This window comes from Tachysurus vachellii, chromosome 10, assembly GCF_030014155.1.
Source record: "Tachysurus vachellii isolate PV-2020 chromosome 10, HZAU_Pvac_v1, whole genome shotgun sequence".
Lineage (NCBI taxonomy): Eukaryota > Metazoa > Chordata > Actinopteri > Siluriformes > Bagridae > Tachysurus > Tachysurus vachellii.
The window spans coordinates 6,721,483-6,793,571 of record NC_083469.1 but is presented as its reverse complement, the minus strand read 5'-3'; the positions used below and the strand labels follow the sequence as shown (position 1 = coordinate 6,793,571).

At 38.7% G+C, this 72,089-nt stretch overlaps 2 protein-coding genes across 2 annotated transcripts in view; both read left to right on the top strand.

Moving 5' to 3' along the window:
- Window positions 1–7,636, top strand: part of e2f2 (E2F transcription factor 2) — a 21,562-nt gene extending 13,926 nt beyond the window's left edge. The window contains exons 2-7 of the mRNA XM_060880377.1: window positions 362–464; window positions 881–1,100; window positions 3,345–3,506; window positions 3,675–3,789; window positions 4,490–4,688; window positions 4,848–7,636. Of these exons, the coding sequence (XP_060736360.1) occupies window positions 362–464; window positions 881–1,100; window positions 3,345–3,506; window positions 3,675–3,789; window positions 4,490–4,688; window positions 4,848–5,107 (1,059 nt within the window). The 3' untranslated portion in view covers window positions 5,108–7,636. The remainder of the gene's footprint in view (window positions 1–361; window positions 465–880; window positions 1,101–3,344; window positions 3,507–3,674; window positions 3,790–4,489; window positions 4,689–4,847) is intronic.
- A 14,262-nt stretch (window positions 7,637–21,898) lies between these two features.
- On the top strand, window positions 21,899–67,595 carry asap3 (ArfGAP with SH3 domain, ankyrin repeat and PH domain 3). The gene is made up of 27 exons (XM_060879064.1): window positions 21,899–22,006; window positions 22,090–22,222; window positions 28,999–29,071; window positions 36,891–37,036; window positions 41,672–41,746; window positions 43,080–43,129; window positions 43,227–43,338; window positions 43,969–44,054; window positions 45,640–45,715; window positions 47,913–47,999; window positions 48,248–48,357; window positions 51,081–51,150; window positions 51,279–51,366; window positions 52,156–52,204; window positions 52,827–52,993; window positions 53,650–53,783; window positions 54,455–54,546; window positions 55,200–55,380; window positions 56,445–56,530; window positions 56,953–57,068; window positions 58,188–58,255; window positions 60,113–60,220; window positions 60,937–61,129; window positions 61,934–62,162; window positions 62,425–62,626; window positions 62,744–62,875; window positions 65,484–67,595. The coding sequence occupies exons 1-27, from the start codon at window positions 21,987–21,989 to the stop codon at window positions 65,556–65,558; spliced, it is 2,958 nt and encodes a 985-aa protein (XP_060735047.1). The 5' UTR covers window positions 21,899–21,986; the 3' UTR covers window positions 65,559–67,595.
- The last annotated feature ends 4,494 nt before the right edge of the window (window positions 67,596–72,089 follow it).

Genomic DNA, 72,089 nt, shown 5'->3' with positions numbered 1-72,089 from the left:
GGTAGTTTGGATAAGCGGTAGAAGATGAATGAATGAATCAACTTACAGGATAAAAAACTCACTGTTGAATTTATAGCGCTTGTAGATAATTTATTGATTTATTTTTTATGATTGTTTTATTTATTTTTATTTTTTTTATGCCTTTTTGACCGGAGTCAGTCTTGTAAATAAGATTAAATCTCAATGAGATGTTATCCTGGTTAAATAAAGCTTAATAACTAAATAACAAACTTATTCCTCTTATAACTTCAGAGTAAGTTGTTAGCAATTGCTAGCTGTCTTTTTATATTTACCTCTGTAAACCACGTCAGAAATCTTTACCATATCGATGTTTTGTTTCCTTCTTCTTCTTCAATTTCAGGCAAAGAGGCGACTGGATTTGGAGGATCCGCTCTATCTCCCGGATTTCCGCACACCCAAAGGAAAGGGGAACACGCCTTCGGCAAGACTCTCCAGCCCTAGGAGTAAGTGAGCGAGAGAAAAAGAAAAAGAGTGAGAGAGAGAGAGAGAGAGAGAGAGAGCTAGAGAGAGAGAGAGTGTGTGTGTTGGTATCCAACAATCCATCAGTACCAACAGTTTTGCCCATGTGTGTAAATATCTGGTGATACGAATGATACAGCATATTGTTCTAACTGCAAATAAGTGGAATCATAGTGAAACCTCCTAGAAACAGCACAGCATCCAACTGGAACTCAACAACAGCCACTTAGCAATACCCTAGCAACCAGCTGAGTTTCCTTAGCAACCGACTCGCTGCATGTTCTGTCACATTATCAGTAAATAGAAGCTGTTTCCGATTCAATCACAGTTCTGACCCAGATACTGTAGCTGTACTTCAGACGAATATGTAACTGATTCACTTCTTCTCTTTATCACACAGCACCCAAATCTCCGGGCGAGCGAACACGCTACGACACGTCCCTCGGGCTGCTCACCAAAAAGTTTGTGGGGCTGCTGAGCGAGTCGGCAGACGGCGTTCTGGACCTGAACTGGGCAACTGAAGTACTTGAGGTGCAGAAGAGGAGGATCTACGACATCACTAACGTGCTGGAGGGAGTTCAGCTCATTCGCAAGAAATCCAAAAACCACATTCAGTGGCTGTACGTGTGTTCATTTTACTACACACTAAACAAAACAACAACGAGTAATGCTAAAATACGACAATGTCATTATGTTACGTTACATTTACGCCATTCGTTAGACGCCCTTATCCAGAGCAACATGCTTTTGTATATCATTTTATACAACTAAGAAGTTGAGGGTTAAGGGTCTGAATTGGAGGTCTGAATTGGACTTTTTTAACCCTTGTATGTTGTTCGTATTTTTGTTACTCAGCCAGTGTTCGTGGACCCGCTGCATTTTTAGGTTTTTAATCCAACACAATCAAAAAATTTATGTTAAAATATAATATAAACAATATAATGTAAACAGCATATATGGTTAATATTTGCCCCTTACCTTTATTACATCACATTTTTTAATTAAAGTGCTATTCGTTTTTTGTTGTTTGTTAATAAAATGTAATAAAAAATAAATAAATAAAATCAAATTTAATTAAGTTATGAGTGGGAAAAAAATCAACAAATGTACAAGGATGCAAAGTTTTTCAAAACTATTGATGTTTATGAATATGGGTCCCACAGACCCGAACAACATACAAGGGTTAATGCCTCTTTCACACTCTGGTTAAACATTTGACCCAAATATCATTCATTCTGTCATGGACACGAAACAGAGCGGACCCAAACGCAGGATAGCATAAATCAAAACAGGGTTTAATAACTGAAAACATGAAACAGGACGCAGACTAAAGACAGGACAAACCACAGTAGATGCCGCGCTGCCCAAAGCAACGCGGCACAGTTAAATACACAAGACAATGAGAACAATAAGGATCAGGTGTGATGACAGGGAGGAGCAGACGAAACCCAAATACATAAGACATGAGACATAAACAAGTGCACGTGGCCAGAGTCCGGGCAGAGTCCTCACACATTCTTTCATTCATTCATTCATTTCATTCAGCCAATTCCATTTATTCTTAATGAAATTATAACCAGTCCTGTCACTCTCAAAGGAAATATGTTTACTATTAATATCAGGGAACCCATACTGTTAGGGACTCCACACTGGTGGAATGACCTTCCTCTAGAAGTCCAAACAGCTGAGTCACTGGCTGTCTTCAAACCAGGACTAAAGATCTACCTTTTCCTGAAATACTTTATTTCTTCCCAGCAGAGTTCTTAGACTTAGAGTTTTTTAAACTCTAGTTTTCGAATCAGTTTCAGGATGTATTTATTGATAGAGAATTTAATGCACTTCTGCCGAACGTGGTAAATGTTTATGACTAATCCCGCCAGTTTAAAAAATTCTCACATTCGTTCCTTTGGCTTACACAGTACCAGACCAGGATAAGACATTTTCTGAAGATGACGGAATGAATCTGCTTTTATTTTGTAACAATAAGCTTCCTATTAGGGGAAGTCATGGCCTAATGGTTAGAGAGTCTGACTCCTAACCATAAGGTTGTGGGTTCGAGTCTCGGGCCGGCCACGACTAAGGTGCCCTTGAGCAAGGCACCGAACCCCCAACTGCTCCCCGGTCGCCGCAGCATAAATGGCTGCCCACTGCTCCGGGTGTGTGTTCACGGTGTGTGTGTGTTCACTGCTGTGTGTGTGCACTTTGGATGGGTTAAATGCAGAGAATAAATTCTGAATAGGGGTCACCGTACTTAGCCGTATGTCACGTCACTTTCACTATCAGTTCTGGGCTCATCCCAGGACTTTTATTAAGAATAAAATCAAAATTGTCCCTAGTGTGTGATTGCGTGAGTGAATGAGTGTGTGTGTGTGTGCCCTGCGATGGGTTGGCACTCCGTCCAGGGTGTATCCTGCCTTGACGCTCGATGACGCCTGCGATGGGCACATACTCCCCGTGACCCGAGGTAGTTCGGATAAGCGGTAGAAAATGAATGAATGAATGAATGAACATTGCACATGGATTCCCCTTTTTAATCTGATCTCTCTTGAGGTGTTGTTTTTTTTTTTCTTTACTTGTTCATTAGTGATATAAATCTACATTTTATTTACATTTATTTTATTCATCACTTTGCAATATTATAAGCAGATGTAGCGTGTTTTTATTTTGCTGTGTTTTATACCTCACAAATTGTTGCATGTCTTGTCAGAAAGATCACAGTGTTTTCAAAGGATTTGAGCTTGAGCTGAACATAGACTTCTCAGTGGAGTCAAGGCAAATGTGTAAAACCTGTTTTATAGAACAGCAGTTGTATTTAAACCTGCTCAGGTTTATGTTTAATGGTTTTGTTCTGATGTGTGTATTAGGGTTACCGGAGTGTTTGAGGGTTCGGCGAGTGCTTCGGAGCGGACCAATGCTCTGCAGAGAGAACTGGCCGAGTTGGACAGGAAGGAGAACGCTCTGGATGACCTCATTCAGTCCAGCACGAATCAGCTCAGAGAGCTCACTGAAAACAAAGACAACCAACAATATCCTTCCAGCCCTAGCAGCAGTGTGTGTGTGTGTGTGTGTGTGTGTGTGTGTGTGTGTGATGTGTTATATGCAGGATATGAGTGAGTCAGCATGAGCAGTTTATAAGTTTTTTAATTAGATAAACATATATGCCATACAGCTATTATCCCTTAACTCACAGCCACGTATGGATATGTGACATATCAGGATATCCGGTCCATATCAAGCCTGCAGAAACAGACGGTGATTGCAGTCAAAGCTCCTTCTGAGACCAAGCTGGAGGTGCCGGAGGTATCTGAGGTGAGGGTCGTACTTTCTTCTTACCCCTTCACCTTACTCGGGTCTCGCGTCCTCCAGGAGCGCAGTTTAGAGCCGATCCCTGTCTCTCTTTTTCTAGGGTCTTAGTGCTTATCTGATTATATTCCTTCCTCCTTCAGCAGCGTAACGTATAAAGAGCTTTAATCGGTATAATCGGTGTGTCACATAATATATAAATATTCAATAACCTTACTTTATGTGAGCTATGCAGCTTTAGTCATCACGTTTATGTAAAATCATTTTGATTCAAACTAGGTAAATTCTGTGTATTTAATATTATATGAGGGGGTCACGGTGTCTTAGTGGTTAGGACGTTCGCCTCACACCTCCAGGGTTGGGGGTTCGATTCCTGCCTCCGCCTTGTGTGTGTGGAGTTTGCATGTTCTCCCCGTGCCTCGGGGGTTTCCTCCGGGTACTCCGGTTTCCTCCCCCGGTCCAAAGACATGCATGGTAGGTTGATTGGCATCTCTGGAAAATTGTCCGTAGTGTGTGATTGCGTGAGTGAATGAGAATGTGTGTGATGGGTTGGCACTCCGTCCAGGGTGTATCCTGCCTTGATGCCCAATGACACCTGAGATAGGCACAGGCTCTCCGTGACCCGAGGTAGTTCGGATAAGCGGTAGGAAATGAGTGAGAGAGTGAGAAATATTATATGATCGTTCGTTTCTTATTTTTTCATCAGGAGGGGTCTATGCAGATGTACCTGAAGAGTAAAAATGGTGCTATCGAGGTATATCTGTGTCCAGAAGAGGTGCTAGAGGATGAAAGCCCAGTAAAAGGTGGTTCTGCCAGGAAAGACCACTCATACGGTATCCCACAAACGACTCACTTCAGCACGCTGTCTCGTCCAAACACACCTAAACAGCAGCACAGCCAAGAAGGTAAGAGATCGGCCGTTTCTCATAATAATAGTAATAATAATCATAATAATAATACTAATACAGAAAACGCTGAATCCTGGCAGAACTAAATGAAGAACCTCTTTGGCCCGATTAGAGAATTGATGATGAGACCAATGCCTGTTTTATTTTTCTCCACAGCTACACCATCTAAATCCCAGGGCCTCAGTAACAGTATCACATCCACCCTGATAGATGTAGAGGGCATTCTGGGGCTTCCTCCCAGCCTGTTACAGATCACTGAAGATCAGCTCCCGGGCACAGCCTTGACCTCTGACCCCTCGTTCGTCAGTTTCTCTCCCCCTCTCGACCATGAGGACTACCTCTGGGGGCTGGAGAACGGAGAGGGGGTTTCTGACTTTTTTGATAACTACGATCTGGGAGATCTACTCCAGAGCTGAGGACATATTCTTTAAGGTGTGAAAATGGTACAGTCCTCGTGTGTGAATCGGCACGTAACTCTATGTATAATGGTTTAGTCCGAGTTTAGTTGTTTGTTTTTTTTTTGTTTTGTTTTGTTTGTTTTTTATTTAAAGAAAATGTGAAGAACCAAGGAAAAGAAGTGAGTCACGATCCATTTTCCATTTATGAGCTATGTTTTTATTTGTATGTGAAAATATCTATCTAAAACAAATTGTAGAAATTACTCCATGCTCGTTCTGATACTCAAACACATTAGAGGACATTCACGGCCCTGTCTGTTACGTTAGAATAACGCAGGACGTCTCAGATGACATTAAGGATATTTAAATGAAATTACCCCTTCTTCCCCAACACTCCCTCTTTACATTTTCTTTTTTTTAGGCTCTAAAACACCTAATTTAACCTCACAAAATGCCTGGAAATGCACAAATTCACTGTGTTAGAGCAGAAAAAGACTATAATTTGTTGTGATGGTTCAATTACACTAGAAAACCATCACTTATTTGCTATAGCCATAGTTAATTAGCTAGCTAGTTAATTACTTCATTGTAATAGATATTTTCTGATAAAGAAAATATATTTTTGTACCTTGTAATGTAATGTAGCCAAAAAGACACTGTAGGAAATTTAGCTTGGTCCATTTTTTACAGTGTTTCCTGTAGATGATTTCAACATGCATTTGTTTGCTTTTTTTTTAATGTTTTTTTTTTTTCATTGATTCAATTTGAAACTGAAACTCAGGAATTGCTGTCTTACCATGTCCAAAGCGAAGCCTTTGTACGATCGTTTATTTCATTTTTGTTGTATTATGATCATTTTGCCACTCGAGGGCAGCAGTGAGCCAGGATTGCTCTGTCTCGATCATTCCTGTACTTCAGATTGGTGCTTATTATGTTTTATCTGGGAAAATGGGTTTTTATAATACATTTCCCCATCACTGGGGTGGTGCTTTTATCTTCTGCACCTTTAATACGTGCTTTTTCACCTGGAAAGTTTGGATATAGTGGCTTAAAACATGAATTAGTTGGATATTTTGGCCAGTACTTACTGTACACAATAACACTTTAACTAGACACTGTATGCTGCTTGCTAGGTGAAAGATATGTACTAAAGGTTGTTTCTAAATTCCATTGAATTCCATGAACTCGCATAATTCTGCCTGTGAAGTCCAGAACTAGCCTAAACCCAGAGCTTACGCCATCCACAATAATCCAAGGCTAGCTCTCCAAACGCTGTTCTTGCTACCTCTCAGGTTCGACCTAGGAACAAGGTGGCATGAGTACCTCACCACTTAAACACAAAGGATACACAACCTTTCGGCAGCTAAGAGTTTATCGATGTGATCCTTTTGTTTTTTTTTTTTGTTTTTTCTTTCTATCCTTTTCTTTCTGATTGTTTTTTAATTTTTATTTCTTCCACCCAAACGCACATCGATCCGAAAATCCGTATTAAACGAGAAATCGTATAGTTTGTTTTTTTGAATGGCTCTCGAGGGGAAAATAATAGCAACAAATTTACTACTTGTTACAAATGTAGTAGGTATTTTCAGACCAAAATCATCACACATATTTCAAGTGACATTGTTGGGGGATTGTGCATAATTAAATAACAGAAATTGAACTTTTTAAATCGCTTTATGGTTTAAAAAAATGTATAATCAATATTTGTGTTTTAGTTTATGACGTGATGACTGGTTTTAGACATGCACTTAAACTGAATTTGGCACGTGATTTAAATCAGTTCCTCAGAACCTCAGTGCAAAAATGACTCGTTCTGTCGGATATTTTCTCTGAATTATTCCTTTAATAAGAATTCGTTTGGAATTTAACGAGCTAGCTCTTTACGATAAACAGAACAAAGACGATGCTGTGTCTTGTTTGTGTAACGCTGAATTCTTGCCCCACCTGTCCTAAAGGCAGAACCAGGACTAGTCTGGTGGGTGAGGATGAGCCAAGTAATGGCTCATTTTTAAACATTTTGTGATTCAGCCTCGTCTCTTGCTGTGTGTTTAACACTTTATTAAAAAAAAAAAAAAAAAAAGAGATTGGCTGAAACAATGTGACTCATTTAGGTCTGAAATTGTTCAGCAAAAATATAAAGACTGATATGAGTGATCTTAAGCTTTATTTAAAAATTCATCCTAAGACTACAGGTTTTATCTGTTCAAGTGATTCGTATTTCAATCGTTTATGTTATAAAATTCATTTTTCCATTCTCCATGTATAAACCGAACCTAAGATTTATTTGCCTTTGTGTGAATGTTTAGATGATTTTCTTTCCCAGGGTATCTCGTTTACTCGTCCCACATGTGGGACTAATGTCCTGTCCTAACAAACTTGAAAACTGTGTGCTTTTGAGCATGTGTGTGTGTGTGTGTGTTTTTATATAATGAGGTATTAGGTAGCGAGTTTTATTTTGAAGGGAAATTGTTTAGTTGAATTTTCTAGCGTTCTTTGTAAAATGCTGTGATTTGAAGAGAATGATTTTTTTGTATTTATATTGTATAATTTGACAGAAATACGTCTTAGTGTGTAAATAAGCATTTGTAAAAAAAAAAAAAAAAGAAAAAGAAAAAGAAAAAAAAAGCAGGGAGCACTTAAAGTTTTGTGGTGGTTTTTTTTAAATAAAAAATATAAAATAAAACCCTGGCCTTATGATGATGTATTTTTATTTTGTTCGTTCTCGCTGATTGTTCCTTGTTATACCAAAGTGCTGATCTTGTACAGAAGCGGCTCAAATCTGCATCTGGATCTCAAACGACAAGTTATATTGATTCTTACTCTCGTTATCCACCTTAATAGAAACACCTGCCTAATACTCCTGGCTTTATATAAATAGTTAATCGTGTAGCAACAGCGTTGCAATGCTTCAGTTTATATTCACATCAAACATCAGAATGAGGAAAGCGTGATCTTTAGCCGTGTCATGCTCGTTGGTGACATATGGGCTGGTTTGAGTATATTTTAGAAACTAATGATTTGAGATTTTCACACACAAGTCTCTTGTCTGTGAGTTGAGGATCTGAAGGCTGAAACATATTGTTTATCAGAGAGATTAGACTAGAATGATCAGAGTGGTCTGATCTGACAGAAAGACAAAAGAGTAACAGAGGAGCTCATCAGGTTCCACACCCTGTAGGCCAAGTACACAGGAATCTGAGGCTATCATGAGTGACTCTGTGCCCATGACAGCCCCAGGTTCCTGTTCTTGGCCTACAGGAGTAGAACCTGATAAGCTCTTCTGTTGTTATAGCTCATCCACCACAAGGTCCGAATCAGGTTTGTGCATGCAGAGATGCTTTTCTGCTCACCGTGGCTGTAACGAGTGATTATTTGAGTAAATACAGTATATCCTTCCTGGCAGCTCTAAAAAATTTAGCCATTTTCCTCTGCTGTCTTTAATCATCTGTCACTCAATCAGTGTTTTTTTATTTTCCACACCATTCTAGGTAAACTCTAAAGACTCTAAAGTTCTGTGTAAAATTAAGATACCTGATATTGCACCTTTTTCTTTATTCTGATGTTTGATGTGAACCCTAAAGCTCTTGATGTTTACCTGCATGATATTACGCATTGCTCGGCTTCCAAATGATTCGGCTGGTTAGATAACTAATCTACAGGTGTTCCTAATAAAACGGACAGCGGGTGTATATTAAAATAACCAAATACTAACTTTTGTGAGTCATTTTTCTGCCAGGAAAGTCATCAAGATTTTGACGTTCCGAGTTTTCTGGTCATAGGACAAGCTGGATTTTTTTTATATTATTAACTTCAGGCAAAAAAAAAGTGAAACAGGTGACTTTAAAGCTGCTATTATGTAAATAAGCGACAAGAACTAAATTATTGTTATCTTAGATGTTCTACAGTACATGCAACAATAAAATCTAACTCTAAACATTTTTTAAATAAAAATGGGACGAATATCAAGGTGCTGTAGTATAAAAGAAACAAAACTTAATAAAACTTCAGGATATGGTTTTAATCAGAAAATAATCAACTTCAGGTCTGCTCCATGTCGGGCCACATCACACCACCCTGTCCTATGAACGTCATTTAGCATTCTCCTGTTTCATTCTTCAAGATAATTAAATGATTATTGAGTCATTTCCTTTCACTGTATTCTTCTAGTCATAACTTTAATAGTTCTGTAAAATGTCCTGAGTGTGTATTGAATTCATTTCATGACAGATTTCCCACAGCAATGCGGATATGACCCACATTACAGCATTGTCTGATTCAGACAGGTACACCACTGTGTTATTTATGACTCAATCCTCCTTTCTTCAGTTGGAAACCAAATGTGATCAGAAGCAGGCAGAAAAAGGTCAGAGGTCAGAGGCTGGGGTTGGATTGTAAGCCCAATGGTTGCCATTAATTAAAAAAAGTTGCCATTAATTATTTTTCCTCTTTTCCCAGCAAGAGTCTAGCCCTCATACTTGATCTCACCATATAATTAGACTCCACACACAGATATACACAGCACAAAGATAATTGTTTCTGTGTAGGTAAAAAAACCAAAAGGAACATTTGTATCAATGCCATTAATATTGTGTTACTAATAATGTTTTTATTCATGCTCAAGAAAGTGATCAGATTCAATACTGAGAATATATCTTTGTCATTTCTAGTTAAATGCTAATGCTTCCCCTTGGTAACATATAGTACATACTTGGTGCTTCCTGGTGGAAATCTACTTAATTTGGCCAAACGCTTGATCATTTTACATTTATATTTACATTTACAGCATTTGGCAGACGCCCTTATCCAGAGCGACGTACATAATTGCTAAAATCTCTAACATTGGATACATTAATGCTGGCTCACTAGGTTACATGCTTAAGATACCATGAGTTTAAAACATTGTTCAAAGTTACAATTTTTTTTTTTATAAATGCAAAAGATAGGGAAAGAAGTGTTAGTTGAAGTGTTTCCTCTCATGTGCTTCTTCCCCAAAGTGTGTCCACAAAGTTTTATATAATGTTTTTGTATAATCCCCTTTCAGTGTAACTAAGAAGCTCAAACCCGTTTCAGCATGACAATGCGCCTGTGCACAAAGCAAAGCTTCGTGAAAACATGGCCTGAAATGAATGTGTCAGATCAGAACAGATCCTGACCTCCCTGGGGCCCTAAGCAAAATTCTGCTAAGGGGCCCTCCTACCTTATTATTTACTGTGGGATGTACAATCATATAGACCTGGCATTATGCTCATTCCAATGTAAATCCACTGGTTTCCATATTGCATTAACGTTGTTGTAACCTTGATTGAGAGACTATAAACATTGTCATTTAGGAGCGCTTTCACGCTACTTTTTGTACTAGTCCCGACACAGATGTTGCTGCTGGAAAGCGCGCGTGACATTTCGTGCACGATTGCACGCGCATATGAACGCATGTTTATAACATGCGTTTATGGAGCTTCCGTTTATAAACACCTTTGCCCTTGGGCGTTTATTGTTGTGTGACAGACAGGCCAAGAGATGCACTGGCAGCACTGCACAGCTAATTTAGCTAGTCAGATAGAGACTAGAGACAGAATCAACTTAACTTTACTGTTATTTGCTCTTGCTGACATCAAACCTGAAGAGAACACAAGTTTACCTGATTGCTGTTCTCGCATTTCACTCTCATTTTGTTTCTTTTTCTCTTTTCATGGCCAGATGGATAGCTCCGCTTTATATTGTCATCTACACTTTAAAGTGTAAACATTAACACGTGCTGTAAAATGAGGCAGGGGGAGGCGGGGCCTTACGTAATTTGCGGGGCCATACGCAGCTTGCGTAGTGAGCGTACAGGGCCGATCGGCTCTGTGTCAGATCTATAGTCAATAACTATTAAATGATTTATATGAACAAATAGTAAATTATACCAAATATGAAACAATGCCTGCTCAGTTTAGTTACAACAAATTGAATGTTACAGGTCATCATGGACACAGCAATGGCTAGGAAATCAGCTAGCTCGATGTCTTGATGTTTACACCATAAAAATAAAGTAATGTTAGCAATCTAAGAGCACTTCAGTAGGTTATGGTGTTTAGAATCTGATCACTGTTTAACATGGTGAGGAGAAAAGCATCTTAGTACGCAAAAATCATTCAACTTTCAGGTGGATGGCGACTACAACAGTAGAAGATCACATCATGTTTCCACTCGTGTTAGCAAGAACATGAATCGAGGCAATCATGAGCAAAGAGTCACCAAAATCTCACTGCTTGGGTGAGACTCTGCCCATAGTAGCCTGAGTTTCCTGTTCTAGTCAATCGTCTATGTCTTGATTTAGGATTTGTTTTAATGATTTTTAGGATTGATTTTAAGCCCCAACTTACCTTTCTGACCTTATCAAACCATACATTCCATCAAGGTTCTTTAGGTCTGTGGATAACTTGCTTTAGGTTGTCCCTAGAGCAAGGATGACGCATAGATGTGATAAGGCATTTGCTGCTTCTAAGCTCTAGAATTCATTTACATTGTCGGTGAGGCAAGAACCAACACTATCTGTTTTTAAATCTAGTCTTTAAACATATATTAATTCCTTGTTTGTTGTCTTTTTTCTTTGCTGTTGTATTACCTTTTTATGTCTGGATGTACAGCACTTCAATCAACTTTGCTTGTGTAAAATTACTCTTTTTATTTCAATTTTATTTGTATAGAGCTTATAACAAATGGACATTGTCTCAAAGCAGCTTTACAAAAATACAGTACAAAAAAGTTTATTATACAAACAATAATATAATACAAAAGTTCAAGATTAATATTAGACTTATATTTAAATGTGTTTGTATTTATCCCTAATGAACAAGTCTGAGGTGACTGTAGTGAGGTAAAACTCCCTTAAATGGAAGAGGAAGAAACCTTGAGAGGAACCAGATTCAAAAGTGAACCTCGTCTTCATTTGGGTGACACTGGAGGGTGTGATTATAAACTGTTATGAACACCAGAGAGTGTTATTATGAATAATGTCCTTTCTACAGTCCCACAATTGTGTATTGATTCGGTTGATGTCCTCAAAGACCACATACGTTTGGCATTTTCTATTTGAAGGTCTGAAATCCTCATGAAGCGTGTGCCTCATGAAAATGTGCTCTAGAAATAAAATAAACTTGAAACTTGATGTTTGTACCTTACAACAGGTATTCTACCAAGTGTCCTATTATACTGAAATAAAAAAAAATTATAATGTTCTCTAACTAACCAGAGCACTTCAATAGTTTATAGTGTTTAGGATCTAACGTTTACTCCGTAGAGTTTTGACGATCTGTAGCACATTGTTACTGTACGTCATTGTATGTAACCTGACCTTTCTGTATGGGACGCTACTGTCAGGTCTATGATGGAATTTTCTTCTCTTTATAGTGTCATATTGTTCATCAGGGGAAAAAATCTAGTCTGTTTTTGCTTTTAACCCAACAATCCTCTAATGGTTTGACATTGACTCGCTTCAACTTCATTCTGAATCCTGGGCTTTGTCTTTGTGAGATATAAATGCAACAGCGTCTAGATCGTCTACATCTCAAATTAAGATATTTATACACAAATTATGCAAAAATACATGGGTACAATGAAGAAATACAACAGTCCAAGTATTTGTTTGGAAAAACAAGCAAACACACAAAAGATGCCACAGTGTAAGGCATGTCACCGGACATCGGAGCTTTGTCTTCTGGATATTTCTGAATTATAGGATGTTTTTTTAACCCTGAAACTGTGCATTCATTTGCTATACAAATACAGAAAATATGCGATACTGGTCAGTCACGTGAGTCTGTGAGCTGGTGTATGTGGAAAAGGGCAGATAGTGCTTTCCTCTGAGTGTGTAGTGCTGCGATGTTATTGGCTGGCATCACATGTCTAAGAGGAAGTACGTTAGCCTTCGCCCTTTGCTGTTAGGTGTCACACAGTATGACAGACAAGAGCTGATTGGTGGGAGGAAACATGGGTTGGGGAAAATATTCTGTGAACAATAGCTGCAAATATGTATAATATATATACTGTATATACATGCTCCACCCTCGCTGTAGTTCACAGCCAATGCAACAGAATTAAAACAACAAACACTGTTTCCTCACCCCACGCTGGCAGTAATTTCCCAGAATAACACAAATAATTTTTAATTACACTGGGCTGGGATTAATGTGCAAATTTCAACACATTGTCTGACACAACAGTGCTGTGACGACTCTTAGAGGGTTACACCCAGTGTGTTAAGTCATTTACAAAGTCTGCATAGTGCGTCTTCCTGCATAGTGCGTCTTCCTGCATAGTGCGTCTTCCTGCATAGTGCATCTGAAGTGTATTCAAATTCTTAACACAGTCCAAAAAAGTCTCTAGAGGAGCCGTCACAGCATGCTGTGTTCAAATGTGGGAAAAAGAAAACTGATATACTGTTTACCTCTTTTATAGAGAAAGGATGTGTGTGTGAGTGAGTGACAGAGAGAGTCATCTTAAAAGGCTGAGCCCAATGACTCATACTCTACTTTAAGCTGTCATTTTGCTTTGAGTTTCGTTATAGCTTGTGACATCTACTCGAACACGTACATTTGTCTCCTGAACATGTCATTTTAAAATGTTTTTAATGTCTGAAAGAATTTTTAATGTCTAAAAGAATCTTTATGTTTTTAACCCTCAGTTTTCTTGCCATTTTTAATAGGTAACCAGCTGGCAAACGAACTGCTAGTAAACACATGCCTAGTTTCTCTAGATTAATGTCTGGAGTCATAATCATTATATACTTAGATATATATACGTATGTATAACAGTAGGCAGTACTGACAGTAGGAAATACTGTTTAATGTTACCATAGCAACCATAATTTTCATCATCAACCATCAGTCCTCTGTTTCAGTCTCATGTTATGTTTTCTAATCCAAGCCAATCATTTTCTAAGACTATCTGATTACTAGAATTTTGTGCTGATAAAGGGAGCAATTGAAATGTGCCTTCTTTAGGTTAGTTTAGTATCTGGAGCATCAGGAGCTGTGGGTTTTTTTTTCAGGCTCAAAGTGTCCAGAAAGAAACAACTTTTTTTCTTTTCATGGTAAGAACTTATCTTCCCATGCTGTGATCCACTTCCTCCATAGAACAGAGCAAACTGGTTCAAACCAGATCAGAAAAAGTAGTGGGAGACCCGGTGCACAACTGGAAAACAAGGAAATTTCTAAGTGATCCCAAACGTCTAAACCTTGTATGTACAATTTATATAAGGAAATACAAAGGACGCTTTGAATACTTTTGACTTCTTAACAAGGTTGGTTTAAAAACCCCAACAAGAGTCTCAGTACTGCAAAACGTCAATAAATAATATATTATTATTATTTATTATATAAATAAATAATAATAACAATTGTTTAAAATAGGTTTCTAAAAGCTGGATTTAATTTCTTTTTTAAATAGAATAATAGACAAAATGGAATAAGATACAATTAAAAATTAGATCAAATAAAATTAGACATGAATTTTATAACATTTTTAAGGAAAAATAAATAAATGATTTTAACTGATTAAATACGGTGGTATGAATAATAGATGTTATGAGTAACTGTTATCTGTGTGTTTTTGTGCATAAAAATGTATATAAATGTACAAATGTGCACAGTGACAGCTATATCAGTAACTGAGGTATATTTCCCAATGTAATTCTTTTAGTTTTTAATGCTAAACTTCACAGACTGCTAGCAATATCACTCAGTGATACTGTATATTTATAATTCCCAGTATCCTGTTCATTATTTATATTATTTCTTTTCAAAAAAGCTAATTGTTATATAATGTTTTTCTTTTTGCCTCAAAACTTTCTGATTTGTTGTGATTATCTTTTGGTGATTTATAAAAAATAGATGCTTCTTCTTCTTCTTCTACTTTCGGCTTTTCCCGTTAGGAGTCGCCACGGCGGATTATCTGTTTCCACCTAACTCTCTCCTAGGCATCCTCTACTCTCACACCGATTACCTTCATTTCCTCATTTAACACATCCATATATCTCCTGTTTGTCCTTCCTCTTGACCTCTTACCTTTCAGTTCCATCTCCAACATCCTTCTACCAATATAACCATCTCCTTCCTCTGTACATGTGTAAACCATCTCAATCTAGTCTCTCTGACCTTGTCCCCAAATCAGCCAACCTGAGCCGTCCCTCTGATGTGCTCGTCCCTAATCCTGTCCATCCTCGTCACTCCTAAAGAGAACCTCATCATCCTCATCACTGCTACCTTCATCTCTGCCTCATGTCTTTTCCTCGCCGCTACAGTCTCTAACCCCACACCTTTCCTTTGATTCTTGCTGACACTCTTCTGTCACACAACAAAATATTAGATGCTTGTACTATTTAAATCCATCACACACCCCACCCCACCCCAACAACCAACCACAACACATCATTCTGTTTAAAAAACAACAACTTTTTTTAATATATGTTGAATCATTTTATCATCGTGAAGCTGAAATGGAGGCGGGTGTGAGCTGCCGAGAAAAAGGGAATATTTTATATTCGAAAGCTCTTTGATGCTCTGCTTCTCTGTAGATGTGCCAGGATTCTCAGCTCAAACTATAATCTCCGCAACCGTCTGTCCTGTTTTTGAGTTCACTTAAAATCTGCCTGTTGTTCCTTACTTATTTCATCTTAATTTAATACACTTGTTTTACAGTTTCTCTGGATATCTGGAGCTTTTGTCACTTTTACTGAGAACTAATAATTTTCCTAACATGTTGACAGCTTTCGGACTGTGGGGCTGAGAGTCATGTGTGTGCTGGGAATGTGAAGTCTCCTCACTCACCTTTACTGGAACCCATTTTTAAAGACTTTGCCCTTGATGTAGCTGATTGGGCACATTCTTTTCCAAAACCCGCCCCTGTCCACATCTGATTGGTCGGTTTAGGAGTCATGTCAGAATAGAAGGTGGGGGTTTGGGAGGAGGTTGGAGTGTGAAAGTTGGAGAAAAAACAAAGTGAAGTGAATAGAGCAGCTCACTTCCAGTGCTATTCAAACAGAGCATTGACACAAATCCCCCCACACACTCTTTCTTCTTTTACACTCTCTCCCTCCCCCATCACACACACACACACACACACACACACACACACACACACACACACTTTTTCTTTCACCCATTCTCTTTTACTCTTTCCGACTCTTTCCTGTAAAACCACACACACACACACAAACCTCTTCTTTTATTTTAACTCGCTTTATGTAATAGTCTCAGTGAATACACTTCCTTTTACCATTCTCTTTCTACTTCAATAACACCACTCAATTGTTCACACAAATAAATCACACTGACTTCAGCTAATGTGTATTTATGGAGAATTTTTCGATTTTTTATCCAAAATGAAGAAAAAGTATAGAAACATAGAAAAAGAAGATACTCAACAACTTCAAATAGCCTAGGTTACACACACACAAAGCATGGCTCAGTGTGTGTTTTATAATGTAACCACAGCATATATTTTCTATGCAGAGGAAGAAGGGAGGCCTTAACAGTCATAATTGCTTGCAGAACTCTTTCGGACAAAGTAGGAGCTCAGATACATCCAAAACATGGTGTGTGTGTGTGTGTGTGTGTGTGTGTGTGTGTGTGTGTGTGTGTGTGTGTGTGTGTGTGTTTGTGTGTGGGGTTTTTTTTCCAGGGTCACTTTGATTTAAAAGAACAGTCCCTGATTCTCTAACCCACCATTTAAACCCATATTTGAGGTTTATATGTTTTTGGGGGGTTTGATCTGTGTACTCCAGGCAATGGATTTAAAATGTGGCCGAAATTCTGCTATGGTGAGATTTAGAGTAGAGTGGTAGCTAGGCTAGTAAAAATTATGTGAGGGCAAAAGTACTTTACTGCGTGTTCTCTCCTTTATATTTGTATTTACATTTACATTTATGGCATTTGGCAGATGGCCGTATCCAGAGCAGCTTAGACAATACATTCTACATACATTACAGCTAACAATAAATACATTCTGATACTGGTTCACTAGGTCGCAGATTAATGCTACGTTCACAAATACAGAGACTCGCAGCGATAAAGTACCCGGAGATCATTCATTTACAATGAGAGCTGGCGACGTCCGGTAACATGAGGGACAACATCGGTTTGGCGACTAGAAGAAAAGTTTAGCTTTTAAAGACAGCTTTTAAAGACAAAAAATGGAAGCACTCCACTTTAGGTTGTACCGTTCATTATTCATTATTTTCCAATAACACACCACACCCTGAAGAGTTTTATTCAATTTATACCATAGCAATTTGTGTAATCAATAAAGAACATGTTATACTTTTTATCTATTTAAAGTTACATTTAGGGGGGGGCACGGTGGCTTAGTGGTTAGCATGTTTGCCTCACACCTCCAGGGTTGGGGGTTTGATTCCCGCCTCCACCTTGTGTGTATGGAGTTTGCATGTTCTCCCCATGCCTCGGGGGTTTCCTCCGGGTACTCTGGTTTCCTCCCATGGTCCTAAGACATGCATGGTAAGTTGATTGGCATCGCTGGAAAATCGTCCTTAGTGTGTGATTGCGTGAGTGAATGAGAGTGTGTGTGCCCTGCGATGGGTTGGCACTCCGTCCAGGGTGTATCCTGCCTTGATGCCCGATGATGCCTGAGATAAGCACAGGCTCCCTGTGACTCGAGAAGTTTGGATAAGCGGTAGAAAATGAATGAATGAATGAAAAATTACATTTAATGTCTGTGAAGTTTTCATCCCCACTGAACATTTCCACATTTTGTCACATTACAACCACAAACTAAAATGTATTTCATTGGAATTTTATGTGATAGACAAACACAAAGTGGCAAATAATTGTGAAGTGGAAGGAAAATGATAAATGGTGTCCAAAAACGTTTTACAAATAAATATCTGAAAAGTGTGGCATGCATTTTTATTCAGCCCCTTTTACACTGATACCCCTAAAATCCAGTGGAATCAGCTGCCTTCAGAAGTCACCTAATTAAAGTATGTGTTAAATAAATACAGTCTACTATTACCCAATTATTAAATACAGTCAAACTACAAATGTGTGTAATTTAATATCAGTAAAAATAAGCTGTTCTGTGAAGATATCTGAGGTTTGTTCAAAAACATTAGTGAAAAAACAGCATCATGAAGATCAAGGAACACACTAAACAGATCAGGGACAAATTTGTGAGGAATTCTAAAGCAGGGTTAGGTTATTAAACAATATCCAAAGCTTTGAACATCTCACAGAGCACTGTACTGTACAATCCATCGTCCGAAAATGGAAACTGCAAACCTACCAAGACATGGCCGTCCATCTAAACTGACAAACCGGCCAAGGAGAGCATTAATCATAGAAGCAGAGGTCCACAGCTCAGGTGGGAGAATCCAACTATTAGTCGTGCAAATCTGGCCTGTATGGAAGACTGGCAAGAAGAAAGCCATCGTTGAAACGAAGCCAAACAGTTTGCATAAACTGTAAGTTTTCTAATATAAAATGTCACCATTTAAAGCATGATTTAAAATTCTTTTCTTTGTTAAATCACAATGCATTATTATTATTATTCTTAGATGACGTGTTACTCCTACAGTGAACAGGGTTATTTTAATCCAGACAGTTTCATTTTAAAGAAATGATATGCACTATAGGCAGTTTTCTCAAAATACACCGAATCAGTGGTACAAAGAAAGACAGACAAAAACATTAATACAGCAGGAGCTCTAATCCCAACACGCCCCGTCTGCTTTATTAAACAGGTTTTATGTAAGGCGAACCCAACAGGGTGTGGAATGATCAGGCTCTCTTTAGAAAAACAGCTGAAAAGTACAATGTGAAGAAAAGAGTAGAAACATCATGTAGATATGTATACAGAACATTTTAATCAGCAGTCCTCTCATTTAAACATGTTCCGTTTAAGTTCATCAAACTTGTAGAGGATTTGCTGATATGCTCATTAGCTAGAAGTTTCTAGTGCAAACAGGTTGTATGTTGTTCCAGTAAAGAGTGATAAGGGGGTGTGGGAATGTGTTACAACATTCTAAAGCAGTGATTATATGGAAATGTCTGTTTTTCACCACAGTTTATGTACAAATTATTATTTTATGAACAATGGGTTTAATAGATTTGACTCTGAATTTTTCTGTATTTGGAAAGTAATACTTTTGGAAGTGTATATTGCATATTACATTGTATATTATTTGTACAATTATTTATTACAATGTACATTACATGCTATTACTCTGATTCTTATTAATCATCACTTTACGAATATATATATATATATAACGTACTATATTCATATTCATACCACATCACGGTAACATTTCCAGATCCAGTCACTGTTTTTCTATTTTTTATTTTTTTTTATAAATGTATTGTTCTATTGCAATTTTCCACCATATTTTCCCTATATGCTCTTTATGTTCAATTTGATTTTATTGTATAGTATTTCTTATTTTTAGTCCTTTACTTTAGTCTTAACTGGCTCTATTTTTATCTTAAGGACTTCAGTGGTATGGGTCGTGTGTACCATGATTGGTCCATTGTAGGAGAGTCTTTCATATTAAACTCTGGTGGAGTACACTGTTTTGTAATGCATATTTGTCTTAGAAAAAAATGCTACAGATCAAGCTTGACCTGTTGAAGACACTTACAGAAGCAGCATACCAGACACTTTAACAAAATTACTTTTTCCAAGCTAATTATTCTAAGCTAATAATCTAAGCTAATGGGCCAAAGATCCTATATTAGAACACAGCATTTTGCCATATTGCAACTCAGTATGAATTTAATGGCTTTAATCACTAAAATCATATTCTTGTACATTTTACATGAACATGTGTCTGTACTTAACATGTCATACGGAAAATATCCTTTCTGTTAAAGGGAATGAAAAATGCACAAATTAGTTGTCAACATTTAATGTACAACATTCGCTCAGTGAAACCGATATATATATATATATATATATATATATATATATATATATATATATATATCGTAATATATAATACATATACATTATATATGTATTATATATATACATTATATATATAATACATATATAATGTAATCCATTGGGTTGAACTTTTGTACTTTCCAAGTGATCTCAGTCATCACAATATCATTAGAAATAGTTTTTTTTCTTTGAACCTTAGGAAATTTAGACGAATTTTCATATATATATATATATATATAGGTATATATATATATATATATATATATATATATATATATATATACGTATATATATATATATTCCCAGTTGTGGAATCACACCTTTTATAAAGCATAATTTTCCACAATAGATAATTTAATAGTAACAAACGGCAATATTTTAATAATATCTACCGGACATACTTCAATCCTGATGCCCTACTCCTGGTTGATGTGTCATCTCCCGGTATGCACTATGCCGGGGATTGATCTGCATGGACATCCCGTGACTAATGGGATTGTAGTGGATGGTGCCGCCCGGAGACTATGACGCCTTCTTTGGACCACTGTCAGTCAGCTTTATGGTTGGGTCTTCATCAGCGATCATTTGAAGATTTCGGGAGGAAGACATTTGTGTTGGGTCTGTGGTGAACTGTGGTGCGAAACTGGTGAAGCTGCTTTGAGACAATGCGAATTGTTAAAAGCGGTATACAAATAAATTTAATTCAATCGAATAATATTTTTCACCAAGACCAAACCAAGCAGGGGTCTGCTTTTGGAGGCAACATGTCCGCTATGAACACTCACTCTCACTCATTTTCTACCGCTTATCCGAACTACCTCGGGTCACGGGTAGCCTGTGCCTATCTCAGGCGTCATTGGGCATCAAGCAGGATACACCCTGGATGGAGTACCAACCCATCACAGGGCACACACACACTCTCATTCACTCATGCAATCACACACTACGGACAATTTTCCAGAGATGCCAATCAACCTACCATGCATGTCTTTGGACCGAGGGAGGAAACCGGAGTACCCAGAGGAAACCCCCGAGGCATGGGGAGAACTCATGTTGTTGGACACTGTCAACACTGTTGGACTCATTGTAGGTTGATTGGCATCTCTGGAAAATTGTCCCTAGTGTGTGAGTGCGTGAGTGAATGAGAGTGTGTGTGTGCCCTGTGATGGGTTGGCACTCCGTCCAGGGTGTATCCTGCCTTGATGCCCGATGACGCCTGAGATAGGCACAGGCTCCCCATGACCCGAGGTAGTTCGGATAAGCGGTAGAAAATGAGTGAGTGAGAGAGTGGAAGACAGCCAGCCAGAAACACACCAAAAAACCAATGAATTTCCTGCTAATGAGGTGCTTTATAGCCTAAGATACGCCCCCTATAGGCTTTAGAGAGCATTGCAATGGACAAACAGCATGAGTATAGAATGAGTCCATTTTTAATTTTAAAATTAAAACTGTGAAGTCTCTAGAAGTTTCTTTTGATTATTATTATTTTTTAGATTTAGTACGGGGATTATTTGTCCATAACACTAACAGACAGGTACAAAAAAAAAAAAAAACTCAGAAACACCCCTTTTGACGTTGTGCACGTTTTGGTGCAACTTCTTGTGCATTTGCACAATTTCTACCTATAATTTGCCTGATTTATGCTTGTTCAGTCTTGCCGAAGTTAACGCGCAATATATCCTCAATAAGCACGCATGCACACACACAGTAGAAATAGGACAATAGGACAATTATAGAAAACCCAAACATTCCCACGTGACGGTACAACGATTAGCTCACGAGCACGCTTTACTGCAGGAGAGGGTGAAAATAAGACAACACGCGCACACGCGCACACGCACACCCCCCAACACACACACACACACACAGCAGTAAGTGAGACGTGAGCAGCGCGCGCTCTCTCCCTCTCTCTGAGCACTTTGGCTCGCGGATATGCCTCCGTTTCTGTGGAAATGTTTTCATGAGGATTTTAAACCAACAGTTAGTCTTGTGGCTTTGATTTGATTGTGTTGATATTTTGATTGTGTTGATATTTTTGTAAACTTTGGACTCGTGGACTTTAGAGCCGCCATGCCGGAGAAAATAAACATCTCAGACTTCGTCTTGTTGGCGAACGAGGACATAACGTCGCCTTCCACGTCGTGTTTTCAGGCTAAAATTAGCGACTGTCGGAGCACAGTGACGGGAATGGAAGAGGTGAGTGAAAGCGCGAGCTTCAGTGCAAGGCGCGTGCGTTTACCTGTCCAGCACACCTGAGACACCTGAAGCGCGAGCGCTCCGTACCTAACCTCTGTTTACAATCTCAATGGCTTAAACTAGTATAAAAACTTAAACAAATCTACATAACTACACGCTTTAAATCAGGTTTGATGTCGTGATTATCACGTTTCTGTTGCTTATATTAAGTTTCACAACAAACTGGACCATTAGGGACTTTTTGTTTTACGTAATTTGGCGTGAATAAAAAAAAAAACATGCTAAATAGTTTAGCTATTTCTTTTATCTCCCATCAAAAACCCACATGTTTACATGGTTTTGCAAAAAAACATGGTGGACTTAAATAGACGTACATAGAAATAGCAGTTGATAACTTAAAGATACACTTCAAATGCCCTTTTTGACAATATAGTACACAAATATAGAAAGGAAATGATTTCTAATCACACCAATCCTGTGTGCCCAGATAATGATGGGTTTGAGTCTGGTTCCTCTCAAGGTTTCTTCCACATGTCTTCTCAGGGAGTTTTCCCTTGTCATTGTTACCTCTGGCTTACTTATTAGGGATACATTTATATCCTGAATTGATATATTTCTGTAAATCTGCTTTGTGACCATGTCCATTGTTAAAAGTGCTATATAAATACAGCCCAGCAGATTGTATTATTATTATTATTATTGAGTTGTACAGATGTACACTTACGTACTTATGTTAAGTTTTACAGAAGACTGTAGAAGGTTTTTTCTTTCTTTTTTCCTTTTTTTTTAAGGTCACGATTATACAGTTCCTTTCTTGTGGTTTATTTTATGGTCGGCTCTTTATCAGCTATTGTTTGAAGACTTTGGAAGGAAGGAATGAGTGTTGGGTCTGTGGTGTACTCGGAAAATACGCTGACCCGTTACACAAATCCACTCGTCTACAAACTGTTGTAGGAAGGACATTATTTACATTGATTTACATATATTTCCTGTCCAGTGTCACCCAAATGAGGATGAGGTTTCCTTCTGAGTCTGTTTTCTCTCTAGGTTTCTTCCTCATATCACCATCATCTCAGGCTTGATCATTATTTTAAACTTTAAACTTTAAATTTTTATCCTGTTTCTTTACGTAGCTAAAGTTGAGACTGTGTGGATTGTTAAAAGTGCTATACAAAATAAATTGGTGGAAATTACTTAAAGTGACAGCTTTACGTCTGACTGTTACAAAGTGTTGACACTAGAGACTTCCATAATCTCCAATAAACGTCTCCTTCATGACTACTGCGAGGTTTATTGAAATGTGAATCTCTTTAAATGTAATAATGCAAAGACATACTGTAGTTTAGGATTGTTTTGAGTGCTCTTTCTTTTCTTCTTTGCATTAAAGAAGAACCGAACCAGAAAACTGATCTCGATCCACTCCTTCTTTCGGGTGTAACCATATAAACTGGTTTTATATATGGAACATTTTACACCCAAATATCTCAACTTCTAAGATGCAAGGCGGGTTAAATACAGATCAACGCTCATATCTTGTGTGAGCGCCCGTATGTAATTCATGGTTTGGCCCGTATAATTTCTGGACTGAATCACATCACCATATGCGTAATTAAAGATTTACTTTCACTTTTTACCACAACTTAGAAGAGAAGCCGGGTCTAGCACATTTATATGCGTACATTCAGTAATAAAATATACATTATTTTGTCTTTATTTGGCAGCTGATAGATTCAGACTTGGATAGAGTTCATTGTGTCTGAATGTGTAACAATGTTCTGACGGGTTTTGCATTGCATATGTGATTCCTGGAAACATGAGCCAGTAATCCTGTGTGGCTGAAGCTGTGTGTGTGTGTTTAATTCCTGATGGGGTGGGGATGTGTACTGAAAATACCTGGACTGTACTGACTTAATGTGCTGTGTGCATATCTGAAACTTTCTTACGGTTCTGTCAAAAGGAGGGATATCTAGTGATTCTGGTGTGTGTGTTTGTGTGTGTGTGTGTAAGGTCACTTCTTGGCTGGAAGTGTATGGCCTAGAAGGGTGTTCAGGTTTTGTTTAAATCCGATTAAAATGTGTTGGAAGAGCAACACGTGTACACTTACACACAACATGTACTTGTTTATTATAGAAGTGTGCCTGTAATTACTCACACTAAAATACGAAAATTTCAACACACTGTATTTATATACAATTGCTAATTGCACTCCAGTCCTGATTAAACAAACTGAACAAAAAAAACACTTACTTCCGCATTTAACACAGAAGGAATGAATTGGGTGAGAATTAGAGTGTTTACGCATAAGTTGCGTTGGAGTGATACAAGGCTAATATAGACCGCTACATACTCATATCTTCATCCAGTTGCTTCAAACAGCAATTTGAATTTTGTAACATGGAGAAACTGGATATTTGATTTCCTTTTTTTTGCCAGACTGTTTGTTAAGCAGTCATATATTTAAGCAGAAATTGTCATCCGTTGTTCTTCTGCACCGTTACTCGTTACATGGTTTGAATTATTGTGTGTGTGTGTGTATTCGAGGGCAATACTCAGTAGTAGAAACATGCACATTTCTGGGAGGTGTACATCAATCAGACTGCAGTGTCTCTGTTACTGATTTGCATAGCCTCAGATAAACCCTGATAAGCTTGTTTGGAGGAAAAGAGAGAGCTAAAGATCCAAGGTTAATGCTCAGGGCTGTAAACAGAAGCGATCTGTAGAAAAGTGTGTTTTTATGGCACAGTGAACGGGGTTGAGTTTAATCTTAAGCATATTTCTGATAAATCTAAGTAGCAGTGAATGAATACAGTAAGCTAGACAATATTGAAAAATTTCAATATTGATGCACAAAATAGATGTACGAAATTTCCAGAAACACTAGACTGCATTCAGCACAGTTGTTGATTTAAACACCGCCCAGACAAAACACAGCGGTGTGTTATGGGTGTATGTCTCAAAACATATTTTTATTCATGCTGTATGAGCGAGCTGTTCTGTTTATGGCTTGACACCAAAACTTGCATCATGTGAGCCTCTACTGATTTCTGATGCTTCCAACTCCTCAACAATCAAGATTCTTGTTTCTCCTTGTTTTAGGAAAACCGTTAAAATTTTAAAAGTAAAGAGTACTGTATTAAAAATGATAAATGCAGAAATACATTTATACATAAGGCAGTCAGGTGACACCTAAGGTAGTGTTGCTGTTACTACTTCACATAATCCTTAGATGAAGTCTGTGAGGTGTTTCCTCTGGGTTTGTGTGTGTGTGTGTGTGTGTGAGAGAGAGAGAGAGAGAGAGAGAGCGCGCGCGCACGTGCGTGCGTGCAAGTGTGTGTGTGTGAGTGTGTGTGTGTGTGTGTAAGCTCAGTTAGCTCAGCTATATGAAAGCTCAGTAATTGAGAATGTGACAATCGAAACAGAAAGCTCTTACAGAGATAAAGTGTGTCTGAACAAGCAGTGTGTGTTTACATCATTGGTACCAGTGTATCGTGGGTGGGATTTGTTCTGTGGATGTAAACCTGCATGGCCAGATTGCTCCGTTTACACAATGACAAACACACCAGCTGGGGCATGTTCATTTTCTCTTTTACACTCACACACACACACAAACACACACTTTATTTACGACATGTCGTTAGTCAGCTATTGGGATGAAAGCATCTTTTCCCCCTTTTTGTTACAACATAAGACTTCTATCTTGTATTATTTGACTCCTTTTTCTATTCAGCTCGCTCTCATACGTTCATTCTTTCTTAGTACTGGCATTTAGAATAATAGCTTTTTTCTTTTTCTGTTTGAATTTCTCTTGCTTTAAACTTGAACACACTAACAGACAAACATTTAAACACCCATAGTGGGGAAAAGATGCATCTATTCCTTCAAATCCAGACATGACCAAATTGCATATAGTTATATAGACTATTCTAGATTGACCCATGGGCATTTATTGAAGGGCGAGGAAACACCTAAATGTTTATATTGTTGCACTAATCTGTCTATAAAACGTATACTTTTGATATTTAATGTCATGAGACATCGATGATTTTTATCAGAACAAATTTTCATAGACGGAAAACTGGAAAACCATTTCAAAAGTACATTTAAAGAATCTTGTAATGATTTGTCTGCCTAAAATTTTGTTCAAGACAATTCTATAAAATGTTTTCATTTATTATGGCAATAAATCCAAATACAAACCAATAGTTTTAGGATAATAGAAAGACAAATGAACACTGAAATAAAACAACCATTAAGCTTTACTGTTTAATATTGTTATCAATCTTCCTGATAAAGATTTCAGCACTCAAATCTGCTTGTTTTGGGGAAACTGTTTAAATTTAAAAAGTAAAAACTATTGTATTTAAAATGATAAATGCAGAAATACATTTAAACATGAACGTGAAGGAGAGGACTTATAAAATCGCATGCTTCTGTAAATAAACACACCAAGCAGCGATAAGTTTAAAAGCATTGACTGGTGAAGTGAATAACATTGTTCATGTGGTTACACAGACACCTGTCAAGGAGTGGGATATATTGTGCTGGAAGCAAAAAAAAGTGTAATTTTGTAAGTGTAAGGATCTGAGCGAATTTGACAATACAAAATTGTGCGTGTTTGCTGCTTTGGGGTACAGATCACACTAGAATACTCTACGGGAGGATGGTAAGCCGGTGTCAGCCATGTGATGCTCTGGGCAATGTTCTGCTCTTGAAGGCTTGAGTCCTGAGATTCATGCGGATGTTATGTGGACCACCTACCTAAACATTGCTGCAGACCAAGTCTACACTTCTTTGGCATCAGTACGGACCCAGTGGGGACGTGGTGGCTCAGCGGTTAAGGCGCTCAGTTATTCATCAGAAGGTATCGAAGTTGGTCCCTTGAGCAAGACCCTGCTCCAAGGGCGCTGCACCATGTCTGACCCTGCGCTCAGACCACAGCTTGATAATAAACTGAGATATGCGAGACCCCTTATTTGGGGCAGTGGCTGTGCAAGCGGTTAAAGCTCTGGGTTGTTGATCAGAGGATCAGGGTTCAAGCCCCCAGCACTGCCAAGCTGCCACTGATGGGCCCTTGAGCAAGGCCCTTAACCCTCACTTCTCCAGGGGTGCTGTATCATGGTAGACCCTGTGCTCTGACCCCAACTCTCAAAGTTGGGATATGTGAAGGAAGAATTTCACTGTACTGTAATGTGACATAAAGGCCTCTATTCTATTCTGTTCTCTTCAGCAGGAAAATGCTCCCTGCCACACTGCAAAGATTGTTCAGGAATGGTTTGAGGAACATGAAGAGTTCAAGGTGTTGACTTGCCCTCCAGATTTGCCTGTTCTCAATTTGAGCATTTCTTAGATGTACTGGACTTAAAAGGATCTTACAGGACTTGAAGGATTTACCACAGCTTCAGAGGTCTTGTGGAGTCCATATTTTGATGTCTCTCATCTGTTTTGGTGGCACAAGAGGGACAATATTAGGCACCTGTAGTCCAATATTTGGACTGTTAGACTACTGATCGGAAGGTCAGGAGTTTGAATCCCAGTTCCACCAAGCTGCCACTGCTGGGCACCTAATGATAAAAGAACAGATCTTCATGAAGCTTTGCTTTGTTCACAGGGGCACTGTCATGCTGGAACAGAAGTTGGTTCCACTGACGAGCCTTCTAAGAACCCGTTTGCCTTTCCATAGGCTAGACTCTAGAGAGAGAGAGAGCCATCACAGAGCCGAGTGCTACGTCACTGTATACGTCTCATCTTTCCCAGCAACGTTAGTGCAGCAGCGGCAAACACAAACACATCAACAATAGCGGATGTTGCTTTACTGTTAATGCTCATGGCTTTGCGAACCTACATTGGCATCCAAACATAGCGAATCCAACGTGTTCATGCAGCTCCATGTAATTTGTAACATTATTTGAGGTTGCAATCGAGAAAGTACATAACATTATTTTATTGTTAACACAGAAAACAGTTAGCCTTAGCATGTAGCTACCTACTGTCATGTGTGCTGATAATTGATCATATTGCGCTAAAGTAAACATTATCAAAGGTGCTAAAAGTAGCCCCGCCCTCAGCCCCGCCCCAGCCCCTGACGCAAGCGGTTCTTAAGTCTAGACCAGCAATGTTTTGGTAATGCTTATGAACCACTTTTCCTGGTTCAGAGCCGGTGCTTTGGGTGTCGAAAAAGAAAGAACTTAAAAAAAGATTTTAAATTAGGTTCTGGCTCCAAAACAGCGCTCAAACTGCATTGGTTGAAAAGTGGCATTGGTTCCAGTAAAGTAAATTGTAAAACTACAGCATGTAAAGACATTTTATACAATTGTTCTATACTATCCACCCGGTTGGCGAAGAGCCACTTATAGGTGTAATGGTCAGGTATCACATACGTCATACTTTTGGCCATATAGGTTCTGTATATGCTGCTGGATAACAATTCTCAGCTTCCACTAATTTTATACTAATATATATTTCAACATAAGCTATGATATTTCAAACAAATGTAATAACAAGGAACCACACATTTTTCAATGACCATTATTTTTACATGTTAATACTAAGAAGAGCTTTTCTGCTAGCATTTAGGATACACCTGTAATCTCCACCTTCTGCCTCTTTAATTCTTCCTGTACATACTGGTATTGTAGCTAGGTGAGTCTGCTGACTCAGCAGTAATGTGCTCAGGTAAACACACTCACGGTCTCGTACAGAGAGATGAATCCAAAACAGGCTTGCAGGATTGTGTAGATACTGTGCATTAACACAGATCATTCTTTGTCTTGTCTCAGGCTCTGGAGCAGGACCAGAGCTGTCTCCAGCGGATGAAGAAGTTGGTGAAGGGCATCCACACGTCTGGGCTGAGTGAGTGTTTGGGTTTGTTTTTTCTTTCGCAAGTCTCTTAACATTTAACACTTCACATAACAGAGGAAACAGCTGAGCTGTGGCAACTAAACATGAATAAGACAGATGTTGCAGGAATGTTTGTACATAGGGAAAGTCATGGAATGAACAGGAAAGTCATCCAAGGCTACCTACTATAAACCATTCTTGTTCAAATTGTCCTAACAGAGATTAGAATTTGTCCATTAAACCTTAGAGCAGAGGTATTCATTCATTCATTCATCTTCTACCGCTTATCCGAACTAACTCGGGTCACGGGGAGCCTGTGCCTATCTCAGGCGTCATTGGGCATCAAGGCAGGATACACCCTGGACGGAGTGCCAACCCATCGCAGGGCACACACACACACTCATTCACTCACACACTAGGGACAATTTTCCAGAGATGCCAATCAACCTACCATGCATGTATTTGGACCGGGGAGGAAACCGGTGTTCCCCCGAGGAAACCCCAGAGGCACGGGGAGAACATGCAAACTACACACACACACAAGGTGGAGGCGGGAATCGAACCCCGACCCTGGAGGTGTGAGGCGAACGTGCTAACCACTAAGCCACCGTGCCCCCCAGAGGTATTCAACTAAAATTTAAAGAGGTCCAGTAAGAGAAAATTTCTTGAAGCAAAGGTCCGGAAGATCATAATGTCTAACTAGTTAGTGTGATATATATTTAAGTAGCCTAGTAGTATCAACATCTGCAAGAAATCAATACCTGACTATCAAATCAAATAAATTCAGTACAATTCAAAAACCTTTTGACAATATTTATTGTCACGTAACACTGAACATATGTATGATTGTAGATATGTATAACGTTCTCTCATTAAATAAATAAAAGTAGGGCTACATTTCAAAATATGAAAAAATTAATAAAATGTGAAAATTGTGTATGTTTAAATAAAGTGCTTAACTTTCCCTTGTATATCTCAGTGAGAGAACTGCGCTCTAGCTTGGCTTGGCAGGATGTTAAACCTGGGCTTGAATGGAGTCAGAGCCGTTCTCATACACATGTGGAGGTGCTCATTAGTGACCCCGGAACCATATTTAGATTTGATTATGTTCATTGTAGAGAAAGCTGCCTTGTAGTTGTATGTAGAGCCAAACATGGTCAGGATGTATAGGGCTACTTTCCTCAGACCTGGGAAAGCTGTCTCAGGGACGCTGGCTTCAGATTTTAGTGTATATGTTTGTTCAAAACCTTTATGTTTTGTCTCATAATGGCATTTCACATTGCCACTTTTAATAAGTGCCACGGTTTCTGAACATATGACACACTGGTGTAGTGGGAAGTGTGAACAGAGTTCAGTCTCCGTCTCACTCGTCTGTCTCTCTCCCTTTGTTTTCTACATGTATCGCTATCTTTCTTTCATGTGTAACTTTACTCTATCTCTCTCTCATCACATCATAATCTTTTGTTTTGGCTGTAGGTCCGGGTCCGTATTGGGCTGCTTCTGGGTCCGGACCCGGACCGTGGTCCGCCTGTTAGTGACCTATGCCCTAAAGACTCGCAGATATTTGAGATGTTTGCCAGCTAGTTATTTGCTCCACTGTTGTTTTAATAATCCAAACTAATTAGAGCCAAAGGGGCTCGTCTGATTGGCTATCGCAGCAGCAGCATTAACTACACCTGTTCAGTTTGATAGTATGATGTATTAATTTTAAAATGAATGCAATTCTTTTCCAGGGATCTTTCACATCTAACTCAAAGGACTTTTTTTATTCAAAGGTATTAAAACTGTTGTCTGTTAGAACAAGCGTATTAGCACAGCGATGTTATTTGAACTACTATCAGTGCTGGTGTAATAGAAAATGAATCACAATTCAGTGAATCGAAAGGGAGCATCGTCCGCTGGTGTCCGCTGGTGTACACGGACTGCACGAATGCTCTGAGGGTTCTTGAGGGCTTTGACACCTTATTGGCTTCTTCTTCTTCCTATTTCTCCTTCATCTAAACATGATGACTCACTGTAAAAATACGGAAACGCCTGTTAGAACTGCAGCTTTGTAAACTCCCCCGATCTGAGAACTTCATTAAGAACAAACAGCCATATCTCTCTCTCTCTCTCTCTCTCTCTCTCTCTGCCTCTCTGCCTCTCTGTCTCTCTCTCTCTCTCTCTCTCTCTCGCTCTCTGCCTCTTTCTCTCTCTCTCTCTCTCTCTCTCTCTTTTTTTTTCTCTGTTTTTTAACCTGACCTGTATGATGTGTGTTTCTGGGAAATGGATTGTTAACCGTCAGAAAGTGCTTCACATTTGGGAAGCAGATAGATTATGAGTCACTGTAATGCTTGACTGTAGACCCCTACACTACCTCCCCCCTCTTTTTAACACACACACGCACACATGCACACACACACACTCCCCCGCCTTTTCCCCCCTCTTTTCCTTAACCAGACTCAGATGGTTTATTCCGGTAAAGGCAGTACAGTCTGTGAGGCCCCGGTTTCCTGGCCTCATTGGGTCCAATCTCCCTTTGGGGTATCTGATGAAGCTCTGAATCATCTCTCTCTCTCTCTCTCTCTCTCTCTCTCTCTCGTATTCAACCCATATTTAAGCCACATTCCTATTCATTATGCTGTGTGTGAAAAAGAGGTCATGACCCTGCTCATTCATTTATGCCTTCAGAATATTTAGGTGAGGTGTATCTATGATTTATGACTTTCTGATTCAGAAATCAGTCATTTTTTCTAAACTATTACTAAACACAGTCATGTAGAGCATATATTGGTATCGCAGTTGTGCGATTTATTTAAATAAGTACAATTATGAACTATTATCTGCTATGGATATTTTGAAACCTCGTTGCCAGGGTGGGGATCTCGCGTAATGCCGTGTAATTGTCTTTTACAATGGTGCCACTATAATACATGTCGTGTGTCTTATATCTTGAATGTTCATAAACAAGAGCTGAACTTTTCACCCTGAACCCTGCACTGCACTATTACACGCATTCTAATTGGTTCATCAGCCATTGTGATGCAACTTTAATCCAGTGATTGGTGTTCGAGTAGAGAGATCGTGTGACCTTTTCAGAGTTTTCTTGGATTAGAAGTTAAAACATCTTAAAATACACAACATAAGCTTGAGGTTATGAGTTCAAATGAGCTCAAATCTCAGCACCACCAGGCTGCAGCTGCTGGCCCCATGAGCAAGGCCCTTAGCCCCCTAACTGCTCAGCTATATGAATGAAATAAATGTAAGTCACTCTGGATTAAGGTGTCTACCAATGTTCTAAATGTTAAGTGTTGAATCAGATATGGTAGCAATTTTTTTTCCCCCATATTCATGGTGTTGCAGTAATAGTTTCTATAGAACAGAAGCCTTTGTTTTTGTCACACATACATTATAGCACAGTGAAATTCTTTCTTCACATATCCCAACTTTGGAGGTTGTGGTCAGAGCACAGAGTCAGACATGACACAGCAGAGAGGGTTAAAGTTCTTGCTCAAGGGCCCAACAGTTGCAGTTTAGCATTTCTGGGCTTGAACCCTGATCCTCCAATCAACAACCCAGAGCCTTAACTGCTTAAGACACCATTATCAGGGTTCCCCAGGAAACCTGGAAATCCTGGAAAATTATTGACCAATGTTCCAGTCCTGGAAAACACATGGAAAATGAGAGAAAACATAAATTGTCCTGGAAAAAATTTTGTTGTCCTGGAAAATGATTATTTTTAAATATTCTTGATCATTTAAAGAACAGTTTACAACTGGTCAAAACAATTAGTAACAGAAAGCACTCTGTACAGGGACGCTGAGTTTTGACAGGTTTTTTGTTATGCTGTTTAATCTCGCTGTGACGGATGACACAGTCTTGTGTTGGCGGTTTCAGGTGCTAGGAATGGTTTAAGTGCTCAAATGTTTTCAGCAAATGGTGACGGGAAAGCAGGTTATATTAACCTTGTTAATCTGAATATCATGTGCAAGGGGAATGCACAGCAAACTAAAGCATGCATGACGGCATTGGCCTGAGAAAGGAAAGGGTATTAATATGTGCGGTCTTTTTATTTTATAAATGTTGATATTTCATTCACATGACAAATTGTCTTTAAAAGTATAGATAAGTAATAGCCATAAAGTGTACGTTGTTTTTAAGACTTCTGGAGAGAAGAACATTTAGGCCGCAAATCTGTGAGCCTTGTCTTTTTTTGCTAAATTTGAAATGTCCTGGAAAAGTCCTGGAAAATATTCTCTGAAAAAGAGTGGGAACCCTGATTATGGTGTGTGTTGATGTAGTAGCTTAGCCGTTATGGTGTTGGACTACTTTTAAAAGGTTGTGTCTGAATCCCAGGTCCACCAAGTTGTCATTGCTGGGCCCCTGAGCAAGGTCCTTAATCATTAATTGCCCAGTTACATAAAAATCTAAGTTGCTCTGGATAAGACTGTCTGCCAAATGCTCTCTGATAATGTGATGATAAGGTAAAGGTGATCATGTTAACCGTTATTTGTTTCACATACATTAAAAAAATGCTCGGAAAGAATGAAGAAGGTCAATTGCCAGTTGTCTTTGAAGAACATTTTACTTGACACAGCCAAAGTAAGTACAGTGAAAGTAGAAAATGAACAATAACAAGAAAAAAAAAACAATTCTCCAACGAGAATTAATAAAACTACTATACTTCATGCTTCATAGTGAAACTCTACATGCTGATTTTATCTAGCTTCAGACCTTAAGCCCTAAATCAACCATTACATTTTACACCAATGGGGAGAATGTTGTAATAACAATTTATTTGAAATAAACCATGCCGTATAGGCCACACCAGACTAACTCACCATTATTTACCGAAGGGTGACAAACCACCAAGACTCTTTTAAAAAAAATATATATATATATAATGTATAATATAAATATATATATATATATATATATATATATATTTTTTTTTTTTTTTTTTTTTTTTAGTAAATACCTTTGCTATAAGAGGAATAAAACACTTCAGGATGTTCATTTAGTGGAAAAAAACACTGATTATTTTTCTAGCATGTCGTCCACCCAGGTGCTTTATTCCTTTAATTTTTGACACGCTGATCACTGGCTTTTCAGCTTTACCTTGTTTCCTTTGCCTATATAAAGGCTCATATAACTTTGGCTTGTGTTTGAAACCAGTCAAGCCATCAGTGATGTAAGTTCCCTTCTGTTTGATATTGTTTAATATAGGAGGTGAAGTCAGACCACTTCTGTAATTTATTCTCGTAGACCTGAATATATATTTTCTCCAACACAACCAATAAACACTTCACTTACAACCTCAGAACTTTCTTTTTATTGTAGCCCGTTTAAACCATCTGAACATCCCTACTATAATCTCAGCGGTCTTTGAAATCTAAATCTGAATAGCTTTAGAACAAAAACAGCATAGACGTGAAAGCATTTACAGCAACACGAAGGATTTACGTTTACGGCCTGGCTGTAGTTTATGTAACGTGGCACACATGGCGGTTCAGCTGAGCTGCTTTGTGTTTGTGTCTAACACATTTTTCAGAGAGTGTGAGCTCTGCTAAACCTTCTTTGATGTCTTGAGTGTGTGTCTGCCTGCAGTGTGTTTATGCCTGTGTTCTGATAAGAAATCAAAAGTCCTAAGCCTTTTATCTCATGCTGTGTGTCAATAGCTAAGCATAACTTTTACAATGACGTGGCTTTCATGTGTGTTCTTTTGCTCGGTTTTAATGCATTTCAAGGGAAACTGGGATGTTCATTATGCACAGGAGAACCGCAGATTTAAGTCTTCGTAATAACTTCTATTGGGTTATGCTGAAACAGTTATAAAACAGGGATGAGACCATTATTTTAATGAAATATTCTGGACTACATGCGGTTAATTCAGTCATTTATTTTCACTGTTGAATTTACGTATGTTTCTGGGTGTGGTAGCCTAGTGGTTAAGGTGTTGGACTATAAATTGGAAGTTTGAATTCCAGATCCACCAAGCTGATATATCTGGGCCCCTGAGCAAGGCCCTTAACCATCAATTGTTCAGCTGTATAAAAATGAGATAAAATGTAAGTCACTCTGTATAAGGGCATTTGCCAAATGATGTAAATGTTTCTGGTCATTTCTTTTTACCAGAGATCACTTGTTTTGGAAAGCTGCATTCAGCATTGAATGTGTTTGTGATGTCACACTTCACAGTAGAGGATAAATATTGTAATTTTATTGCATCAGTTGTATATAGTGTATTAATTTGTCTTTAGTTGTGTTGTCTGGTTTATCTCTGTACCACTGTTATTGTTAAGAGGTTAACTGTTTCCTTTCCCATCACTGAGCTCATCATGAGTCATGATACTCTGTATACAGAGACCCAACAGTGCCGTTATCAATCTTACAACAGACGTCATTAAAGGAATTCATTTGTTTTTACTGCTTGATAAGTCGATTTCAGTTCTGCCAATGGAATGACTGCCAGTGTACTGAAAGGGTTAACCAGGACTAGCACATTGGTTTAAGTGATTTGTACAATGTTTGCAACATGAATATAAATTGATTCTGGAACTAAAATAGTTTTTTTAAGAATATGTTGTCTTTTTTTTGTCATAATATAGAATATATCTAGATACAACCATCCTGAAGACTTTCCCATGTAGCCAGAAGTATGAACAGCAGCTACGCTAGTTCCTCTCCACTTGCTTTACTTTTTGTCCATCCCAATGCAACCTCCTAATCAATACACAATTGTGGGACTGTATCTGACCGAAGGGTGTGATTATAAACTGTTATAAACAGTGAAAAGACAGTCCTTTCTACAGTGTCACTCAAATGAGGATGAGGTTTTTGAGGGTGAGTTTTTCCTCACCACAGTCACCTCAGGCTTAATCATTAGGGATAAATCCCTAATAATAATCTTGAAATTTTTGTACTACATTTCTTATATTCTGTAAAGCTGCTTTGGGTCAATGCCCATTGTTAAAAGTCCTACACAAATACAATTGAATTGAAAAAATGGAAAAGTATGTTTGTACTTCTGGATACATGGAAACGTCCTCAATATGTCATTTGCACTTTATGGTTTCTTGGTCACATGATTAGCTGATTTTTATATTATAAAATATTTTTATATTATAACTTAATATAATTTTTTATATTATAACTTAATTATAATAAGAATTAATTGTTTTGTGAATGTTCAATAGCATTAAATATAACTACAAACAATTACAAACACCATTTCTGTCCTACAGCAATTTTTTGATTTATCCTATGGTTTTATTACTCTGGTGTTGTTTAGCAAGCTTTTTTTTTTTTCTTTTCTTTTTTTTCAAATTTTAGTTTACAGCTAAGGTAAAGGTCAAATACACTTTGTTGCAGTGTTTTTTCAGGCTATAGCAATAATAATTTAGTAAAAAGTCCACTTTTTTATTTTTCTTTTCTTTTTTGCTTGAGATCCAGTTTAAAAGTACTGTGACAAAGCTAATGCTGCTAACTGCTATGCTCTTTATAGTTGAATAATATTATATTTTAAATATAAATTTCTATAAATGTTTTCTAAATGTTCATAGAATTGTAATCACATAGAAATAATAAACATACTGTGTATAAAGTAAACTGTGTATTTCACTGAGGTAAAAATCTGTGAAAGGCTTTAACAGCTTAGCCACACTTAGCTTTTAGTCGTTTATCAAAAATGTATGGAAATCTTTTCTCTTACAACAAATGTTAACATGAAAAGCAAGCTAAGATAAGCTGTTTTGACAAATATTGTGTGCATGGACTACAGGTCAACCTAATTTTTGTTTACTTGTATATAGACACAAGTTATGTATATATTTGCCTATTTTGTGTGTTTTAGGTCATGCAGAGTATAACGAGCAATACATTGAGATTTTGGAGAACCTGGGAAACAGTCATCTATCTCAGGAGAATAATGAGATCTCCACAGGGTTCCTTAACCTGGCAGTGTTCACACGGGAGGTCACAACGCTCCTCAAAACTCTGGTGAGACTTCAGCTATACATTACTATTACTAATAGAACAGAATATGTACTGTGTGTAGATAAATAGATAGATAGATAGATAGATAGATAGATATAGATGCATGGATGGCCCGAGAGAGAGAGAGAGAGAGAGAGAGAGAGTGAGCGAGCATAATATTTTTGTGTGTGTGCTTGCATGTGTGCACACACGCGTGTGTGTGCGTGTGTGAGACATCTTTGTTTGCTTAGGAATGATTAATGGTTTGGCTCCAGATGTACTGCAAGAGTGCACTAGGGAACTTTGAAGGGTGTGTGTGTGTGTGTGTGTGTGTGTGTGTGTGTGTGTGTGTGTGTGTAGCCAAGACCCTCTCGAACCGGACTGGTCCGGGACACTCTGGACGATTGTTTCCATAGTGATCTTGATTCATCTCAGATCTGAGTGAGTGAGTGGGCAGTGTCTAACCACTATGCTGTCAATCACAATATCACCAGGGATGCTGACCTCATACAGAAACTGGGCTTGGAAAATAAACTTATTTCTTTTTGATCCAGTGTGCGTCCTCTGTTGACTCTATCTGGCTTAACGTATCAGCAGTGTATTTCCTTTTTCCTTTTTAAATACATTAGGTTTCCCTGTATGTAGAATCTGCTTATATAATAAGATAAAATATGAGAAATATTCCTTCATTAATGAATTAATTTGGTAAAAAATATAGAGAGACCAAGTGTAGGTAAGAAATAATGTAAGTGTTAAGTGTATACTGCAGACTCAGTGGTGTAGATTGGATATTGTAGACTGGATATTGCAGGCTTGATACAGTAGATTAAATGCTGTAAACTTGATACTGTAGAACAGACACTGTAGACCTGATATGTTGACTCAAAACTGCAGACTGGATTCTGTAGACCAGATACTGTAGATTTTATACTGAAAAACTGATAGTGTTAATTGGATATTGTAGATTGGATTCTGTAGACTGGATACTGTATATTGGACACTGAGACTTAATAATGCAGACTGGTTTCTGTAGATTGGATACTGTACACTGGATACTGCAGATTTGATTCTGTAGACTGGATTTTGTAGATTGGATTCTGTAGATTGGATACTGCAGACTGGATTCTGTATATATTATTCTGTAGATTGAATACTGCAAACTGGATTCTGTAGATTGGATACTGCAGACTGGATTCTGTATATTGGATTCTGTAGATTGGATACTGCAGACTGGATTCTGTATATTGGTTTCTGTAGATTGGATACTGCAGACTGGATTCTGTAGATTAGATACAGTAGATTGGATACTGCAGACTGGATACTGGACTGGATTCTGTATATATTATTCTGTAGATTGAATACTGCAAACTGGATTCTGTAGATTGGATACTGCAGACTGGATACTGCAGACTGGATTCTGTATATATTATTCTGTAGATTGGATACTGAAAACTGGATTCTGTAGATTGGATACGGCAGACTGGATTCTGTATATTGGATTCTGTAGATTGGATACTACAGACCAGATTCTGAAGATTGGATTCTGTAGATTGGATACTACAGACCAGATTCTGAAGATTGGATTCTGTAGATTGGATACTACAGACCAGATTCTGAAGATTGGATTCTGTAGATTGGATACTACAGACCAGATTCTGAAGATTGGATTCTGTAGACCAGATACTGTAGATTTTATACTGAAAAACTGATAGTGTTAATTGGATATTGTAGATTGGATTCTGTAGACTGGATACTGTATATTGGACACTGAGACTTAATAATGCAGACTGGTTTCTGTAGATTGGATACTGTACACTGGATACTGCAGATTTGATTCTGTAGACTGGATTTTGTAGATTGGATTCTGTAGATTGGATACTGCAGACTAGATTCTGAAGATTGGATTCTGTAGATTGGATACTACAGACCAGATTCTGAAGATTGGATTCTGTAGATTGGATACTACAGACCAGATTCTGAAAACTGAATTCTGTAGATTGGATACTGCAGACTGGATTCTGTATATTGGATTCTGTAGATTGGATACTACAGACCAGATTCTGAAGATTGGATTCTGTAGATTGGATACTGCAGACTAGATTCTGAAGATTGGATTCTGTAGATTGGATAGTGCAGACTAGATTCTGAAGATTGGATTCTGTAGATTGGATACTGCAGACTGGATTCTGTATATATTATTCTGTAGATTGAATACTGCAAACTGAATTCTGTAGATTGGATACTGCAGACTGGATTCTGTATATTGGATTCTGTAGATTGGATACTGCAGACTGGATTCTGTATATTGGTTTCTGTAGATTGGATACTGCAGACTGGATTCTGTATATTGGTTTCTGTAGATTGGATACTGCAGACTGGATTCTGTAGATTAGATACAGTAGATTGGATACTGCAGACTGGATTCTGTAGATTAGATACAGTAGATTGGATACTGCAGACTGGATACTGGACTGGATTCTGTATATATTATTCTGTAGATTGAATACTGCAAACTGGATTCTGTAGATTGGATACTGCAGACTGGATACTGCAGACTGGATTCTGTATATATTATTCTGTAGATTGGATACTGAAAACTGGATTCTGTAGATTGGATACGGCAGACTGGATTCTGTATATTGGATTCTGTAGATTGGATACTACAGACCAGATTCTGAAGATTGGATTCTGTAGATTGGATACTACAGACCAGATTCTGAAGATTGGATTCTGTAGATTGGATACTGCAGACTAGATTCTGAAGATTGGATTCTGTAGATTGGATACTACAGACCAGATTCTGAAGATTGGATTCTGTAGATTGGATACTACAGACCAGATTCTGAAAACTGGATTCTGTAGATTGGATACTGCAGACTGGATTCTGTATATTGGATTCTGTAGATTGGATACTACAGACCAGATTCTGAAGATTGGATTCTGTAGATTGGATACTACAGACCAGATTCTGAAGATTGGATTCTGTAGATTGGATACTACAGACCAGATTCTGAAGATTGGATTCTGAAGATTGGATACTACAGACCAGATTCTGAAGATTGGATTCTGTAGACTGGATACTGCAGACTAGATTCTGAAGATTGGATTCTGTAGATTGGATACTGCAGACTGGATTCTGTAGATTGGATAGTGCAGACTAGATTCTGAAGATTGGATTCTGTAGATTGGATACTGCTCATCACTGTAAACTGTATATTGCAGCTTTGTACTTATTGCTTCAAAACTCTGAACTTGGAAAAGCACTGGAAAAACTCTGAAACAGTTCTCTAACAATAACAAACCTTACATTTTCTTTTTTCATTTGCATTATTTTTTTACTTCATAAAATATAAATTACTCGCTATGTAGTTTTCTGTTGTGAAATTCCTTTTACAGCTGTGTTAATGTAGATCTTCTTGATGACTGTCGAATTAAGAAATGAGGCACACAGATATAGACCTGGTCTAAGCAGCCATGTTGTTTTGAGTCAAAGCTCTGGAAAGGTTTTAGGTCACAACATAGAAAATACTACTTCAGTCTATCCAGTGTTCACGGTTCTGATTTCATCTTCCTCTCTGTGGAACTCCATAGAGCATGTTTTGTTTATTTCTGTGAAGTTGTTTTGAAATGATGTCTATTTGTAAAAATACAAATAAAATTGTTATACATGTAAAATTGATTGGATGAGAATTGTGTGCACTTTTGTGGAGGTCCTTTAAGGATTTAATAGAGAGACCTGCATGTCATGAGACTCAAATAACTGCTGTAAAGGGTAGGGCTCTATTAAGTGTGTGTGTGTCTGTGTGTGTGTGTCTGTGTGTGTGTGTGTGTCTGTGTGTGTGTCTGTGTGTGTGTCTGTGTGTGTGTCTGTGTGTGTGTCTGTGTGTGTGTCTGTGTGTGTGTCTGTGTGTGTGTCTGTGTGTGTGCCTGTGTGTGTGCCTGTGTGTGTGCCTGTGTGTGTGCCTGTGTGTGCCTGTGTGTGTGTGTGTTTGTGTGTGTGCGAGAGAAGGCATCTGTGGGGAGGGTCTAAACACAGCAAGTGTGTGCTGTCTGTCTTTCAGCACTCGAGTGCTATTTTCATGTCTTGTCATGAACGCAAGACAAACAAGACGGGGGTGTGTGTGTGTGTGTGTGTGTGTTTGTGTGCAGCCGTCCTCACCAGGGTCACAGTTTCCTCTTGTTTTACGAGTTTCAAATCCTTTTCTCAATCACTTTCCTCACTTTACTTTGTTCAGTTCCAGATAAATTCTGTGCAGATATTAACTCTGGTCTTTGCCGGAATTTTCTCATGCATTCTTTCCAAAGGAAGATTTACACAAAGTCCTGCTTCTCCTGCCAGGTTGAGTCTTTTCCTACTTTCAGAACACTCAACGTTATTTCTTTTTCTTTTTAGCTCCTCAGGGAAAGTTGACTGGAAACCAAGAAATATGGCAACAGCATCTGGGAGAAATTTGCTGAGAATATATTTTACCATGACAGTTTACATTAAAGTTTGTGTTTGGGTGTGTGATGATTTGGACTCTCAGTCTGTCTCCCACCTGATCTCTCTGTGTGTGTGTGTGTGTGTGTGTGTGTGTGTGTGTGTGTGTGTGTGTGTGTGTGTGTGTGTGTGTGTGCGCGCATGCACGTGTGTGATAACGTCTCCCTGTGTGTCTGTAGGTGCAGAATCTAAACAGCATCCTCTCCTTTCCTCTGGAGAACATCCTGAAGAGTGAACTGAGAGACAGCAGACTGGTGAGTTTCACTGATATGCTCAAGCAGTTAAAGTCTTCATTAAAGGTGCAATAAACAACTATTTATATTAAAGGTGCAAAAAGTCAGCACCGCCAGGATTTTCTGATTTGACTCAGAAATGTTCCGAGAAGCTTGAAAGGTATCTAAATCACTGCAGATCTTCTGCAGATCTGGGCCAACACGTTTCTTGTGACGTCATCGCTACGTGCATTTAACCAGAGCCATCTTTGATTCACGTGTGTAAAACAGGAGAGCTATCCTTTTTTTTTGTTCAATATCACTATTAGGAGCTGCACAATAAAGCACAAAAATCTGCTATTTTTAAAACTCCCCTACATTTTAAAAATCAAGCATTTTTGCAGAACAATAACAAAAAATCTCCAGGAAATACTGGAGGGACTGATGAGCAATAATGTGCAAGGTGGCAGCTTCACATCTCCATCATCCAAGGCCCAGGGAACGATCATGATCATAATGATTTTATTGCCTTTGTGGAGTTTTACATGTTTTGTTATAATTGTGTGGGGTTTTTTTCTCTAGGTTCCAGGTTTTCACTGAACTCCCATAAAAATGCCAGTATATGATTGGCTACACTTAATTGCTCCCAGATATGAAAATCTGTGCTTTGTGCCCTGCAATATATAGACCGCTATTAAATTCACACTATATTCCTGCCTCTCCCTCCAGGGATCGTCTCTGGATCTGACACGGTCCTGAAAACAAGCGAAGATAAATGTATGAATAAATAGAGCAATGAGGATTATATCTATTTTGAAAAAGCAGTAAATAGTAGAAATGTTTAAAATTAGAAACATTAAACAACGGCACAGAAGAAACTGTGAATTTGTAACATGTGTCTGTTTTGCTCGAGCTAATTTTTTGCATTCATGTTACCTAAAGTTTTATTAAAGACCAGAGGTTCTCTTGCAAAAAATGCTTGACTTGTTAAGTCAACAACAAAAATAAAATGAGATGGCATGATGATTCTTCATTTGAATATGCAAATTGGGAGCACACCTTCAGATCTACATTTGCATATTGGACATGATTGGCACGTAGATTTATGATGCAACAATACTCTCGTCACATTTTCAACACTTTCTCTGAGTATCCAGTGAAACTTTCAGGTCCTGGGGCTTCTTTAAGAATACAGCAAATATCTACGTTTACATCTTTGTCCAGTAGTTTTTTCAGTGCTGTTTGTTTATAGAAGAGAATGAAGTGATGTATCGTTACGTAAAGAGACTGAAGGAATACAGGGTGGGGATGAGACTTGAGATGGTTTTTCATCATGTCATTTCTCTTTCTCTCTTTTGTTCTGTCTTTCTCTCAGGACCTGAGGAAGCAGATGGAGAGAGGCTGGAAGGATTACGACATTAAAATGTGAGAATGCACACCTGTATCTATACGATAGACAGAGCAACAAACTAGAAGAGGCAGGCAGCTAGAAGAGGTTTCATTCTGTCTCTGTTTCTCTCAGGGGGAAGTTGGAGAGGGAGAGGCAGAAGCAGTATGGTCTGATACGGCTGGACTCGGACATAGTGGAGGACATGGAGAGAGAGAGGAGGACTTTCCAGCTGCAGATGTGTGAGGTGTGTGTGTGTGTGTGAATCGTGCGACTCTTCCTCTGGTCCGGTTCATTCGACGGACTGGTAAAAAGTAAAAAAATGTGCTTAGGTCATGTTCTCCCTGTGTGGTATGGGGAAGTTTTTTTGTATGTAGACAAGGGGAAATTTAGCTTTAGCTGCGCTGCTGAACCAGGATGTTGTAATAAATTAAAATAAAGAGTTGAAGGAGAGGGGAATTTTGTTCTTCTGTAGGGACTCCTCTTTTTTCTTCTGGCCACAGACCTCCAGATGTTCTTCAGTTTCTGCTTTACTACAGACATTTTTTTTCCTACTTAAACAGCCTCTGACTTGAACAAAATTCTACAGTGTTCCTGTCTGTAGTGTTCACGTCTACACTACAGGTTTAATTGATGGAGACTGGGTTGAGGCAGAACATTACAAAAAGCTGCCATTAGTTTAGGAGTCCTGCTTTTAGGAGAGCTCTGTTTAGGTTGCATGTATGCAATTTCAGCACGCTTAATCTTACATCTCAGCAAAGATTGGTTCATCTTCTCAGAGCCCAGTTAAAGTAGACTAAGAGAAAATAAGAGTTTTTATCCTCTCTCTCTCTCTCTCTCTCTCTCTCTCTCTCTCTCTCTCTCCATCCATGTTCAGTATTTGCTGAAGGTTCAGGAGATGAAGAAACGGCAGGGTCCTGATCTGCTCCAGGGCCTTATCAAGTATTTCCAAGCCCAGCTCAAGTACGTTTCATAGCACACCACCACTCGTCATACCATTTAATTTTGCATTTATCCCCCAGAATTATTAAGAATAATTGCGTACACTATATGGCCATATGTTCTTGCACACTTGACCATCACAACCCTATGCGGTTCTTCCCTTCCACAATCTTATCAAGTTTCAAGCACACAGTGGTCTAGAATACTTCCACAGTTGTACTGGAGCTAAGACACTCAAGCACTGTCCCAGCATGACAACGCCCCTGTGCACGAAGCCCCAGAGCTCCATGATGACATGGTGTGTTAATGTTGGAGTGGAAGAACTTGAGTGTCCTGAACAGAGCCCTGACTTTGACTTAACCCCACTGAACACCTTTGGGATGAACTGGAACACAGACTGAACCCCAGACCTTCTCACCTTACATCATTGTCTGATCTCATTAATGTTCTCGTAGCTGAACGAACACAAATCCACACAGAAACACTCTAACATTTAGTGGAAAGCTTAGAAAGCATGGAGCACATTATAATAGTAGGGGGACTCCATCTGGAACGGGAAGTTCAACAAGGTCAAATGGGTGTCGCAAACCTTTGGCCATATACTGTATTTTTATTTTTATGTAAAAATTTGATGCATCATTGAAACCACTATTTTATTAAATATAAAGTTTCTTTTTGCATTATTTCTGGAGAGCATTTTATTTAATATCACATTTTATGTAATTATGTATGAATGAAGCCTGCATCACGAGTATATAAATACAAAATCCTTTAAGATTGTGTATGGGTTAATAATAAAGCATTCAGATGCTTACTGCTAATCGTAGCCCTTTTCTGGTAATATTAGCTTGAACAATGGTAAAAAACACATGAATGATGTTTCATTTACTTTTTTTGTCTTCTTGGGCTTCTTCCCATTCAGATTGATGGTTTGAATGATTTTGTTGGTTAAAACACTATATCATTTTATCCCTTTCACTTTAAAAGGTCACTTTTATTGTATTACCCTGCTTTCAACAAGCTGCTCAAGATTTTTAAGCTACATGGACTTTACATGACCTAACTGTGGTTGCTGTAATATTTGTCATGTTGTAACAGGTTTAAAGTTAAATATTATTTTAAGGCAAAGCTCATTTTTAATACATCATTTTGGGCTTTTTTTATGTTTGAGTGCCTGAAGAAAAAAATAAAAGATAAGTAAAAACTTATCATTATTCTTATGTGCATTATTGTAGAAACTTAGTCCTTTTTACACAGTGACTTTGTACCAACTTGTATTGGTCTGTTCAGGTTATGAACATTAAAGATAGTTAAACTAATCTGGATCTACAGTGGATATGAGCGCATACTAACAGTAAATGAAAACAAAGTAAGATTTAATCAGCTTCCATCCACTTATTAATCGAATAGCAAAATGTCAGAATGAAAATGTCAGAAACAAAACGTTGTTCATCAGCAACTAAGAAAAACAATGCAAGAAGATGATATCATCAAAGAGCAATCAGTCATGCTCCAGACTGATGGGGGATGTAAACATTTGCACTCAGCTCAGGTGTATATGTAGATGGATTTAAAACCGTGTAAAAGATCATCGTTCTTCTTTCAGTTTTTTTCAGGATGGACTGAAAGCAGCGGAAAATCTCAGTCCATTTGTGGAAAAGCTAGCAGCATCTGTGCACACGGTAATGCTCCTGTGTGTGTGTGTGTGTGTGTGTGTGTGTGTGTGTGTGTGTGTGTGTGTGTGTGTGTGTGTGTGTGTGAGTGTGTGTGTGAGTGTGTGTGTGAGTGTGTGTGTGAGTGTGTGTGTGAGTGTGTGTGTGAGTGTGTGTGTGAGTGTGTGTGTGAGTGTGTGTGTGAGTGTGTGTGTGAGTGTGTGTGTGAGTGTGTGTGTGAGTGTGTGTGTGAGTGTGTGTGTGAGTGTGTGTGTGAGTGTGTGTGTGAGTGTGTGAGTGTGTGTGTGTGAGTGTGTGTGTGTGAGTGAGTGTGTGAGTGAGTGAGTGTGTGAGTGAGTGAGTGTGTGAGTGAGTGTGTGAGTGAGTGAGTGTGTGTGTGAGTGAGTGTGTGTGTGAGTGTGTGTGTGTGTGAGTGAGTGTGTGAGTGTGTGAGTGAGTGTGTGAGTGAGTGTGTGAGTGAGTGTGTGAGTGAGTGTGTGAGTGAGTGTGTGAGTGAGTGTGTGAGTGAGTGTGTGAGTGAGTGTGTGAGTGAGTGTGTGAGTGAGTGAGTGTGTGAGTGAGTGAGTGTGTGAGTGAGTGTGTGTGTGAGTGAGTGTGTGTGTGAGTGAGTGTGTGTGTGAGTGAGTGTGTGTGTGAGTGAGTGTGTGTGTGAGTGAGTGTGTGAGTGAGTGAGTGTGATTCATCCAAATATGTCCTCAAATACCTACCTATACATACAGATCCTGTTTGTCCTGCCAATACATGAAGACATTCTTAGTCATTCTTTTGACTTTATGGAAAGATTTTGTAAATCGCGTTTGTTCTTTTGATAATGGCAGGAGCTGGCAGTATCTTCTGAGATCATCTTTTTGAGATTACTTTATAATGTCTGCCTGAGTCAGACGTTATTGATTAAACATCCTAGTGTGCAGCTTGAAACGCTGGTTTGTCCTCCACACAAGGAAGAAAGATAAACTTTTTCAGCAAGAGGAAGTAGTCTGAATTACTGAAATTTTGCTAAAGGAGAATTTCAAGTGCAGAAGACGTGTTTGTGTCCCAGATAGTGTTGTTTTTCTGCCTCCTGACCTTTAAAAGTTTGTTGTCGAGATTGAACTTATTCTAGAACTCAGAGAAATTCGGTGGGGAAAAAAGTGACTGTGAAAAGTTTTTTTTTGTTTGTTTTTAAAGAGAACTTGTTCTAGGACAAGTGACCGTGAAAGGGTGTTTATTTTAGAATTCTTAAGTTCAAAGAGGATTCTAGAAGAAGTGCTCTGGAATAGATTTCTTTACAGATTTCTTGAATAAGAGACCATAAAGAGTTCAACACGGTGGTTGTTTGCTGGCTCGATACTTCAAAGAGAATTCTAGAAAACGTCTGTGGAGGTTTTTACTAGCAGTACTGTGGGTATTACAGAATTCCTAACTTCAAACGGAATCCTTGAACTTTGCAAAATTCTACAATTACCCAACTCTAAATCATTAATCTCCGCATTCGTGATGATTTATTCAGCTTGGTGTCTAACGCCGTGTCTGCATGCCTATGCCTATTAAGCTATTACATAATATTGGACAAACAGACTGATAATCAAATTCCTGGTACTCTTCCTGACTCCTGGACCTTTTTTAGTTGTTGTTTCATGTGTAGTTGAGGCATGTTACAGCAGATCTGTTGCTCTGCATCAAAACTGGTTTGGGTGAAGCACATAAAAACATGTTCACACATAAAGAGACTTACATTCTTTATTCTTGCGATCTTAGACGTAAAATCATAAAAATTTAATGACAGAAAGTCTCCGAATTCTCAGATCTGATGTTCTAGAAATAAATTAGCTACAAAAAATGTATTGTTTCAAGCTGGTCTGAAAAGGTGGCGCAGGAAAACATTTTCCAGAGAACAGCCCGAGCAATCTGTATGTCAAACTGATTATATTCCCTCAGATGAAAACAAGCATAACAAACTGATGAGAATCTGTGGTGAAGATTGTCATGCATGCAGCAATGCAGAACTCAAAGCTTTCTTGGTGGTTGTGAATTAATACGTGTTGTAGGCACCTCAAATGCATAAAGCGTTGTTCCATAAATCAGTATTTCTGGTTATTCCTGGTCTGAGATTTCCACATGACTATGTCAATAGGTGCTGACTAATTTTTCCCTTATTGCATTCTCTTCTGTAAAGAAAGCTCATCTTGTGGTGTTTTCAAGAACCTGAACTTTGTTTTGTTTGTAGGTTCGTCAAGACGAAGACGAACAAGTGAAGCAGCTCTCTCAGCTCCGGGACTGTCTCAGGAGTCAGCTACAAGTGGAGGTTAAAGAGGTAACTACAATTACCGGCATGACTCCAGTACAAAGCAAGTCACTGAGCAGGTCTTGACGTCATGATTGATAGCTTCCCATCGGCAGCTTCAGGGTCAGCTTCCCATCGTCGATTTTCCCATCGTCAGCTTCAGGATCCCATTATCTTGCTATCCTGATCTTTTACATGTGCAGCTGAGGTCATAATCTTCATGTACACCTGCCTGAGTAACTCGATGATGATGATGATGATGTCTTTTTTCTTTTCAGGATTATCTAAACAGGAAGAACTCCGGTCACGGCTACAGCATCCACCAGCCACAAGGCAACAAGAAATACGGCACAGAGAAATCAGGCTTCCTGCTGAAGAAGAGTGACGGGTTAGTTACAGCCATAAAGACCGTCTCCCAATCTGAAACAGCTCTGATTGACTAATCACTATTAAACCCTGCATTGAATTTGGTGCTCAGTGAATTGGTATATATTGGGAGTGCAGTAATGTCGACTATTCTTATCATTCAGCTTTCATATAGTCAGTGTAGAGGAACCATTCTCTCAGCCGACACTCATTCCCATCCCATTCCCATCCCATACCCATCCCATTCTCATCCCATTCTCATCCCCATCCCGTACCCATCCCATACCCATCCCATTCTCATCCCCATCCCGTACCCATCCCATACCCATCCCATTCTCATCCCATTCTCATCCCCATCCCGTACCCATCCCATACTCATCCCGTACTCATCATATACCCATTCTCATCCCATACCCATCCCATACTCATCCCATACTCATCCCATACTTATCCCATTCGCATTCTCATCCCATACTCATCCCATACTCATCCCATACTCATCCCATACTCATCCCATACTCATCCCGTACTCATCATATACCCATCCCCATCCCATACTCATCCCATACTCATCCCGTACTCATCATATACCCATCCCCATCCCATACTCATCCCACACTCATCCCACACTCATCTCATGTTGTTTCAAACTGTATTTTCTTCACATACACAGCGTATTATACGGTGTATAACTTACAGTGAAATGAAGACCCGGCCAGCTCCTAATTAAACTAAATTTAAGGTGTAAGGTGTTGGCCCGCTGATCAGAAGGTCATGAGTTCAAATCACAGGTCCACCAAGTGTCCACTTCTGGGCCCTTGACAAGTCCCTTAACAATCAATTGCTCAGTTGAATAAAAATGATAGAATGGAGAGTGATGTATTTAACATGCAGGTGAGTTTAATGTAGTAACAGTAATGTGCTTTGTACATAATGACAAACAAATGTGATTTGCCTCCTACCCTGAGTTGATATTCCTGCCTCATGTCCAGTGTTCCCAAGAGTCCACAATGACCAGGATAAAGAGCTTACAAAGCATGAATGATTTACTAATGATGATGTGCATTTTCTTATCTATGTATGTGTTTACTTCATCTGGTGATACAAAAGAGAAAAGAAGAAAAACGGACGAATGAAACTATTTTTTAAAACTTGGTTTGCACAAAAGTTATGAACTAGAAACTCCAGTGTTGCTTATTGTTGTCTTTGTGTTGCTTGATGTCTCTGGCACTAACATATTGAATGAATGATTTTATGTGTAAATCAGTTTGATTAACTGGATATAAGATGAGTTTCTACTCTTTTAACATGCTGTGGGTCAGTAAACCAGATGCGCCTGTGTGTATGTGTATTGGGAAATCACTAGAATGTTCTTTCTCAAACACACTTCATTTGTATGGATTTTTGGTTGTTGTTTTTTTTTCTAAAGCCAAACACCGACGTTAAAATGATGGTGTTTGTTGGTTCAGTCAATTACCCCAGGAAGGCCGAGGCTTCATATGGAAGTGCAGTTTGTGTGTGTGTGTGTGTGTGTGAGTGAGAGAGAGAAAGAGAGAGAGTTTGTACATGTACTTGTATGATTCAGCTGTTCCTCATTAACTCTGGTTTGACCTCTGACTGAGTGTAGGCTAAAACGTTTAGATCCAAATCCACTGCAAGATTACACATGCAGATAACACACACACACACACACACACACACAAGCAGATACTAGCATCAGTGTACTAACATCTACAGTGTAGCACAATCAAACTGCAACATGAATCTGTTGATTCAGCTGAAAGGAACAAAACATAAACAACACAAAATACCCCAGAGTTTCCATCTGACAGCTCCAGGGTCTTGACCTCACGTGTTACCCTCGTGTTCCTGTGGGTTTCTTCTGGGTCTCTGGATTCCTTTACCACCCAAACAACAGGCTGGAAAGTATATTTGTCAACACTAAATTGCCCCAAGGTGTGAGGGAGTGTGTGAATGTGTGTGCACGGTGCTCAGTGATGGACCAACGTTTCTATAGTTCACACCCATTGTTTCTACAGTAGGAGATATATTTAAGCTCAGTGACCATTTTAATACGAACACCTGCACATTTTCAGGATTAACTCAAATAACCGGTCACTACGTCTGTGTTGAGCTGAAAATGAGATGCAACATGTAGATTTTTTTCTAAGAGTTTGACCTACAACTGTTAGGAGACCACATGAGGTTCTACTCCTGTCAGACAAAAACTGAAATCTGAGGCTAAAATGAGCACAAGGTCACTGAAACTGAAGACCAGGCAACATCTTCCAGTCCTCACTTATCCATTTGGAGTTACTGTTCATTAACATAAGAGTATAAAGGAGGCAGTTTCGTTTTCAGGGGGTTTATAAGACGCCTTTAAGACGAACGTCTTGTTTGTGTTAAGCGGTTGGAAGGTAGGAATTGTGGGTTGAAGGCTTCCTTTAACTTCCTCCCAAGAAAATCCAGTCCAGATGTGGAGAAAGAATAAACAGTAACTCATCAGGACATATCGGTTTCTTTTCAGAACATGGTTACTGCTTTTTTATTTTATATATATGCATTTTTATTTTTTTTTAATCCCGCTTTTGATGATGGTGGATGGCAGTCGTTAGGTCGTAAGAGACGGCAGGTTTCTGGCCTGAGATCTGACGTCTGATGTGAAACGCTGGTAAAATGCTGAGCTGTGTAAGAAGTCTGTGTGAGGTCACTTTTCCACCATGTCTTTGTGTTTTTATGTCTCAGAATCAGGAAGGTGTGGCAGAAGAGGAAATGTGGAGTCAAATATGGCTGTCTGACCATCTCTCACAGCACGGTGAGGTTCCAGCATCTTACAAACACACACACGCACACACACACACACACGTGCACACACACTCTGTAAAATCCAGTATGTTATACCTTATAAACTGCATTAAGTTTGTATTTAATTTTATCTCTCAGATTAACAGACCTCCAGCCAAACTCAACCTCCTCACGTGTCAGGTTCGGCCCAACCCTGAGGAGAAGAGGACCTTTGACCTCGTGACTCGTATGAACACCACTTGACTATTTCAAACCTTTTTACTCTTTTTTGGCATTCCATGGGAATTCACTCATCAGTCATTTCAATTAGAATGTATGAAGAAAATAAGTCACTTTGTTGGCTTTCAGTGAGAGCAGTTTGTTGTTCCATCTGTTTATAACCTTATGCAGAGTTTAAGTGCTCGAATGCTATCAACATTCACTTTGAAGATAGAAACTAGTAGGCCAGGGGAAAACAAAGACTTCTGGGAAAATGTATTGTCTACTTTACAAAACAAAAGTGTCTACTTTCATCTGAGCTTCATATAAAGCACTGCTGTGGAGTAGTACATGACAAACATAATCTCTGTGGAAAATGTATCTCTGTGGACTTAATTTAGATACCAACATGAAATGGAAAAAAATGTTTCTAATTAATTTCTAGAAATAAAATGAAAAATTGAAATAAAAAGTTTGCTTGATTTCAGAGTAGTCCATGACTGAGTAACAGCACAGTAGAGAGCTTTTTACTAAGGTGCAGTTCTGTGTAGGAGTGTGTGTCTATATATAGTGTCTCAGTATATAGAAGAGATGGGGTGTGTGTGTGTGTGCGTGTGTGCGTGCGTGCATGCGGGTGTGCGTGGTAATGAAAAGCAGTTGCTGCAAGGGGCTTGTCCTGGCTTGTTATTTCTTCCTACATTCCCTCAGCCGTTATTTGTTTCCCCCATTGCTTCCTTGATATGCTCAGTGTGTTCACACCCATCTCTTTCTCTCGCTCTCTTTTTTCTCTCTCTCACTCTCTCTTTCTTCCTCACAGATAATCGCACGTATCATTTCCAAGCAGAGGATGAGCAAGAATGTATGATGTAAGGATTGTGTTAGAACCTACCACACACACACACACACACACACACACACACACACACACACACACACACACACACACACACACAAATAATTACAGCTCTAGAGTTTGTGTCTTAGTCCTGATGTCATTCTACTTTTTTTGTGTGTTTCTCTATCATGTTAGTCCCTTGACCCTGAGACACTAATGACTAAATGTTATGTACTGAATTTATGAACATAAATTCTCTCTCTTTCTCTTTGTCTCTCTCTCTCTCTCTCTCTCTCTCTCTCTCTCTCTCTCTCTCTCTCTCTCTCTCTCTCTCTCTCTGGCTCTCTCTCTCTCTCTGGCTCTCTCTCTCTCTCTCTCTCTCTCTCTCTCTCTCTCTCTCTCTCTCTCTCTCTCTGGCTCTCTCTCTCTCTCTCTCTCTCTCTCTCTCTCTCTCTCTCTCTCTCTCTCTCTCTCTCTCTCTCTCTCTCTCTCTCTCTCTCTCTCTCTCTCTCTCTCTCTCTCTCTCTCTCTCTCTCTCTCTCTCTCTCTCTCTCTCTCTCTCTCTCTCTCTCTCTCTCTCTCTCTCTCTCTCTCTCTCTCTCTCTCTCTCTCTCTCTCTCTCTCTCTCTCTCTCTCTCTCTCTCTGTCTGTAGCTGGGTGTCTGTACTACAGAACAGTAAAGAGGCGGCTCTGAACACGGCTCTGGGAGGAGATCAGCTTCAGTACCCGGGCAGCGGGCTACAGGATCTGGCGCGTTCTGTAATTTCAGGCCTGAGAAATCTGCCAGGCAACGATTCCTGCTGTGACTGTGGCGCTCCGGGTATGACTCACATCTACGTTGCTAAAAAAAAAAAGAAGAATTTCTCAGTTGTTTACGCTTGTTTGTTTGATTCCCCCTGTAACACATCAACCCTGAACCCATACAAACAGTTAAAAATGTAAACAAACAAATCGCACTTGCGATGTCATTAAAAAACGTTGACTTAATATATCAGATCCAAAAGGGTTTATAGCGCATGTACATTCACTTATATAAGGCAGTTATATTGGAATAGTGACTAATTAAAGAATGAGTAGTTTTCCATGTACAGTCCACACAATTAGCACAGCAGCTTAATTATACAACTGAGATGAATAATTCTGCAAATGAAGCTTTCACCTGTATTAATCACTTAAATGCTGCTTTGCATATTTCAATATTTTTTTGGCACTCTTGGGCCTTTGACAAACTGCGGGCTTGTGCACACATGCATATTATACGTTTATAAGACGTTACACAACTCGTGACTCTTTACACAGCACAAACTCTTTATACAACACCCGCTATGTCAACTGACTCCTTAACACAACACACATATTTATTACATATTTATATGTACTGCAGGACTTGAACCTGCTCTCTAGACGTTTTTGGCACAGTTCAGTCTCTAAATGTCTCTTTGTGTCACTCACTCACTCATCTTGTGTCACCTGCAGAACCCACATGGCTCTCCTCTAACCTGGGCATCCTCACCTGTATCGAATGCTCAGGAATCCACCGGAAGCTCGGCGTTCACTACTCACGCATACAGTCGCTCACGCTCGACATGCTGAGTACATCTGAGTTACTGGTAAAAAACCACACACTGTTGAATTCTCCATTCTATTTGGTCAGAAGGTGTTGATTAGTTTTCTGTAACCGCAGCTACTACAGGAGTTTTGGCCTCACACTAAATGCACAGGTTGCATCAATACACTTATAATTTTATTTTTTGTTTCTATGGTAACAGCGTAGCCAGGGACTGGCACGGTGTTAAATTGCTGTTTAGGTGTTGAGGTTTTCTGTGAGGAAACATTTACAGTATGGAAGGAGTCTTCAGTGTCAGCAGTTGTTAAGGGTTTTTGCGGAGAGATTTGTATTTAGAATGTACTGTGTTATTAAATGTAACTAATAAATACATAACGAATAAATAATTGTTGAAAAGATTAGAAAAACATATCAGGATATGATGTTATAGAAAACTAATCGATAACATGAACTCCCTCAGCACTGCGTATACTCTTTAGCTCTCATGTGTATAAAATCCTGCATTAGTGTCCAAAACACTATCCCATTGGCTGACGTTTGGTTGTACACGAACACCACCCTCCTCCACAGATCAGTCAGTAGGTTATAAATTTAATAATGTACGTGTTTTTGAACTGTGTGGCCAGACCAGGGTCAGTTGTCAGTCTTAAATCCGAATTTGAGGTCAGAGTTTACGTCACGACGGCCTGCTTTTTTTTTTCTTTCATCCCACAGCTCGCAGTGAGCATCGGTAACAACAAGTTTAACGACGTCATGGAGGCCAACCTTCGCGATGACTCACTGAAACCCTTACCGCAGAGCGACATGTGAGTTTCTCAGCAGTCAAACACACTGTACTGTGTTGTGTGTGTTAATCGAGAGGCTCTGGACTCTTTCCAGTCGGTCAGTCAGTGAATTCTGAAAGGTCTTTTTGTGTCTCTCGCGTATAAACACATGAACACGGCCACAAACTGAACACAGCCCAATTTACTTTTGTGGCTGTTCAGTAGCGTAAATCACTGGTCAAGTGGTCCAAGCCTTTATTTGGATTAAAGTGCCCTCCAGAATTATTGGCACCTTTAATGAATATAATCAAAGGTCAATATATAGAGATTAGATGGATGGATGGATGGATGGATAGATAGATAGATGAAACTTACATAGCTTACATAACTTACAAAACTTACATAGCAACTAAATGTGGTTTATCATCTACCAGAAGTGCAAATAGTAGAGACAAATGGGTAAAGGAACAAGTGCAGAAAAATGTCATTGTGTGTACAACAATAAATAAAGTTATGGCAGGTCGTATGTGCACAAGTGTAGTATGTACAATATAGGGACATGTGGCAGTTGTTCAATATGTTTAAAAAAATATAATCTACAGTGTATGTAGAGATAATCTACATAAACACATAGAAACTAGTATAAGCGATGAATTTACAGTTCGTTTGTTTTTGTTTGTGTGTGCATTCGTTAGGAACGCGAGAAAGGAGTACATCACAGCGAAGTACGTAGAGAGGCGCTACGTGTTGCCTAAAGAGCACTCGGAGCCCCTGCGAGTGTACGACGCCGTGAAGACCAGAGACCTGACGTCCCTCCTGCAGCTGTACGCCGAAGGAGAAGACCTGTCCAAACCTACATCTGTACCTGATCAAGAGGTCTCACATACATGCACATGAACATCTGGTAGAAGAAAGAGCTGTCTGCCTTTTACCACATACAGTACATGAGCCAACCGATTCCTTTCATCGAATAAAGACTAAATGAAGCCAACAAAAGATAAACAAATAAGTCAACCACATTGACCCCGGACAGGATAAATAGATGAATAAGTGTACAGTAGACTTGACGATTATGAGTGAAGCTGGTGCCAAAGGACCATTAGTCCTTTCTTTATTCCTCAAGCTTTGAATCTAACCCCTGCTCACTTGCGTTACAACCACAGAAGAGAATTAAATCTCAGAGGGTTGAGCCATGTTTCCTGTTTAAGCGTGTACTGGTTTTAAATAGTGCAATATGATGAATATTTATTATTTTCTACATTTATTGCAGTGATGTATTGTAGTTTCATATGTAACAGTGTAGCTTAAACAAGCATTTGATATTTATTTATTTATTTATTTATTTATTTATTGCACTAAACAGCATTAAATATAATGTCCTGAATTTGTTTTTAGTTTAAAAAGAAGTAAATTCTAATCTGTAATCATATGTGTTTTAATTCACTCTGCAATCAAAACGCCATTCTTAGATCTTCTGTGTGGAGTCTGTCATTTATTTCTATAGAGTTGAAATGATTTTAAATTCATCTCCAATGGGAACGTGGAGATTTGAGGAGGTTTAACATGTGGTTAAGGTTTCAAACCTTTCTTTAAACGTCTCTTTTACCGAAGTCATTCATTATAGCCAGACGTCACAATGCTGTAACTTTCCTTCCTGTTATGATCTTTCTCTCTTTGTTTCCTGTAATTCCATGTTTCCTCTTCTTCTTTCATCTGTAACCGGATCTACTTTGCCCCCCCTGAGATGAGATAAGATGAGACACGATTTCTGGATGTGGATTTAACTCTTATTGTGACTCCTAGGCTCTTGAGTTCTGAGGATATGATTTAAATAGCAGGATTTTACAGAGATAATCCATATCTGTTGACTTTACTAATCTCTTTTTTATCTGTATGCCTGTCTCGTTCTCTGCTTCATTTTGTTTTTGTGTTTTTCTCAGGATTTGAAAGAGACTGCTCTTCATGTGGCTGTGCGTTTGGCTGAGAAGAGCTCTCTGGCCCTGGTCGATTTTCTTACTCAGAACTGGTCAGTGTGAGAGACCGAGTGAGAGAGTTTGTGTGTGTGTGTGTGTGCGTATGTGGGGTGTGTGTGTGTATGTGGGGTGTGTGTGTGTGTATGTGGGGTGTGTGTGTGTATGTGGGGTGTGTGTGTGTGTATGTGGGGTGTGTGTGTGTGTATGTGGGGTGTGTGTGTGTGTATGTGGGGAGTGTGTGTGTGTATGTGGGGTGTGTGTGTGTGTGTGTATGTGGGGTGTGTGTGTGTATGTGGGGTGTGTGTGTGTGTATGTGGGGTGTGTGTGTGTGGTGTGTGTGTGTATGTGTGTGTGTGGAGTGCTGTTTAGTCTGAGTGTGTACATCTGGCTCTTGTGAAACTCAGGGTTATTAAGCTGAAATGTTATTTTTTTAAACATTAAAGTGTATGTGTGTGTGTGTGTGTGTTCTTTGAAGTGGCTGTCTGGAGAAGAGGACAGTGGAAGGAAACACAGCTCTTCATTACTGTGCGATCTTCAATAAACCAGAATGTCTGAAACTGCTTCTTAAAGGGAAGGCTACTTTACACACAGGTACATCATCATCATCATCATCATCATCATCATCATCATCATCATCATCATCACCAAACTGAACCTTTTAGTGTATATGGCAGAACTGCTTGAAACAGCCATAAGAAAACTTTTCAGGTTTGAGAAGAAGAAGCCTTTATTTTGTCACACTTAAACATTGCAGCACAGTGAAATTCTTTCTTCACATATCCCAACTTTGGAGGTTGGGATCAGAGCTCAGGGTCAGACATGATACAGCACCACTGATGCAGTAAGGGATAAGGGCCTTGCTCAAGGGCCCAACAGTAGTAGCTTGGCAGTGCTGGGGTTTAAACCCTGATCCGCCGATCAACAACTCAGAGCCATAACCTCTTGAACCACCACTGCCTCACAAGTTTAGATGAAGAGCTCAGGTACTCTGGAGGATATTGAAGTACTGAGCGAACTAGCATGACTTAATGCTAATTTGGTAGGATGTGAGACATTGTTTTTATTTATTTTTGACATGCTGTGAAGCCCTTAAATTAGCAGCCAGTTGCCACCAGAAATCAGTTCATTAGTTGACTTGTGTGCAGTAAAACTATCGTACGTCCTACACCTGTTCCACATAAGGAACTGAAAAGTTTTCTAAAAGACTTTTAATTTGGTTACAAAAAAATATCCCAAACGTTAAATATCTCATGCAGCATTAATAAGTCTATATCGACAGAAGAGACATTATTAAAAAAAAAGATATGGATATGAAATTCCTCTCGACGACTCAGGAAATATGGGCAAAATATGATCTCTGGTCTCATGAGACCAAAATTGAACCTTCTGACTTTGGTACAAAGTGCTACATTCGGGGGAAACAATACCGTAGAGATCAACCTGAGAATTTCCAGTCCCATTGTGAAGCATGGTGGTGGTAGCATCATCATCTTGGGGACACCTTGTAGCCAAAGGGACTAGAAAACTGAACAGAGTACATAAGAAGATATTTCTTTAGTATCAGTATGAAAATACCAATGACTTTAGTGGGAATGTGTAAAGTCGCTTTGATTTGATCCTAACTCCTCCTCTATTTACAGTTAGATGCCGATAATCATGCAGATACCAAAAGCATATAACGCTGTGGTTCATACTCTCTCTGTTTTTCAGTAAACACTGCTGGAGAGACTGCACTGGACATCGCCAAGAGACTGCAGCACACACTGTGTGTCGAACTGGTAGGTTTGATCTCATTACACACACCGCCTATAGGAAACACACACTCACACCAATCTCAGAAACCTACTCACTGATATGTGGTGTAAGTTAGAGATGTGTTGGGTGTGTGTTGAACTCAGAAATTGTGCTGACCTGTTAGTTCCTCAGAAGCTCTTGGTTGCTTAATTCCACTCGACTACAAACTGTTGTAGTAAGGACATTATTTACATTGACATTATTTCCAGTTCAGTGTCACCCAAATGACGATGAAGTTCTCTTCTGAGTCTGGTTCCTCTCAAGGTTTCTTCCTCATATCATCTCAGGGAGATTTTCCTCACCACCATCACCTCAGGCTTGACCATTAGAATAGATGTTAGAGATAAATACTAACTTAATTTTAAACTTTAAAATATTTATTCTGTTTCTATACTTCTGTAAATCTGCTTTGAGTCAATGTCAATTGTTAAAAGCGTTAAACAAATAAATTGAATTGAATTGAAATGAAATCTGGTGGCACGGTGGCTTAGTGGTTAGCACGTTCGCATCTTACCTCCAGGGTTGGGGGTTCGAGTCCCGCCTCCACCTTGTGTGTGTGGAGTTTGCATGTTCTCCCCGTGCCTCGGGGGTTTCCTCCGGGTACTCCGGTTTCCTCCCCCGGTCCAAAGACATGCATGGTAGGTTGATTGGCATCTCTGGAAAATTGTCCGTAGTGTGTGATTGCGTGAGTGAATGAGAGTGTGCGATGGGTTGGCACTCCGTCCAGGGTGTATCCTGCCTTGATGCCCGATGACGTCTGAGATAGGCACAGGCTCCCCGTGACCCGAGGTAGTTCGGATAGAAGTGGTAGAAAATGAGTGAGTGAGAGAGTGAGAGTGAAATCGAATAGATGTACCTGAACAGAAATAATGTGAGACAATGAACAGCTACAAATATAGATACAAATAGGAAACTTGTCACAGGCGACTGGTTAAGTCTACAGTTGTGTTTATCAAAATAGACATACAAGCATTTTTTTTACCTTTAATGTAAGCATGGAAATATGAATAATTGTATATAAAGACCGTATTCGTTAGAGTTTATTAGTTCATCCTTAGTAAATGCCTGGTCAGGGTCATATGAGGTGTAAATTAGTTTGTTTATATTTGTGAAAACATTGCAGGATCATGCAAACTATAATAACAACTGTAAGGGTTCACATACATCACCTGTGAACTAGAATGATGTAGTTGAGGCTGAGGAACTGACAGACCAGAATACACACACACACTATACTGATGATATTTCTACCTCAAGTTTTGTTCTGGCATTTCAGTATATTATTTTATGATCTAAGCCTCACCCACCGTGGATATAAATACAGACAGAGACAGCGGTATAGAGTTACACCCAGCTGTATACATGTGTCCTTATGTAATTGAAGGAGGTTGTAATCTGATACAGATATCTCTGAGTGAGCGCTCATAAATCTAAATCTCAGTGTTTTCAGATTTTTTCATGTCTCTTCGGATCAAATCAGAGCTTCATTTTCAGCACACTGACTCGTATGTATCAGAGGCCACCTGCTACTCTGTAAACACAAGCTGGCGCTTCACTACTGCGCTGCATGTTGACTCAGTGTCATAACATCCACATAGTGTGCTTTCACTGCTGGGTCAGGATGTGTGTAACACTGACTGTGTGAGAGTGGATGTAGTGTGTGTTTGGATTGCAGCTGTCCCAAAATACCATGCTCTGTCTAAAGTGTTCATTCCCTTGGCAAGAACCTGTTTGCTGATATTTTGTACTCATTCATGATGTTAAACCGTGTTAAAATTACAATTGTGGTTTCAAATAGTCTGCCTCTCTTTGTGTGTGTGTGTGTGTGTGTGTGTTCCCAGCTGGAGCTGGCTCACAGTGGGAAATTTAACTCCCAGATCCATGTGGAGTACACGTGGGAGATGCCTCAGGAGTTCCTATACGACAGTGAAGACGATCTGGATGACAAGGTGTGTGAACATCACACTATCTTCATTTATACATCTGTATTTATCTCTTACTCAGCACTGCAGAATGACAACACAAGCATTTCATGCTTATATGCTGTACAAGAAGTTCCTTCACACACACTGTATACAGTCCAGTTCATTTTAGTGTGTGGTGAGATATAGTTCATATGGCTGAATATGCTGACCTATTATCCTCTCAGGGAGTTTTTCCTTGCCACCGTCACCTCAGGATGGCTCATTAGGATAGATGTTAGAAATAAATAATACATTTTATTCTGCTTTTTATGCTTCTGTAAAGCTGCTTTAAGACAATTTTCTATTGTTAAATGCACTAAGCAAATAAATTGAACTGAAAATACAATTAACAAGCTCAATCGATATGCTGAAACGATTATATACAGATCTCTGAATCATCTCTGACTGAAATGCAAGCAGTAATCCTCAGAGAAGGAATCATCTTCGATGAATCCGAATCAATTTCCTTTGAGTGATTTATTGAGGGATTTATATTTATGAATTATTCCAACTCGTGTCTAGGTTATTTATCTCAAATCATCCTGAATCCATGTGAAAACTCACTTCACCTACAGAACATCATTATATGGAGACGCACAAATAACATTGTTTATTCAAGGCTAACACAATATGTGTTTAAGTGTATGAAATTTCAATTAAAATAAAACCTGTTGTCTGCTTATCTGTTTTCTTTCTCGTAGGCCAGTCCACCCCGAGCTCTGCGCTCACCTCTGCGCTCACCTCTGCCATCTAATGGCTGCTTTGGGAATTTTCCATCCGACCCTGACAGACCTTACCAGAATGTAGACTTTGTTTGCTGCAACCAAGCGAGCAGCAGCCCCTCCTCAGGAGGCCACACACCTCCTCCACTTCCTGCTAAATCAATTCAGAGAGGTTAGAGCCTTTACACCTACTTGGGTGTAGGGTGTAGATTAATTTTCTATCACAGGATTTGTATGGTGGATGATCCAAATAAGTTAAGACTAATGCTAAATGATTAAAAATGTATTATTTAACAAAGTGAAAACACGTACATGTTCGTCAGATGCGATTTATTTAGGAGAAGATTTTTAATTTAACTCGCAGGAAGGTCATGAGTTCAAATCCCAGAACATCCAAGCTGACCTTGAGCAAGACACTTATCGCTCAAATGCTCACCGGTATAAACAAGATAACTTATACTGTGCTCTGAATCAGTTGTCCACCAAATGATGAAAATGTACATTTATGGAAGGAGTCTCCAGTGTCTCTGCTTTATAACAGTCCATAAATTACAAAAGAGAGCCTGGTTATAGGAACAGCTGTATACAGCTGCTAATACAGAAGTTAACTTGTCACATGGATGTTCCACAACATTAAATGTAACGATAAATGTATATATAAAAAGTATATGCTAATAAATACGTTAAAAAATGTCATTATTTGTCATACAGTTTGGATTGGTGATGGTATAAAATAGATAATTAGAATAAACATCTGGACCAGACAGCGTCTGTTATGCCTCGTAATGTTTTATTTCTTGCACGACGCAAGTTTCGAATTACACATCAGATTTATTTACACTGGAAAAAAGTATAAAAACAAAAGCTAAAAATGCTGTTCAGACTAACACAGTTTCTAACACTACTGTTGTATTAAGTATGATTTACGTGTTTATCTTCCATCTTAACACACACAGTCTGTTTCATCCTGCTCTAGGTCGTTCTGACCCCCAAATCAGCACCTCCACCAAGGAGTCTCACGCTGTTTCCCGACTCAGCTCCAGTTCCTGGAGTGGTTCCTATAGAAACAGCCCGCCTTCACCCCTGACAGAGGTGGCAGGATCACGGGCTCCTCGCTCGCCTCGCAACGGAGTGCTAAAGAGACAGACGGGGGTCTGGGAGGGTCAGAATTCATCAGGGACACAGAGCTCCATTGGACCTGTTGTGTAAGAGCTGCTGATCTCTCGTACTAACACACACACCAATGTATATACACTCACACTGAGAATTAGTGTTTTCCAACTGGAAAAATCTAAACAGAAGTAATTAGACAGTCCTGCCTCTGTGGTGTACGTGTGGAGTACACCATGTTCATGTTCTCCCTGTGCTTTAGGGCTTTACTTCTGCAATCCAAAGACTGAAGTTGTTGACTGGGTTACCACTAAACTCTGCAGAGTTACAGTTTTTTCTGTGTGTGTGTGTGTGTAGGTCAGAGAAGACAACATCGTATCGGCGAACTAATAGTGGAAGTGGAAAGTGTGCAGCAGGATCTCCCAGCTCTGGAAGCAGCATGGAGGAGCTCTATTGCAGTCTAACCAATAACAGCACTGCTAACACTAATGCTGATGCGACCGTTAATCTGTCAGTGCCCATCATACTGCCACCACCCCGGTCACGGAAGAACGCCATGGTAACAATTTACAATTTACAATTTAATGATTACATAGTACTGCAATCTTAATTCAGAATGTTATACAGAATCCATTATACTCTGTGTGTGTGTGTGTGTGTGTGTGTGTGTTTTTAGCTGAGTTACTCGAGGCCTCGTCAGAGGAAGGTTTGTGCGTTAGTGGACTGTATGAGTGTGGGCTCTGAGCAGTTGGCCTTCTGTAAAAATGATATTATTATAGTGACGGCTTCTGATGATCCCCACTGGTGGGTAAGTAAACACACACACACACACACACACACACAGCAGCTAAACTGTAAGAAAATTATACAATAGAACACAAAATTAATGATGTTCTTGAACCAGTTCCTTTTTTCCTTGTACAGATTAATAGACATTAACAGATAATTTCACCAAACAAAACAAAATCATCAACGTTAAACCTCATCTATAAATGAATCCGGTATAACATGAGTCTTTTTATTAGCTTTGTGAGGCTGAGAGGATTCTTGCTCTGGACTTACCTCACTTACCTCAGATGAACATTCATCTTTTTTAACATGAACACTCATCTTACATTTCAGTTTCAATAATAAATGATTCATTTTGTGTTCTGTTACAAAAAAATGAATTTCATTAGCAGTGACTCAGGCAGAAATCCACAGGCCGTATTCATAAACACTCCACCTGAATGATCTCAGAGAGCTCCTAAATTAGCTTAAATATTTCTAACTAGGAATCTTGTCTTAAGAGTGATTCAGGACCAATCACAGAGCGACTCTGAGCAAGGAAAATACAACAACTTTTATCTTAGAAAGGAGGCAGGGCTTAACCTGTTACTAGGTATGACACATTCTTATGAGGACTGTGATTGGTTGTCTAATAAAAAAGAAGGATTGCTTTTAAAATCTGGTCTATTAGAAACCTTTGTTTTTGTCATTTTGTCTCTGTTAATATATTTGATTCTATATCATGTAGTGATTGTTTGTGACTGATCATGTTAGAGACGCACAGTTATAAATGTAATAAATGTAAATGTATTCATCTCCAACACAGCCAGAAATGTCATAGGGCAAAGTTGTACCATTTCTGTCACTATGGCATTTCATTTCATCTCTGTTTTGGAGATGTTAGTGTATCATCTAAATGTCATCACAGCAGACTATATATATATGTCATATGTCATTTCTGCGCTGTGTCTGAGATGTTATCTCTAATATGATTGGTCACAAAAATAATCCCTACACAATCTAATCTGTAGCATCTTTTTAACTCACTGTCATTAATAAATATTGTACACAACACATTACATCTCCCTCTTCACCTTTCGGCCATTTTCTCCTCTGATAAAGAAACTCTTAAACCTCTTAAAAGTCCTCCTCACAACTCCTAACACTTTTTGACTTTATGACCTCTTTTAAGGGTTAAGATGCTTTATGACTAACTTTTATCTTTACTAGGATATTTTCTTTAACTTCAAGGTGAATCGCTCACATTTCTAAGAATTTTTTTAACATTTTGTCACTAGGAGAAACTCTTTACAATAAGAATTTTCATTTTAGGGAAAAAAAATCAGGAGTCTCGGCTATATTATTCAGTTTTCTCCGTGCCATTGAATAAATCAAGCTGTTACACTTAATGTGTCTTTGGCATCATTCCATTTGCCTAAGCAGCATTTAATGCAACCACCTACCTATAGACCCTGCTTCTAAATCATTTATTAATAGCTTACACCAGACCACAGGTTACACTCTTTACTGTCAGATCTAAACACAATGAAGAATAAGGGAAGAAATGAATCGCTTGTGAGTTTTCTTTTATAACAAAATATAGGACTGTGTATGTAATGTATGACATTTAGATCCAGATACTTCATCAACGATTGTTTTCTGTCTGGTTTATCGTTACCAAACATTACATAATTCTATTCAATTTGATTCAATTCAATTTATTGGTCTAGTGCTTTTTTTTTTTTTTTACAATTTATATTGTCAATTCATAATTTTTATAATTAAATCACTATTTATCTCTAACATCTACCGTAATGATCAAGCCTGAGGTGACGGTGGTGAGGAAAAACTCCATGAGATGATATGAGGAAGAAACCTTGAGAGGAACCAGACTCAGAAGAGAACCTCATCATCATTTGGGTGACACTGGACAGGAAATAATGTCAATGTAAATAATGTAATTTCTACAACAGTTTATAGTCGAGTGGAATTGTGTAACCAAGAGCTTCTGAGGAACTAACAACTAATCAGAGTCATTTCAGGGTTCATTACAGACAACTCTAATCCTTCCTGCAAATGATCGTTGTTAAATACCTGTCCACAAATATAAATATTATTATTAATTCATATTAAATAATAAATAAATGGAATAAGTAATTATTTACATTTTTTTATTCTGAATTGTTTGCTTCTTGTAAAGCGTCTCAGTCACTGAACATCTGATGGCTTCAGCAAGAAGGAATTTATATGACTCTGAAGCGCATACTTATAAGTTGCTAAGTCTGGTTCCTCTTGAAGGTTTTCCCTCACCACAGTCACCTCTGACTTTCTCCGACATAAGCAGGGAGGGTTAAGGGCCTTGCTCAAGGGCCCAACAGTGGCAGCTTGGCAGTGCTGGGGTTTAAACCCTGAGCAACAACCCACAGCCTTAACCACTTGGGCCATCATCAGTTTTAGATTATGTGTCTCATCCCCGTATATGAGGTGTTCGTGTAGGAATAATAGTGCACCAGAATATGCACATTAATATAAACCCGTGTAGCCATCACCACCATCAGAGCGACGTCCCATCGTTCTTCAATTTCAGTGACCTGTTTGTTTTATAGAAAAACTTTAATAACATGTTCATTATGTCGTGTCATTTTCAGGTCGGTCATATAGAGGGCAAGCCGTCCAAAAGCGGCTCCTTTCCAGTCAACTACGTCATGAAACTGGGAGAATGATTCTTTTCCGCAAGCTTCCGCCCACGAGAGACGAGCGAGCACACACTGCTTCCACCTGCTCGACTGTGTCGAAGTCAGAACAGCGTGTGCTGCAGTAAAGTGGGTTTAGGGGAGATTTATATCCTGACGTTGTTCCTCAGACTGTTTAGCACATCAGCCGGAGCACTTTAGTGACGATAAATTGCTGTAGCCGGAGACTAAACACGTACGGTATACAAACTCATAAATGTAACAGGAAGCCGTTGGTCTAGAAGGACGGCAGATGACCATCTCAACTATAAAGGGAAAATAAATACAGTGGATTTTCTGACCGTTCATTCCCAAGTCCACAGGTTTAATGGATATTTTCTGTTGAGACACTGATGAGTGGCATCCAATCAAACACAATCAACAATGAGTGACTTTCAGTTTAGTGAGTGATGCAGAGAAAAGGAAAGACCCATGCTTGTGTTTCCTGTCTTTCTTCCTGAATCGGCATCCTCTCACTTCTCCAATCTGATTTGTTTTTAGAACTCACACCTCTTCTGCAGTCGACATGAATTCAAGTGTTCAACGTGTTTACAAGAAGATTTCACATGTGTTTTCTACATCGCTAATCATGACACATTACTCATAACGGCTCAAGCTTCATCTACATTGTAATTGATCAAAACTGGTTCTTTTATTCATTTCTTACCATCATGTGAGGAAAAGCTTTTATTGTCGTTTTTATTGTTCTCTTGCCTTTACATTGCGCAGATAAAACGTTGTAGATTCATGCTAGCTCGTTAAATCAGCACCCTAAGTCGTTACCTAGCTAACTTTATTATCTATGGTGATATTTTGATGTCAGTTTAACAGTGAACATATCACAAAAATCACAAGGTCACTATCAGTTCCAGGATCTTCTCCACACACAGATTTAGCGTTTTAGAAAAGCACGATGCGTACAAACACGGTTGTTTGCTAACGTTTACAGTAATTCTGAGCTCATTCATTTAAAAGATGCACTTAGAGGAGAGAGCAGTCTGTAAATAGTTATAAATGTTGAGTTTCTTCACGGTTCATCATTGTAATGTAATTTATTTTTAAAAAGCAGGGGAAAAAGTAAGAAAACTCACAAGGCATGATCATTTTAGAGCACTTCCACACCTGTTTTGTTTATTGAATCAGAGCCAAATTGGTACGTTTGGGTCATTTTACTATTTGTTTTGGTTTGGTTTGGTTTTACATTGCACATAATTACACAGAACAAATCAAAACTGAAACTACGTGTGTTCTAATTCACAGTAACAGGAAGATTTAAAGGAGAAATGTTTCATCAGCTTAGCGCAGACAACATGAAGTCGGTGCTAAATAAATTATTATATAATTCTATAAAGATGTTTAAATATTTTGTCAAATCCAGTGTTTTTTATTTTTTATTTTTTTGTTCTTTTTTGTTCCTTATTGTAAATAACTAGAACTCTGAGCATTTCTGTAGCTCTACAGCTCTGTCCTTTGGCTCGGTTTACGCCTCAATATTATCATTCACGCTTGATTTCTGTTTGTTCTGCTTCACAAATAACTAAATAACCACAGTAGAAGCTGCTCTGTTCCAGAGCTCTGTTTAAACAGTGCAGGTTGATGTTCTCCATCACACTAAGAGCTCTGTCTTTGGGAAGTGGGACAGACTGAGGACCACACAAGGGAGGATCAGATTCCTGTAACAAAGCGAGTGTGAAGTCTAAGAGCAGAGGCAGATATTGATATTTCTCAGAGTGAGTGTGGGGAAATCATTCGATTTCTGTGTTTGGTTGTAAATCCTGGACATGGATGGATTTATATTTGCTACGAAAGAGCAGTATTTTCCACATTAGTGAGTAATCAAGGTGTTGGATGTTTAAAGACTGTGTAGTTCACTGTATTATGTTTAGAAGTTGAATCTGTATTTGCAGTATTTTTGTGTGTGTGTGTGTGTGTGTGTGTGTGTGTGTGTGTGTGTGTGTGTGTGTGTGTGTGTGTGTGTGTGTGTGTGTGTGTGTGTGTGTGTGTGTGTGTGTGTGTTTTATAGACCCAGCCCACCAGCTTAAGTACTGCATTTTATCCGAAAAGCTTTTAGAGATCCCTCTGCATTATTAATAACAGGACAGAGAGGGAGTACAGACTGGTGCACTCCTGCACTCCACTTACACTTATTCACGTTTATGAAGCAATTACAGGCCCAAATGATCCGAACCATTCAGTTCAACTCCCCTCTTTTTTTTTTTTTTTTTTTTTTTTTTTTTGTTAAAAAGAAAAAAAAAGAAAGAAAGAAACTTGGTCTCTGAAATGCATTTTTGAAAAATGTACATGAATGATATGTAATATTAGCTTTAATAAATGCACTTTTTTATGATTCTTTATTTTATGGTCTTGTTCATAAAGTTATTTTAAGTAAAGTCTGTTCAGGGATTTATTTTTTAATATACGTAAACAAACAGGCAAATAAGTGCACTCTGTATATACAGAGAGGGAGAAATATGTGGCCATGAAAAATTAGTGAAAGTTCAGTGTCACATTGTCAACTACTTAAAAATGCCAAAAACTTTTAGAAAGCTGACAGAAAATACCATCTCAGACAGATCTGCAGACCTGTACTTTATTCCTCGATGATGTGAAAGCACGAGCCGTTATTTAATGCGGACGCATGCTGTGTTTATCCAATCACGGCTGATGACGTCACAATATGAAAATAAGGAAACTCTAAACCAGGGATTATGTGCAGTGTGAAACATCAGATAAGACCCAGGTTTAACTATTTCAAGTGTTAAAAAAAACTTCCTTTAAAAATGATTGTGAGTGGATTCAATGTAAATAAGAAATTTTCTATTTATTAAGAATAACAATCTTAGTGTTGAACCCTGGCTATAAATCATGTACACCACTTTAAGCAGAGATGACACTGTGTGTGTGTGTGTGTCACAAAGCATTCACAAAGCTCTCAGTTGAGTGAATTAGTAGCTGCTTTTATACAGATTGTGTTTACAGATCCTGCATGTAATCGAGGCCATGTGGATGCAAGCATTTGGGGCTAAGTGAGGTTACATCACTATATGGAGGATACACACACACTGGAGATTTGCTAGAGATCTGCAGTGCAGCGGTTTAAATCTGAATAATCCAATAATTCTGTTTGTTTATTGTCAGTGATGCTTTTTGGAAACCACTGAATTCGGAGAGCTGATTTCTGTTCTGAAAGAAATAAATCCCACTGTTCTGTTCAGATACGTTCATTGAGGATATTTTTAGATGTACAGTGTTTAGATATTGAGTAGTTTAGTCTGTTTAGTTCACTGGTCCATGCATATTACATTCATGTTTATCCATTTCTAAAATAAAATTAAACTGAATAAATAGAACGAACACATACACAACCAAATACATTCTGCCCTATTCTCACACTATTCTTATATGATCATTCTTTTCTCCATCTTAGAAGCTCAGAACTCAAATCTCCTCATACTGTACATAACAAAATAGCAAGTGTGCAAGAGGGAATGTTCTGTCACGTTATAGCTTTATAACATTTATATATAGTGCTAATCATCTCATTTCATGGATTATACATTATACATTTATTCCCAGTCAAACTGCAAAGAACTCACGATGCCATTTGATAGTTACTGTATGAGCTTATGGCTTTATGATCAGGTCTTCGTCAGCAAACATATGAAAACTTCATCAGGAAGGAATTTGTGTTAGATTTGTGGTGAACTCTGAAATTTCTCTGGCCTGTTAGTTCCTCAGAAGCTCTTGGTTGCACAATTCCACTTGAATATGAACAGCTGTAGTAAGGACATTATTTACATTTACATTATTTCGTGTCCAGTGTCACCCAAATGAGGATGAGGTTCTTTTCTGAGTCTGGTTCCTCTCAAGGTTTCTTCCTCATATCATCATCTTCACCTCAGGCTTGCTCATTAGGGATAGATGTTCAAGATAAATAGTATTTTAATTTTAAACTTGAAATATTTATGTTTCTATACTTCTGTAAAGCTGCTTTGAGACAATGTCAGTTGTAAAAAGGGTTATACAAAAAAAAATCCAATTGAATCGAATTAAATTTAGGGGCACGGTGGCTTAGTGGTTAGCACGTTCGCCTCACACCTCCAGGGTTGGGGGTTCGATTCCCACCTCCGCCTTGTGTGTGTGGAGTTTGCATGTTCTCCCCGTGCCTCGGGGGTTTCCTCCGGGTACTCCGGTTTCCTCCCCCGGTCCAAAGACATGCATGGTAGGTTGATTGGCATCTCTGGAAAATTGTCCGTAGTGTGTGAGTGAATGAGAGTGTGTACGTGTGCCCTGCGATGGGTTGGCACTCCGTCCAGGGTGTATCCTGCCTTGATGCCCAATGACGCATGAGATAGGCACAGGCTCCCCGTGACCCGAGGTAGTTCGGATAAGTGGTAGAAGATGAATGAATGAATGAATGAATGAATTATTTAAATCCACAGCAAAGACTAAATCTGATTTGAGATGTTCAACAAGCAGGTATGGTTTGATGGTCAGGTGTCCACAAATATATGGCCATGTAGTGTATCTTTAATAAAAATAAAACATGTAAATTCAAGATTTTTATAGTTATATGCACCTAGATACAATGTTGTTATTACCTCAATAACAATACCTAATACCTATTATTTTGTTTTTTTATCTCACAAGAACAAAGGATAAATCCGGTTGTGATCATAATGTGGCCTTGATTGAGTAGACTTTCTTTGCTAGGGTTGTCATGTATTGGTTATTTAATGATACAACACAATACAATACAATTCAAACAATAGAAATATGTCGTTCACTGTGACTTAAGAGGCGTAAAAACATTTCAGGATGTGCTTTTAATTAAGAAAAAAAATCTATTGTTCATTACTCATCAAACTTACAGTTAGGAACTGAATTAGTTCCTAAAATTAAAATACTGAGCTTGCATTTAATTTATCTGTAGCCTCGTTGCACCTAAAAAAAATCATGGCTTCGCATTTTTTGTTCCCATTTTCATTCATTGTTATCAGATTGTCTGGGATACACGGGAACAAATGTCATCTTTAAATAGCAGAACACATCTGGAGCACTTCCTCTGCATCAGCTGACCTATCAAAATCTGCTGATGATCTGTGCAAAGGTCAGTCCTTCTAAACAACAGTCACGATTCTCAATCAGCATGAATTAGTTTCATTCTTGTATTTGCTGTCTGTAAGAAGTGTACATATGAACAGAAAAAACATGGGTTACATATGACCAATATATCTGTGTTTATTAGTTCTTAGGATCATACATAAGCAGCAAGGTCCTATATTATTGTAATTATATGCAATGTGTTAGGAATAAAGAAAAGGCCTGAATCTAATTACATATTAAAGCATATAATGTGCTTTAAGTACAATCGTTTTTTAAGCAGTTTTACAATGCATAAACCTAAACAAAGGTACATTCTTGCAGAAAGCCTGAAAGCAAGAACATAAAGAAGATAAGCCAGATTATGTAAAAATTCAGGAAACGGATAGAATTACAGCAAGTTTTGTGACATTAGGATGTTTGATACATTCATACTGCATTGTGGGCCCACTCACTGAGGTCTTTGGGGAAAATACTTGTGTTCTCCTTCACAGCAGAACTCAATGGAGGTGCAGTGCAAAAAGACGAGATTCAAAGCTGAGGCTTCGTCTACACATTAAAACGCTCATATACAGACTATACAGACTAAGTAAGGCATTGGAGGAATAAGTGGCATTTCACATGTGTAGATGCAGATACAGACATACATGGGTGGGGAAATATTTGACCCCTTTGCTTAATATATGTGTTAATGTGGGATGTGGTAGCTTAGTGGTAAATGGAAGCTTGCAAGTCCTTAACCCTCAATTTTTCAGTTGTATGAAATGAGATAAAATGTAGCTCATCTGGATTACATTATTTAAATTTGTTAAATAATGCTATGTTTCTGAGAAATTTTGTTTAGTGAATGTCCGTGGGTTTACTTTTGGTGCCTTAAAAAGTAAAGCAAATGTCCTTGAAGAAGTGATGCAGTCTGCGATGCACAAATGGACCGGGTGTAGTGATTTTAACATCCATACGCTGTCATAAAAATCAAATTGTTTGGCGCATTTGCCAAATATGTAACATATATTTGTCTTAAAGTTGCACTACATTCACTTTCCTAAGTAGTAACAATACGAAACATGTACCCGTGTGGGGAGAAACTTAGAGCCTTTTTTTTTGGTTTATTTTGGTTTTCCATCACAGGTTATTACTGTAGTCTGAATGTATTGAGCAGCTTGTGTGTCTGAGCTGAGTGGCTTGATTTGATATCTGTGATTCAAGTTTTTTTTTTCCAAAAGCTGATGAGATATTTCATTTCAGGAATGTTAAGACGGTGTTCTTTTGGTAAGTAGTTGTGCGTTAGGTAAATGACCAGATGTATGTGGACACCTAAGCTCCGGACTCAAGTGTGCTTAAACATTAACATTCCAGATTTAGTCCACTTCACTCTTATGATAAGCTCCTTTCTTCTGGGAAGGCTTTGCACTAGATGTT

What these genes read in the sequence shown, in the direction of transcription:
- asap3 (XM_060879064.1), top strand. Translation starts at nt 21,987, where the DNA reads ATGAGGATTTTAAACCAACA. An exon ending in TCCAGCTGCAGATGTGTGAG is followed by an intron (nt 43,339 to 43,968) that starts GTGTGTGTGTGT and finishes ATCCATGTTCAG; the next exon opens with TATTTGCTGAAGGTTCAGGA. An exon ending in CCCTTACCGCAGAGCGACAT is followed by an intron (nt 54,547 to 55,199) that starts GTGAGTTTCTCA and finishes TGCATTCGTTAG; the next exon opens with GAACGCGAGAAAGGAGTACA.